Source organism: Piliocolobus tephrosceles, chromosome 2 (genome assembly GCF_002776525.5).
Source record: "Piliocolobus tephrosceles isolate RC106 chromosome 2, ASM277652v3, whole genome shotgun sequence".
NCBI lineage: Eukaryota > Metazoa > Chordata > Mammalia > Primates > Cercopithecidae > Piliocolobus > Piliocolobus tephrosceles.
In genome coordinates this window covers 92957592-93029680 of record NC_045435.1, presented here as the reverse complement: position 1 = coordinate 93029680, position 72089 = coordinate 92957592, and the positions used below count along the sequence as shown (strand labels likewise).

Below are 72089 nucleotides of genomic sequence, written 5' to 3'. Positions count from 1 at the left end.
TAAATCCTTACATTAATGGTCAACTGATTTTCAACAAGAGTGACAAGATAATTTAATGAGAGAAAGAATAGTCTTTTCAACAAACAGTGCTCAGACAACTAAATGTTCACAAGCAAAAGAATAAAGCTGGATCACTACTTAATGCTATACATTAAAATTAGCCCAAAATACATCATAGATTTAAATGTAACCATTTTAGGGTGATAAAAATATTCCAAAATTGGATAATGGTGATGGTTGTATAACTCCATAAATAAACTAAAACCATTGGATAGTACACCTTCAGTGGGTGGATTTTAAGGTTTGTAAGTTATAGCTCAATAAAATTTAAAAGGACTTAAATGAGTTACTAGAAGAAAGTATAGTTGAACATTTGCATAACTTAGAATCAAATAAGGCCTTTCAAAGCATGTTATCAAGGCAAAAATATAATTTATATACTTGATTATAAATTATTTTATAATTTCTATATTAAAAATACCATTAATAAAATTTTACAATATATACCAGACACAGTGTTAATAACATTGTTAATATAGAGAGACTAGTTAAAATTAGTAAGAAAATTATCCACACCAGGCTGGGTGTGGTGGCTCACACCTGTAATCCCAGCACTTTGGGAGGCCGAGATGGGCAGATCATGAGGTCAGGAGATCGAGACCATACTGGCCAACATGGTGAAACCCCATCTCTACTAAAAATACAAAAAAAAAAAAATTAGCTGGGCATGGTGGCACATGTCTGTAGTCCCAGCTACTCGGGAGGCTGAGGCAGGAGAATCCCTTGAACCCAGGAGGCGGAGGTTGCAGTGAACCAAGATCACACCACTGCACTCCAGCCTGGTGACAGAGCAAGACTCGGTCTCCAAGAAAAAAAAAAGAAAATTATCAACACTCTAATATAGAAACAGGTAAAGGACATGAATAGACAATTCATAATATAAGAAACAGAACTGGCCAAGAAACACATATAAAAGTATTCAGATTCATTGATAGTTAAAGGAATGCCAATTGAAGCACCATGAAACACCTCTTTCCAACCATTAGATTGGTAAAGATTTGAAAGAAGTGAAATACACATGGCTGAATATGTGGGAAAATAGGATTCTTATATGCTTCTGGTGTGAGTACAACTTCGAACAACTATGCTGAAGGCAATTTGGGAATATAAATCAAATGCTTAAAAATATGTAAATACTTTGAATAATCATCTTACTAGAATTATATCCCAACATATAATGTGAGAGGTATTCAAAAGAATGTGTACAAGGTTATACATTCTTATGAATTCTTATGAAAAGTTAGAAACAACCTGTCTCTAATAATAGGTGATTAGATAAATAAATCATCAATAAATAGAATACCATCTAGCTATTAAAATTGTTGGGAAGGATACTAGAGTGCCTACCCAGCATCTGTTCTCTCTTTCTGCATACCTAGAATCCCATGAAGTCCCCAGACTCAGGAGAATCTGACCCCTTCTATCCCTTCAGACAGAAGTTGCTTGAATGAATAAATGGTTAATGGATAAGCCTAATACTTAATACATGTCAATGAGATGCAAACAGCAGTTTGCTGGGGCTTTTGTGCAACTTCTGGAAGCATCACCTCCTTTCTCTGGCCTTTGTCACACCTGGATATGAGGCCCAGACTTGCATCTCCAATGTGTCTGAAGATGAAACTGACACCAGGGAAGGGCAGAGAAGAGAGAATTACAGGAAAATGGAGCCAGAGCCACCAGCTCTGAAGCTACTCTTCTCCTGGACTTCAAGCTATAAACCTGTTCATTTCATTATCATTTGAGCTGGATTGAGAGGGATATTCTGGAATTTGCCACCACAGATTACATAGAGGATTACTCTGTCCCTGTGTGCTCCACAAAAATAAGAAAGGGAAAAAATCCCAATAGGATGGAAATAGGAAATGGCTTTAATTTTCTTCCTATGTCTTTGAAATACTCTGTTGGGTCTCCTTTTCCTACCCCTAGATAACATCTCAGACAGACACTGTAGTTTTTTGACGGGGATAGAATTCAGAGGGTATATGATCTTTAATGGGAAAAAATCAATTCTTGCCAGGCGCGGTGGCTCACGCCTGTAATCCCAGCACTTTGGGAGGCCGAGGCTGGCGAATCACAAGGTCAGGAGATCGAGACCATCCTGGCTAACACGGTGAAACCCCGTCTCTACTGAAAATACAAAAAATTAGCTGAGCGTGGTGGTGGGCGCCTGTAGTCCCAGCTACTTGGGAGGCTGAGGCAGGAGAATGGTGTGAATCCGGGAGGCGGAGCTTGCAGTGAGCCGAGATCGCACTGCTGCACTCCAGCCTGGGTGACAGAGCGAGACTCTGTCTCAAAAAAAAAAAAAGAATTGATTCTCAGCCTCCGGAGTAGCTGGGACTACAGGAGCCCACCACCTCGCCCGGCTAGTTTTTTGTATTTTTTACTAGAGACGGGGTTTCACCGGGTTAGCCAGGATGGTCTCGATCTCCTGACCTCGTGATCCGCCCGTCTCGGCCTCCCAAAGTGCTGGGATTACAGGCTTGAGCCACCACGCCCAGCCAAAGAATCAATTCTTTATTTTCACTGACCTCTAACTGAAAGTTAACATTACCTACATCAGAAAATGTTGCAATGGAGTCTTCTGGATTGACGTCTCCAACAAACTGCAAATGCTTCTCACTAAAGAGCGAGCATTAGATGCTTGCCATAATGAAACGCTATTGACAGCCAAAATGTGACGAGATAACTAGCAACACAACCAAAAACAGTTTGGTGAAAAGCCCTTGGCCCCTTTCCTTCTACTCTTCCCTTCTGCCACTCTGACTTCTCCAGCCAGAAGATGGACAAAAGAAGAGAAGCGGTTATCCTCATTGCATCCCCACTGCTAGGAGTGATGGTCAGAACAGGCAATGATCAGTCAGAATGGATGACTGCCATAAACAATAAGTGCACTGGACTGGTGAAAAAACTGGTACATCTGACTTTACTCCATGGGCTACAGTCCTTGGATTTTGTACCTTATGTTTATATGTTCACACATACCAGTTTTCTCTAAGCAAAAGCATTAAAAAAGTTACAACTTGAGGTACCAGGGATGAAGGATGCTACCTTGGTCACTGACTTTCTCTTTCTCAGAAGCAAAATATAGGTTTCAGATTAATTCCATGAAGCACAGGGATCACAGACTCTGTAATACTTTATTTAAATCAGAAAAGTTTCTAACAATATTTTCCTTTTACATATATACACGGTAAAACTAGAGGTAAGTTTCTTTTAATGTCACATGATTCCAAGAAAAGCAAGGGCCTTTCACTCTTTACAGGGAATAGCCGAAGCATTTCTTTCAAGTTTTTACCAGTGTTTTCTTGTGAACAAAAACTTTAGAAGGGAATAAACTCTTCATCCAAAAAATAAATGAATGTTTCAATTCTAACAATGATTAGATGCAACTCACATGAAGAAATGTGACAATAATCATTAGGGGATCCTTTTCCTGTCTTCTTCTCCAAGGAGCTCTAAGAAGCTTGCAACTTCTATTTTTGTTTATTTGCTTCTGTAAGGACAGGGATCTCCAGGAATAAAGTCTGGGAATAGCAATGCTCCCAACAGTCTACAAGTCTGCAGAAGGCAGGGGCAATAATGACATCAATTGTACATTCCCCAAATTCTATATATGAAGCAGAGGCTTCAATTTCCATTGGCCCAAGTTGATCCCAAATGGAGGTCATGTTGTAGGAGCATGCAGTGAATATCACTGGGTTGGAACTTCTTTGCATCTATTTCCCTTTCCTATCAGTCCCTCAGTTCCGTTTATTAGTTTTACCTTTAAATTGTTGGATAGTATCTTATGGGACAATCACGAAGTTCTCTGCCCAGCTAAAGGGAAGGCATTTGACCCAAGCTAAAGCAATTATTTGCTCCCTTCTTGGAATATAAATCTTGAACTGAGAAATAAAGAGACAGAAAACTAGTTTAATCAATCTGACTGGTGGCATCTGCCCATATACTTCTTGCTACGAGATGTCTTTCTAGGCCCCAGGATAGCCTTTGTTCTGGCCCCGTTATCCAGCCTCCTAGCCATTCTGTCACCCCTACCTAATATGCTTCAGGTATATTTTTTCCTCTTTAAGATGGCCAGAGGAACTTACTATAGATTATGCCAAAGAAACAAACTGAAATAGAAACCTTCAGTACCTCCCAAATTCCATCTTTGAAAGCAGCTATGTTTTCATTTATTGTTTGGAAAAACTTAAAGATCTCAAAAAGTTATAAAGCCCTTAGTTCTTTCTTTTAAGATGTGTATTCTGCCTCGATGGCATGATTTTTTCTTCCTGGGGTTATGAATAAATATTTTAAAACATTAAACTTGAGTTTTCTTCTTTCTCTTTTCCCAGCTAGTCCTCCCTTCACAAAGGTAAAACCCACTGCAGGAGCACACATCTGCTGCCATGTAAACAGTCTTTGAAAATAATATGAAATAATTATAACAGTACAAGTTATATTGGAAATATCAGCTTAAAATTGCTTCTTTAGAGAAACTAAACAATCAAAATTTATGTATCTTAAAGAAGTATTTTTAAGGGCCATAGGAATGGATAGGTCATCAAGGAAGGCCATAATCTAGTACTAAAAAAAATTCAAACAGATCTTTGTCACAGAGCAAATCATCGAAGAATGAGCATTAGCATGGATCAGCACATTGTAGTATCTGTGGATAATGGGATATTCTACAGCAATGAATGTGACCACCTACAAGGAATTGCAATCATAAGGATGAATATGGTGTGAAAGAAGTCAGATACCAAAGTTTGTGTTCTTTTTTCTTTTTTTTGAGATGGAGTCTTGCACTGTTGCCTAGGCTGGAGTGCAGTGGTGCAATCTTGGCTCACTGTAACCTCCACCTCCTGGGTTCAAGCGATTCTCCTGCCTCAGCCTCCTAAGTAGCTGGGATTACAGGCACCTGCCACCAGCCCAGCTAATTTTTTGTATTTTTAGTAGAGATGAGATTTCACCATGTTGGCCAGGCTGGTCTCGAACTCCTGACCTCATGATTCACCTGCCTTGGCCTCCCAAAGTGCTGGGACCACAGACATGAGCCACCACACCCAGCCAGTTTACGTTCTTTATGAATCTTTATGTAAGGCTCAAGACCAGGCCAAACTAAACTATGGTATTAGAAGTTAAGAGAGTAGTTAACTTTAGAGAGGAGCGATAGTGATTGAGTGGGGGTCTACAAAGGTCTTTGTGGTGTTGGAATAGTCTATTTCTTGACCTGGGTGGTGGTTGTGTTATATCTTATTATAAAGCATTAAGTTGAATATTTATATTTTGTGCACTTTTCTGTATATATATTTTAATGGAAAAAAGTTAAGTATGGGGGAAAAGGCAGTATCTTCTTTTCTTGGTTTTAAAGAAAAATCTTGGTCACTTCCCAGATGGCTGAATAGGAACAGCTCTGGTCTACAGCTCCCAGCGAGACTGACACAAAAGACAGGTGATTTCTGCATTTCCAACTGAGGTACCTGGTTCATCTCATTGGGACTGGTTGGACAGTGGGTGCAGCACACAAAGGGTGAGACGAAGCAGGGCAGGGTGTTGCCTCACCCGGGAAGTGCAAGGGGTCAGGGCATTTCCCTTTCCTAGCCAAGGGAAGCCATGAATGACTGTAAATGGTATACTTCTTCCCAAATACTGTGCTTTTCCCATAGTCTTCGCAACCAGCAGACCAGGAGATCCCCTCCCGTGCCTGGCTCGGTGGGTCCCATGTCCACGGAACCTTGTTCGCTGCTAGCACAGCAGTCTGAGATCACCCTGGGACACGGGAGCTTGGTAGGGGAGGGGCATCCACCATTGCTGAGGCTTGAGTAGGCGGTTCTATGCTTACAGTCTAAACAAAGTGGTAGTGAAGCTAGAACTGGGCAGAGCCCACTGCAGCTCAGCAAGGCCTACTGCCTCTCTAGATTCCACCTCTGGGGGCAGGGCATATCTCAAGAAAAGGTAGCAAACAGCTTCTTCAGACTTAAAAGCCCCTGCTTGACAGCTCTGAAGAGGGCAGTGGTTCTCCCGTCATGGTGTTTGAGCTCCAATAACAGACTAAACTGCCTCCTCAAGTGAGTCCCTGACCCCGTGTAGTCTGACTGGGAGGCACCTCCCAGTAGGAGCTGATAGACATCTCATACAGCTACTCAGGAGGGTCAGGCAGGAGAATCGCTTGAACCCAGGAGACGGAGGTTGCGTTGAGCCTAGATCATGTCATTGCACTCCAGCCTGGGCAACAAGGGCAAAACTCCATCTCAAAAACCAAAAAACAACAAAAAAGAAAACTCTCTTCAGGATATTATCCAGGAGAACTTCCCCAACCTAGCAAGGCAGGCCAACATTCAAATTCGGGAAATACAGAGAACACCACAAAGATTCTCCTCAAGAAGAGCAACCCAAAGAAACATAATCGTCATATTCAACAAGGTTGAAACGAGGGAAAAAAATGTTAAGAATAGCCAGAGAGAAAGGTCGGGTTACCCACAAAGGGAAGCCCATCAGACTAACAGCAGATCTGTCTGTAGAAACCCTATGACCCAGAGGAGAGTGGGGGCCAATATTCAACATTCTTAAAGAAAAGAATTTTCAACCCAGGATTTCATATCCAGTCCAACTAAGCTTCATAAGTGAAGGAGAAATAAAAACCTTTACAGACAAGCAAATGCTGAGAGATTTTGTCACCACCAGGCATGCCTTACAAGAGCTCCTGAAGGAAGCAATAAACACGGATAGAAACGACCAGTACCAGTCACTGCAAAAACATACCAAATTGTAAAGACCATCGATGCTATGAAGAAACTGCATCAATTAACGGGCAAAATAACCAGCAATGACAGGATCAAATTCACATATAACAATATTAACCTTAAATGTAAATGGGCTAAATACCCCAGTTAAAAGACACAGACTGGCAAATTGGATAAAGAGTCAAGACCCATCGGTGTGCTCTATTCAGGAGACCCATCTCATGTGCAAAGACACACACAGGCTCAAAACAAAGGGATAGAGGAAGATCTACCAAGCAAATGGAAAGCAAAAAAAAGCAGGGGTTGCAATCCTGGTCTCTGATAAAACAGACATTAAACCAACAAAGATCAAGAGAGACAAAGAAGGCCATTACATAAAGGTAAAGGGATCAATTCAACAAGAAGAGCTAACTATCCTAAATATATATGCACCCAATACAGTTGCATCCAGATTCATAAAGCAAGTTCTTAGAGACCTATAAAGAGACTTAGGCTCCCACACAATAATAATGGGAGACACCCCACTGTCAATATTAGACAGATCAATGAGACAGAAAATTAACAAGGATATACAGGACTTGAACTCAGCTCTGCACCAAGCAGACCTAATAGACATCTACAGAACTCTCCACCCCAAAACAACAGAATATACATTCTTCTCAGCACCATATTGCACTTAGTCTAAAAGTGACCACATAATTGGAAGTAAAACACTCCTTAGCAAATGTAAAAGAATAGAAATCACAAGAAACCATCTCTTAGACCACAGTGCAATCAAATTAGAACTCAGAATTAAGAATCTCAGTCAAAACTGTACAACTACATGGAAACTGAACAACCTGCTCCTCAATGACTGCTGGGCAAATAACAAAATGAAGGCAGAAATAAAGATGTTCTTTGAAACCAATAAGAACAAAGACACAACATACCAGAATCTCTGGGACACATTTAAAGCAGTGTGTAGAGGGAAATTTAAACCACTAAATGCCCACAAGAGATCCAAAATTGACACCCTAACATCACAATTAAAAGCACTAGAGAAGCAAGAGCAAATATATTCAAAAGCTAGAGGAAGACAAGAAATAACTAAGATCAGAGCAGAACTGAAGGAGATAGAGAAACACAAAGCCCTTCAAAAAATCAATGAATCCAGGAGCTGGCTTTTTGAAAAGATCAACAAAATTGATAAATGGCTAGCAAGACTAATAAAGAAGAAAAGAGAGAATCAAATAGATGCAATAAAAAATGATGAAGGGGATATCACCACCAATCCCACAGAAATACAAACTACCATCAGAGAATACTATAAACACCTCTACACAAATAAACTAGAAAATCTAAAATAAATGGATAAATTCCTGGACACATACACCCTCCCAAGACTAAACCAGGAAGAAGTTGAATCTCCGAACAGACCAACAACAGGCTCTGAAATTGAGGCAATAATTAACAGTCTACCAACCAAAAAAAGTCCAGGACCAGACAGATTCACAGCCGAATTCTACCAGAGGTATAAAGAGGAGCTGATATCATTCCTTCTGAAACTATTCCAATCAATACAAAAAGAGGGAATCCTCCCTAACTCATTTTATGAGGCCAGCATCATCCTGATATCAAAGCCTGGCAGAGACACCACAAAAAAAGAGAATTTTAGGCCAATATCCCTGATGAACATCGATGTGAAAATCCTCAACAAAATGCTGGCAAACCCAATCCAGTAGCACATCAAAAAGCTTATCCACCATGATCGAGTTGGCTTCATCCCTGGGATGCAAGGCTGGTTCAACATATGCAAATCAATCAACGCAATCCATCACATAAACAGAACCAACAACAAAAACCACATGATTATCTCAATAGATGCAGAAAGGACCTTCAACAAAATTCAACAGCCTTTCATGCTAAAAACTCTCAATAAACTAGATATCAATGGAACGTATCTCAACATAATAAGAGCTAATTATGACAAACCCACAGCCAATATCATACTGAATGGGCAAAAACTGGAAGCATTCCTTTTGAAAACCGCACAAGACAAGGATGCCCTCTCTCACCACTCCTATTCAACATAGTATTGGAAGTTCTGGTGAGGGCAATCAGGTAAGAGAAAGCAATAAAGTGTTTTCAAATAGGAAGAGAGGAAGTCACATTGTCTAAGTTTGCAGATGACATAATGGTATATTCAGAAAAATCCCATCACCTCAGCCCAAAATCTCCTTAAGCTGATAAGCAACTTCAGCAGTCTCAGGATACAAAATCAATGTGCAAAAATCACAAGCATTCCTATATACCAATAACAGACAAACAAAGAGCCAAATCATGAGTGAACTCCCATTCACAATGCTACTAAGAGAATAAAATACCTAAGAATACAACTTACAAGAGATGTGAAGAACCTCTTCAAGGAGAACTACAAACTGCTCCTCAAGGAAATAAGATAAGACACAAACAAATGGAAAAACATTCCATGCTCATCGATAGCAAGAATTAATATTGTGAAAACGGCCTTACTGCCCAAAATAGTTTATAGATTCAATGCTATTCCCATCAAGCTACCACTGACTTTCTTCACAGAATTGGAAAAACTACTTTAAACTTCATATGGAACCAAAAAAGAGCTCGCATAGCCAAGACAATCCTGGGCAAGAAGAACAACGCTAGAGGCATCATGCTACCTGACTTCAAACTGTTGGTACCAAAACAGATATATAGACCAATGGAACAGAATGGAGGCCTCAGAAATAACACCACACATCTACCATCATCTGATCTTTGACAAACCTGACACACACAAGCAATGGGGAAAAGATTCCCTATTTAATAAATGATGTTGGGAAAACTGGCTAGCCATATGCAGAAAACTGAAACTGGACCCCTTCCTTACACCTTTACAAAAATCAACTTAAGATAGAACAAAGACTTAAACGTAAGACCTAGGACCATAAAAATCCTAGAAGGAAACCTGGGCAATACTATTCAGGATATAGGCATGGGCAAAGACTTCACCTCTAAAACACCAAAAGCAATGGCAACAAAAGCCAAAATTGACAAATGAGATCTAATTCAACTAAAGAGCTTCTGCACAGCAAAAGAAACTATCATCAGAGTGAACAGGCAACCTACAGAATGGAAGAAAATGTTTGCAATCTATCCATCTGACAAAGGGCTAATATCCAGAATCTACAAAGAACTTAAACAAATTTACAAGAAAAAAGCAAACAATCCCATCAAAAAATGGGCAAAGCATATGAACAGACACTTCTCAAAAGAAGACATTTATGCAGCCAACAGACATATGAAAAAATGCCAATCATCACTGGTTATTGGAGAAATGCAAATCAAAACCACAATGAGATACTATCTCACACAAGTTAGAATGGTGATCATTAAAATGTCAGGAAACAGCAGAAACTGGAGAGGCTGTGGAAAAATAGGAACACTTTTACACTGTTGGTGGGAGTGTAAATTAGTTCAACCATTGTGGAAGACAGTGTGGCAATTCCTCAAGGACCTAGAACTAGAAATACCATTTGTCCCAGCAATCCCATTACTGGGCATATACCCAAAGGATTATAAATCATTCTACAATAAAGGCATACACACACATATGTTAACTGTGGCACTGTTAGCAATAGCAGAGACTTGGAACCAACCCAAATGTCCATCAATGATAGACTGGATTAAGAAAATATGGCACATACACACCATGGAATACTATGCAGGCATAAAAAAGGATGAGTTCATGTCTTTTGCAGGGACACGGATGAAGCTGGAAACCATCATTCTCAGCAAACTATCACAAGATCAGAAAACCAAACACCTCATGTTCTCACTCATAAGTGGGGGTTGAACAATGAAACACATGGACACAGGGAGGGGAACATCACACACCAGGGCCTGTTGGGGGTGGGCAGCTAAGGGAGGGATAACATTAGGAGAAATACCTAACGTAGGTGATGGGTTGACGGGTGCAGCAAACCACCATGGCATGTGTATAGCCATGTAACAAAACTGCATATTCTGCAAATGTAACCCAAAACTTAAAGTATAATAAAAATAAAAAAAAGAAGAAAAATCCGGTCATCTGCATTGGTGATCTTAAGGCACTTATTACAGAGAACTCAACAAGTTTGCCTTCTTTACTGTTCTCTTGCTTTCCTTTTCATTTACCTTCCTCTCTGCCAACACCTTTCTGAAAACATTGCTCCTGCTCAAGAACACAATATGAGTAATTCACAAAATCTTCAGGATTCACTGGTTGGTCACAGCTCCAACTTTGAGATCCAATTAGCTAGTTTAAATGTAATTATATTATTCAATTAATTATTTGTGAGTGAAGTTGAGTAATGTTCTCATTGTATGTAACACCAGGAACTGACGGTTGTATGAAATGTTCAATTTTACATTTCCCAACTTGGGGGTGCTTAATTATACAATTATAAAGAGGTTTCAGCATGTGTTTTTATGTTAGGTATTTATTTGTTTTTGTTTTCAATATATTTTTCATAACTCCAAAGGAGCTACAGAACGTGCAGATGACAAAAAATATATTAATGTAATTTTAAGTCATTTACATGTTAAGGAACATTTAAATTTAAAATAATATTATATTTTTGTAATATCTTCAGGGATTTTAATTCAAACCCCGATTTATGTATCATTCAAAGCACAAATATTGGTTTTGAAATAAAACCTCTATTTCAAGCATTAAAGAATAATTCAAAAGGAAGTACTTAATGTCCCTTTGTTTTCTTTCTCTCAAGAGAAAAAAAAAAACTCCCATTTGAATAAAGCCTAAATTATAGTGATGATTCAAACAACTGGAAGAGATTCAGAATTACAGTTACATGGAATATGAAGTATCTCATTCTGGATTGGGGAATTGAATTTTTAACTAAATCTAGTAAATAGTTTTCTGTAAGTTGTTAAAACAGCTAAAAATTAATGTAAGAGACCTAATTTTTTCTTGTTTGGGGATTTAGCCAGTATTCTATATATTTTCTTTAGAGTGATAATTGCTTTCTTGTCATTTGTTTTCAACAAATAAAGATGATTACAATTACACTGACAAGATACTCAAGGTGGGAAAGACTGTATCTCTCTCTATCAATCAATCATAGATATCTATCAATATTCTCAGTCCATTCTGTCTCGGACTATTCCTGCTTCTATAGTAAAATAGATGGGTAATTTATAAATAATAGAAATTTATTTCTCACAGTTCTGGGGGCTGGGAAGTCTAAGATCAGGGTGTCAGCAGATTTGCTATCTGTTAAGGGCTTGCTCCCTTCTTCTAAGAGAGCTCTTAGGCGGCTCTTCTTGCTGCATTCTCACATGGAGGAAAGACTGAATGCTGTGTCTTTGCTTGGCAGAATGGCAAATCATCACATTGTACACCCTGAATATATACAGTTTTTAATTTTAGTACACTTTTGATTAATGTTAGCATGGTATATCTCCATCTCACTTTTAATTTACATGTGTAATTATATTTAAAGTGGATTTATTGAGGGGAACATATAGTTGGGTCTTGTTTTTTGACCCTTTCTTGTTTTTTAATCCTCATGCATTAGAATACAATCCATGGCTTTTTTGTTTTTTGTTTTTTGTTTTGAGACAGAGTCTCACTCTGTTGCCAAGGCTGGAGTGCAGTGGGGCAAGCTTGGCTCACTGCAACCTTTGCCTCCCAGGTTCAAACAATTCTCCTGCCTCAGCCTTCTGAGTAGCTGGGATTACAGGAGCGTGCCACCACACCCAGCTAATTTTTGTATTTTTAGTAGAGACAGGGTTTCACCATGTTGGTCAGGCTGGTCTCAAACTCCTGACCTCATGATACACCCAAGTCAGCCTCCCGAAGTGCTGGGATTACAGGCATGAGCCACTGCGCCTGGCCCAATCCATGTAATTTAATTGGTGTACTTAGACTATTGTTTTTTAATTTTTTTTGACTTGTATTTCAATAGCTTTGGGGATACAGGTGGTTTTTTCTTACATGGACAATTTCTTTAGTGGTATTTCTGAGATATTAGGGCACTCGCCACTTAAGCAGTATACACTGTACCCAATATGTAGTCTTTTATCCCTCATCCCACTCGTGACCTTCCCCCCACCTCAAGTTCCCAAAGCCCATTGTATTATTTTTATGCCTTTGCATCAGCTTAGCTCTCACTTATAAATGAGAACATACAATATTTGGTTTTCTACTGCTGAGTTACTTCACTTAAAATTATGGCCTTCAGCTCTATCCAAGTTGCTGTAAAAGACATTATTTTGTTCCTTTTTATGCCTGAGTGGTATTCCACGGTGTATATATACACCACATTTTCTTTATCTGAGCATTGGTCGATGAGTACTTAGGTTGGTTCTACATCTTTACAATTGCCAATTATGGCACCAGAAACGTGTGTGTAAGTATCTTTTTATATAATGACTTATTTTCCTTTGGATAGATACCCAGTAGTGGGATTGCTAGATCAAAAGGTAGTTCTTTTAGTTCTTTAAGGAATCTCCATGCTGTTTTTCATAGTGGTTGTAGTAATTTACATTCCCACCAGTAGGGTAAAAGTGTTCCCTTTTCACCATATCCACACCAACGTCTATTGTTTTTTGACTTCTTTATTATGGCTTTATTATTATCTATAAATGAGATCATTGTGGTTTTAATTTGCATTTCCCTGATGATTAGTGATGTTGAGCATTTTTTCATATGTTTGTTGGCTGTTTGTGTATCTTCTTTTGAGAATTGTCTATTCATGTCTTAGCCCACTTTTTGATGGGATTTTTTTTTTCTTGCTGATTTGAGTTTCTTTTAGATTCTGGGTATTAGTTTTTTGTTAGACGCAAATTTTGTGAATTTTTTTCTTTTTTTGAGACGGAGTCTCGCTCTGTCACCCAGGCCCGAGTGCTGTGGCCGGATCTCAGCTCACTGCAAGCTCCGCCTCCCGGGTTCACGCCATTCTGCCTCAGCCTCCCGGGTAGCTGGGACTACAGGCGCCGGCACCTCGCCCGGCTAGTTTTTTGTAGTTTTTAGTAGAGACGGGGTTTCACCGTGTTAGCCAGGATGGTCTCGATCTCCTGACCTCGTGATCCGCCCATCTCGGCCTCCCAAAGTGCTGGGATTACAGGCTTGAGCCACCGCGCCCGGCCAAATTTTGTGAAATTTTTTTTCTCACTCCATGGGCTGTTCATTCTGCTGATTATTTATTTTGCTGTGCAGAAGCGTTTTAGTCTAATTAGGTTCCATTTTTTAATTTTTGTTTTTGTTGTATTTGCTTTGGGGGTCTTAGTCATGAATTCTTTGCCTAAGCCAATGTCTAGAAGAGTTTTTTCTGATGTTATCTTCTAGAACTCCTACTGTTTTAGGTCTTAGATTTAAGTCTTTGATCCATCTTGAGTTGATTTTTGTATAAGGTAATAGATGGGGATCCAGTTTCATTCTTCTACATGTGGCTTGCCAATTTTCTCAGTACCGTTTATCGAATAGGGCATCCTTTCCTCAATTTATGTTTTTATATGCTTTGTTGAAGATCAGTTGGCTGTAAGTATTTGTTCTTATTTCTGGGTTCTCCAGAGATTATTGATGTTTAACACCATTATTGATATACCTAGATTAATAGCTAGCATAGTTGTACTGTTTTCTATTTGTTGTTCTTTTCTTTGTTCCTATTTTTATATTCCATACTTTTTTCTGCTTTTTGCCATTTTAATTGAGCATTAATTACATTTACGTAATTGCATTTTCTCTCCTTTCTAAGCATATCAATTGTACTTCTTTGAAAATATTATTTTAGTTGTTGCCCAAGAGTTTGCTATAGTCCTATGATTAGGTCTTGGTGTTTTGATGAGTCTATGCCCCTGGACTGCAACCTTCACCATTGCTTCTCAGTTTTTTTCCTCCCTTAGGTGGGACTGGAAGGCTGGAGCAGGCTGGAGTTGAATATTTCCCTTCCTCCAGGTCAATTAGTCTCCGGAAAAACCTCAGGAGATTAGGCTCTGATAAAATAGTTTCTTCTGAGGAAAGGCCTTACTAAAAGGAACAGAATCCTCCAGTGTACTGCAAAATGGTTCCTTTTCCCTGCTGATGGAGACATGAGGGAGTATGTCACCAATATTCTCTGTGAGAACCTGGCAGCATTTCTGGAGGTAAAACTCAAGAAAGTGTGAGGGCCCCCATAAATGGGTCTCCCTGGAGTTTTAAACTCAGAATTGTTCACACGGAGTCTCCAGCAATTTGTTAATTACAGTTCAGGTTTTCCTACTCTGATTCCTGCAGAGGTTTCTGCTCCTAGGTTTCTGGTCTGGTTAAGTTGCGATTTTCTGTATTTGCTGCCTATTTTTTTAATTATGGGGGCAGCAGTTTGCCCTGTGAATTCACTTCTCTGATGGAGCTAAGAAGAGTTGTTGATTTTTCAGATTATTCAGCTTTTTACTTGATGTTTGGATGGAGTGGCAACTTCCAAGCTCTTTACATTTTGGACCAGAAACCAGAAGTCTTTTTAGTTTTTATTTATTTATTTAGAAATGGAGTTTTTGCTCTTGTCGCCCAGGCTGGAGTACAGTGGTGGGATCTCAGCTCACTGCAACCTCCGCCTTCTGAGTTCAAGTGATTCTCCTGCCTCAGCCTCCCAAGTAGCTGGGACTACAGGTGCCTGCCACCACACCTGGATAATTTTTGTATTTTTAGTAGAGACGGGGTTTCACCATATTGGCCAGGATGGTCTCGATCTCCTGACCTCGTGATCCACTCGCCTCGGCCTCTCAAAGTGCTGGGATTACAGGTGTGAGCCACCGTGCCCAGCTTTTTAGTTTACTTTTAAATAAAATTCTATGGTCTAAATCTGGAGATTGGCCAGCCATGGTGGCTCACACCTGTAATCCCAGCACTTTGGAAGGCTAAAGTAGGAAGATTGCTTGAGCCCAGGAGTTCGCAACAAGCCTGGGCAACATAGCGAGCTCCCATCTCTACAAATAAATACATAAATAAGTAAATTAGCCAGGCATGGTGGCACATGCCTATAGTCCCAGATGCTCAGGAGGATGAGTTGGGAGGATTGCTTGAGCATGGGAGGATGAGGCTGGGTGACAGAGCAAGACCCTTTCTTAAATAAATAAAATAATAAATAAATAAATTTGGTGATCATTCCTAATTTCATAATAGGTTGGGCGATTTATAGTTAAGAGCCTTAATTTTTAAAAAATCCGAATTTGGTGGTATTTTTACATAACGTTTATATGACTAGGATGAAGTTGATTTCCAAGTTTCCAATTAGGGTGAAAAGTAATCCTTATAATCCAATATTCATGACAAGTGCAACAGGGCAAAAAGAGTAGATTCAACATTCTTATATCCAAATGGTCTAAGTGTATTTGATAGCTGAGGGGTCGGTTCTAATTTACTAGTCATAGCATTACTTAGATGGGCTGGTTGACAATGGAAGTGGATGGTTACATTTGTATTTTGGCACTGAAGTAGATCTATGGCTGGTAGCACAGTGGTTACTGTTCCACACTAGAGCCAACAAAATTAGTCTTGTCAGTTTCATAGACAGCCACACTGCTAACTCTTTCAACTGCCCTATAACAGATGCAAACCCATTATCACTGCTAGAAATACAACTCCTGGAATGTGCCTAAGCAATGGGAGTGTGTGGTGAGACAGCATTTATTAACCCACCACCAACTCATGGGATAGTCACTGCCATCATGCTAGGGCATATGATATACTCAAGCAAAGAAACAGAGAAAAGACCCCTTATCTCCTGCTACCATCTCTCTGTATAATTGTTGGTAAATAATAGAACCTCTCCATTCTCTGATTTCCCATTTATATAATGGCAATAATAGTAACTATTAAGAATGACGTAAAGATCAATGGGCTTAATTAGGTAGAATTTTGAATTCCTTGCAGGTGTTATTTAAATCTGAGCTACAATTTGGTCAATAAAAAAAGCTTACTTGGTCCCCGCAATGTGTGGATTATAACATAGTTCTAAGTACTTTTAGGAATTATAAAGGAATTAGAGGCCACATCTCTATTCTCATGGAATTATTATACTCCATGTAAGACAGGACTAACCCCAGTCAAAGTTGATAAGCACACTAACAAAAATATTACCATTTGCCACCGCTGACAAGGACTCTGTTGATCCTTCAATGGTCCATGCACAGGTTCAGGTGTAGAGAACTGGAAGCTCTAGGAGACTCAAGGAATAAAACATAGGCTTAAAGGATGGGTTCACTTCTGAGGGTTTAATTATTTTGGAAAACCATTTAGCACAATCTCATGCTACCATAAAATTCTTGTTTTAAAGGTCTTGTACTGAAAAAATGTTTACAGTAAAAATGAAACAGTTTAGTATAACTACAGGTATTATCATCATAATTGTAATTTGTGTCTACATAAACCTTTCCACCAAGAAAAGAATGCACACACATACATATATAAATGATGGTTTAAATGTCTAGTTTTAGGAGACTAAGGAGTTAACAATACAAAAGTAGCAGCAATGTATATACTGCATATGCTACCAAACCTGACAGAAAGATACTCAATAATAGCCCACTTCCCCCACCTGCAGCATAAGAAATTACATTAAATAAGAGACCTCACTAAGAAAAGGAGTAGCTAAGCAACACCTTCAAATCTCAAAGGAGTGTTTTTTAAAAGCCCTAAATTTAGCTATTACATATATTCATCAGCACAGCTAAAAAGTCTTTATAAACTAACCTGCCGCATCCAATAAAATAAAAATTCAGAGGAGGGTTTATTGTGCAGCGGAAATTCTTGAAGCTCAAATATATCTGTTATGGTGCTACAAGTCGTTTTCCTGTTGCATGTGTGCTGGGAATGCCTAATCCATTACTTTCCACAAAAAAGTACCTTTTTGTCTCTTCAAAGTTTGCTTGATTACCTGGATGGTGCTTATGTGGGCATGTTCATTATGATTTGTGACAATCATTATGATTTGTGCTGCCTACTTCAACTAACAAGAAAACAGGCTGGGTGTGGTGGTTCACGCCTGTAATCCCAGCACTTTGGGAGGCCAAGGTGGGAGGATCACTTGAGCCCAAGAGTTCTAGACCAGTCTGGGCAACATAGTGAGACCTCGTCTCAACAACAAAAAATAAAAAGAAATAAGTAAATTAACCGGGAATGGTGTATGCCTGCTGTCCCAGTTAGTTGGGACACTGAGGTGGGAGGATCGCTTGAGCCTGGGAGGTCGAGGCTGCAGTGAGCTGTAATTGCACCACTGCACTCCAGACTGGGTGACAGAGCGAAACCCTGTCTCAAAAATTTAAAAAAAAAAAAAACACCTTATTTCAGATGCATTTTCATAAATCATTATCATACTTGTTTAGTCTAATAGCCAGGTCTCTAGCTTTCAAATGCTTAAATACATGTATCCCCATCTGTGCACCTTCCTAAAAAATCATTACACCTGTGTCATCAATTTCTTTGTGATTTAGTTTACTTGTGTTACTCACTTTTCCCTTTGAAACCTTAAGTTTTTTACCTGCCATCTCCTTTGTAACTTTTCTACATTGATTTAAAGTAGACAGTGGTATATTTATAAATCAGCTTTCAAGAAAAACAAAAAAGTCCTGATTTGAAGTGATTGACAATTTCTGTGGTATAAATACTTCCAATTTCAAAGTTTCAAGGTTTAATATCCAGCTCATGAAATTCCTGAATATTTGACAATCAGCTCTCATGAACAGAAAAAAGTCTGCTCTAGCCATGTAGGTAAACAGTAAGATCATTACTAGCTTTGCACTAGAGTATTTTCACCAACTGCTCATTCACTTACACCATCATAAAGTTCCTCCAGTTGTGTGCATAGACAATTATAACATATTTCAGTGTGGAATCAATGATGGGTGAAAATTCTTCCCTCTATGCATCCCTGCAGAGCTAAGGCTGAATAAACCAATTTGCTGAATTACTTAGAACCAAGTATTTATTGCATCACAAACAGATCAGTTCCCACTTGTCAGAAAGTGTAATAGAGCCAAGATGCCAATTGGTGTTTGTTTTCTGCCGCAAGTGCAGACTAAACGGAATGGATATTCAGTAAGCTGTATTCAACTGAAGGATGCATTTTCAAAATGGGATGGGGGAGAATAAACAGGCAACATTAATGTCAGAGGGAATTATGGGTATGAACACTTTTTTTCTGCTTCTGTATAAACCTGACCCTGCTACAAATGTTCAGTGGCATAAATAATGACAATAGATGGATTTTGCTCTTGGAAACTCAAATACAGAAAGGCAACTGACATTTTCAATGTCAATATTTTGGAGGGCAATGCTTTTCCTGATTTATGGGGATGCCTATTATTTTGGCATGGATTTACCAGGAAAAAACAACCAGAAAAAAAATAAAAGTTCAAAGATCTGAAATAGGCTGGAAAAAGATATTTTTTAAAAAACACTGATTCTACTGAAAATAAAAATTCAGGGCTCTTTATTGTATTAAATGAAATAGAAGGTGGAGGAAAAGAACACTATTAAAATTCTCTCCCCAAATCATCACAACTTTAAATTTCCTGGGGCTGGTGAACATGACTGGAGATTGAATGGTAGTTGCTCTGGGCTCTTCCTTTCTTCTTTCTTCTCTACCCCTACCCCCAGTGACACTGGAACTTGAAATTGCACAATCAGATAAAAACCTGTTCTATGGCTTCCTTCTCGGTTTAATAAGTCAGAAATGTCACATACTTCCAGAAGAGTATGTGAAGGACATCAGAATGGGAGCTGGTATAAGCTTGGGGTTTATTTCAAGGGTCATGACTAATTTTTGATCACATGTTAATGGGAAGATTTAGCCCTGCTGTACTTCATGTGTGGGATATTTACCCATGCATTTTTAGTCATGGAATTTCCCTCTGTCACCTAGGCTGGAGAGCAGTGGCATAATCATAGCTCGCTGTGATGGTTGAACTTCTGGGCTCAAGTGATCTTCTCTCCTTATCCTCTAGAGTAGCTGGGACTATAGGTACGTATCACCATACACAGCTAATTGTTTACTTATTTTTATTTTTTTGTAGAGATGAGGTCTCACTATTTTGTACAGACTGGTCTGAAACTCCTAGCCTCAAGTATTCTTCCTGCCTCCGTCTCCCAAGTAACTGAGATTACAGGCACACTTCACCATGCCTGGCCACAGGAGTGTAGACTTTTTGATCAAAGTTTTCCTGAGGTGACTGCCTCCTATAATCATAGTATAAAAACCAACAAGTTATGACCTCACCATTCTCAACACTTAAGACATATTTCATGCTTAGCATTAAACAGAAATGAAAACAAATGTCACAGTTTGGGTTCTCTAAGAAGCAGTCTCTGAGACAGAGTTTAATGTTCAGGAGTGCTCTTGCAATCAACACCTGTGGGAAGGAAGGGAGAAAGAGGGATTGGACAGAGGGGAAGTTGAACTGTGATGTAGGTTTGACAGACTCTGGCACAGGGAGTTCTGGAGCAGAAATGGCTCAAAAGGATCATCCCAGTTTGAGTCAGAGTGGCTGGTCTTTTATGTCCCTGCCTCTATCCATCCATCCATCATTAGATGTGAGCCTTTCCTAGAAGGGTATGACCTTGGTGAGATGGCTTTCTATAATGATGTGTTCCCGGAAGGGACTAAAAGCTGAAAGCTGTTCTACTGTTCCATCAAAATACCCACTACAGTTGGGGCAATAAATCCTTCCTTGAAGGGGAAGTTGAGCACCACATCTCTGTGTCAACAGCAACAAGTCTCCTTAACCTGAAAAATATCGATCATCTTTTACACATCTCACATACTAAATAAGAGCATAAGAGTCTACCTACTAATACATTCAAAATGATTTAAGAACTATTGTTTTTCCAATATGTGGTGTTGGAACAATTGGATATCCATAAGCAAAAACAAAAACAAAACCTCGACCTAAACATTTCACTTTCATAAAAAGTAACTCAAAATGAATCATGGATTTAAACATCATGTGTAAAATCATAAAACTTTTAGGAAAAAACATAGGAGAAACATAGGATCCTCAAGACCTCAAGCTAGGCAAAGAGTTCTCAGACTTGATAGCAAAAGCATAATCCATTTTTAGAAATCAATAAATGGGATGTTATCAATTCAAAAACTTTTACTGTGCAAAAGTATGCGCCATACGAAGAGGATGAAAAAATAAGCTACAGATGGCAGGAAGTATTTGCAAACTACATACCTGACAAAGGACTGGTATCTACAGAATATAAAGAATTCTCAAAACTCAACAGTTAGAAAATGAGCAAAATATATGAATGGATACCTCATTTTGAAAATGATATACAGAGGGCAAATAATCACATGAAAAGATGCTCAACATCACCAGCCATCAGGGAAATGCAAATTAAAGTCACAATGGGACATCACTACACACCCATCAGAATGGCTAAAATAAAAAACAGAGACAACACCAAAGGCTGGCAAGGAAGTAGAAAAACTAGGTTGATCACAGCTTGCTGGTAGGAATATATGGTACAGATACTCTGGAAAGTAGTTTGGCGATTTTTAAAAAACAAAACATGCAACTATCATATGACCCAGCAATTGTACTCTTTGACATTTATCCCAGAGAAATTAAAACTTGGAATCACACCAAAACCTGTACATGGATGTTTTTGGCAGCTTTATTTGTAATAGCTGAAAACTGGAAACAACTCATCAGATGTCCTGCATCAGATAATTGATTAAACAAACCATGGGTATATTCAACCTTGTAATACTACTCTGCAAGAAAAAGGAATGAAGTAGGCATATGTGCAACAATTTTAATCTCCAAATAATTATGCTGAGAGAAAAGTCAATCCCAAGAGGTTAAATATGGGCCAAGTATGGTGGCTCAGGCCTGTAATTCCAACACTTTGGGAGGCGAGGTGAGAGGATCACTTGAGCCAGGGAGTTTGAGACCAGCCTGGGCAACAAAGTGAGACCCTGTATGTACAAAAAAAAAAAAAAAAAAAAAGCTAGGCATGGTGGTAAGCATGTGGTCCCGGGTACATGGAGGTTAAGCCAGGAGGATTGTTTAGCATAGGTGATCAAGGCTGTACTGAACCAGGTTTGCACCTGCACTCCAACCTGGGAGACAGAGTGAGACCCTGACTCAAAAAAAAAAAATTTTTTTTAAAGTCATATTCTATTCTATAATGATTCCATTTAGATAACTTTCTTGGAATGACAAAATTATAGGCATAGATTAGTTGTTGGGTTGTACGTGCAGGAGGGAAGTGGGTGTGGCTGTAAAAGGGCAACAAGAGGGATCCTGTGGTGATGGAAATGTTCCACTTATGTATTGTTTCAGTGTCAATGCCCTGGTTGTGACATTGTAATATTTTGCAAAATGTTACCACAAGGGGAAGTTGGTAAAGGGTACATGGGAGCTCTCTGTATTATTCTTACAACTGCATGTGAATCTGCAGTTATCTCAATATAAATAGTTTAAAAAAAGACTTTGTGAAAAAAATCTTGAATTAAATTAACCACATAATTTAGTAGATGAAATAGTGGCATGACACATTGGTGGGATAAGGAGTTATCAATGCATGGTGTGAAGGTGATTTGATGATCTATTGCTACCTAACAAACTACCTCAAAATATAATGGCTTAAAACCATCACCATTTTATTTTCTCACAATTCTGTGGGTCAGGAATTCAAGTTAATCCGGACAGACATTAATGCAGACAATACTGGTTGGGGCCATTCACTCAGCTGCATTCAGGTGGTGGGCAGGCTGGGAATTCAAAGCCTTCACTCACAAGTCTGGTGCCTCGGTGCTCTCTGCACATGGCTTCTCTCTCCACATGGCTAGCAAGGCTTGCTTACAGCATGGTGGTCTCAGGGTAGTCAGACTTTTGCCATAGTATTTGACTTAGGAGGGGTAATAGATTAATTGGTGAACTCTGGAGCAACAGATTCTTAAGTTTCAGCATTGGAAATTATATAGCATCACTTCTGCCACATGCTTTTGGTCAAAACAAGTCACAAAGTTCAGACTCAAGGGAAGGAAAAACAAACTCTAATCAACATGAGGGGCCATGAGGGGCCAATCAATTAACTACAGATGTGCCTTGACCTACCATGGGGTTATTTCCTGATAAACCCACTGTAAGTTGAAAACACTGTTAAGTTCAAAGTACATTTAATACACCTAACCTACTTAACATCATAGCTTAGCCTACCTTAAATGTCCTCAGAACTCTTACATTAGCCTACTGTTATGCAAAACCATCTAATACAAGGTCTATTTTATAATAAAGTCTTAAATATTTCATGCAATTTATGGAATAATGCAGTGAGTAAAAAACAGAATGGCTGTATGGGTACTCGAATGGTTTCTACTGAATGTGTATTGCTTTCACACCATCGTAAAGTCACAAAATTGTAAGTTTAGCCATCATAAGTTGGGGGCTATATTTGTAAAATACTTTTCTTTGTGGGAAGTTTTTAAAAAATTACACATTCTGGCCGGGCGCGGCAGCTCATGCCTGTAATCCCAGCGCTTTGGGAGGCCGAGGCAGGCAGATCATGAGGTCAGATCTAAACCATCCTGGCTAACATGGTGAAACCCTGTGTCTATTAAAAATACAAAAAATTAGCTGGTTGTGGTGGCGGGCCCCTGTAGTCCCAGCTACTTGGGAGGCTGAGGCAGGAGAATGGTGTGAACCCAGGAGGTGGAGCTTGCAGTGAGCCGAGGTAGCGCCACTGCACTCCAGCCTGGGTGACAGAGTGAGACTCTGTCTCAAAAAAAAAAAAAAATAAATAAATAAATAAATAAATAATAAAAATAAATAAATAAATACACATTCAATTAAAAAAAGGGATATTGAGCTACTTGGATTTTCTATTTCATCTTATCAGTTTTAGTAAGTTATGCTTTCTAAAGATTTTGTTTATCTAAGTTGTCAAATTTATTGGCATAAAGCTATTTGTAGTATTGCCTTACTATCTTTTAAATATGTTGGTAAGATCTCTAGTGACATCTTCTTTTCCATTTCTGATACTGTTAATTTGTACTTTCTCTTTTTCTTCTTATCAGCTATCCAGGCATTTATCAATTTTATTAATCTCAAGGAACCAACTTTTGGATATTTCATGGATTTTGCTTTTTCCACATATCAATACGCTCTGGAGTACTTCCATATTAGTGCATATAGATCTACCTCATTTATCTTAATTGATGCCATAGTATTCCACATTATGGAGGTACCAGAATTTATTTAATCATAGGCATTCTTATTAATTTTTTCTTTTTTTGCTATTAGACTACTGAAGCAAACATCCTTTTATGTGTCTCTATGTGCACATGAGGAAGGTCAGACCCCCAGAAGTTAAATTCCTGGGCCACAGAGTACATTGATTTTACATTTTAAAACAGATCTCCCAAACTGCTTTCCAAATGGCTGTGCCAATTTGCACTTCCACCAAATAGGTAGGGACATTCCCCACTGATCCATGGCCTTGCCAATATTTAGCAGCATCAGCCTTTTATATTGATGAGTGAATTGATCACTGATGAGTCTGAGCATCTTGCAGCTGTTTATGGCTTGAGGGTTTTCTCCTCTGAGAAGGCTTTTTTCATCTACTTTCTATTTTTTAAAATACATTGAAGATATTAAAGCCTTGGTTTCTTAACATGTTCAAATAGATTTCTAATCTGTTCCATATTTTGCAGTTTTATTGTGCCTTTTTTCACACAATGTCTTAGATTTTGATGTGGTTAAATTAATCACCCTTTTCCTTTATGGCCTGGCATTTGTGTCCGACTCAAGAAGGTCTTTTATTCTGGTTCTGAGAGTTCAATTAATGCTCATTAGTTAATCAGAATCTCTTGTCTCTGGAGGGCAGCTCTACTACTGAGTTCTAGGATCCAGCCCCCAGGGCACCATGCTCCTCTTCCTCATTCCTCCATTTAACTATGTGGAGCTCTCAATTCCTCATGCCTTACTCTAGACTTTAATATCTGTCAATCCTCCCCCGACCCTACCCCACCCCATACACACCTTAAAAACAACTTGGAACCACAGAATACTAGAAGGGACCTCGGGAATTGTCTAGACTCAAACTCTCTCTTTCTTTCTTTTTTTTGGATACAGGGTCTTACTCTGTTACAGCCTGGGTGCAGTGACATCATCACAGCTCACTGCAGCCTTGCCCTCCTTGGGCTCAAAGGATCCTCCCACCTTAGCCTCCCGAGTAGCTGGGGTTAAAAGCACATGACATTATACCCAGTTAATTTTTTTACTTTTAGTAGAGATAGGGTCTTGCCATGTTGCCCAGGCTGGTCTTGAACTCCTGGGCTCAAGAGATACATCCATCTTGGCCTCCCGAACTGCCAGGATGACAGGCATGAGTCACTGCACCCAGCCCAAACTCTCATTTTTATAGATGAGGATTAAGAGATGTAGACCTTGCTGTCCAGTATGGTAGCTACTAGCCACGTATGGCTTCCAAGTTTTAACTTAATTAAAATTCAAAATTCAGTCACACTAGCCAAATTTCAGATGCTCACAACCACACGTGGCTAATGGCTACTGTATCGAGAGTGTGGGTCTAGAACATTTCCATCATTACAGAATGTTCTAGCGGACAGGGTTGCTCTAGAGCTCATTACTTAAAGGGTAGTCTGCTGATTGGCAGTAGGAACACAGGTGTAACTAGGAGCTAGTTAGAAATAGAGATCTCAGGCTCTACCACAGACCAACAGAGTCAGAATCTACAATTTAACATAATCCACAGGAAGTCTGCATGCAGATTAGAGTCCAAGAAGCCCTAAAGTCATGTGATTTTTTTTTTTTTTTTTTTTGAAAAGTCACTACAGCTGATTTTCAGGCCCTTCCCTTGACCCAGCTACTACTTTCCCTTATCATCCTGTGTCCTTCTTATCTCCCTGCCACATTTGCTTTCTCAATATGTTTTATTACAGCATTTCTTTATAAATATTTACAGGCTGGACATGGTGGCTTATGCCTGTAAAATCCCAGCACTCTGGGAGGCCAGGAGTTTGAGACTGGCCTGGGCAACACAGTGAGACCTGTCTCTACCAAAACCAAAAAATATTTACAAAGCAGCCAGGCCACTGAAGCCCTCATAAAACATCCTCTTCTGCATGCCCTCACCCTCATTCTGGTTTGTAAGTGCTTGCTTGGCAGGCTTGTGATAAAGGCCCAGGCCCCTGTGATGGCTGTGGTATTGCTCAGCACTTTCCCTGGGGAACTGCTGTTGGAGGGCTGGAAATTAAAGCCAACCTTGAACCCAGTGGGGCACCAGTCATCAACCAAGAGTATGGCACACTTGGTCTTGGTGCGACAATGGCAGCATTCAGTCTTTAGGCTACAACCCTGGGGCAGAACATGCAGAGCAAACTCTGTACTTGCTTTGTTCAGTGTCATATCTGGCCATCTGACTGGAGAGTACAAAGCAGGTACTGACAATCTCCAAAAGTAAGCACTGCTCAACCAGGTAAGTGGTTAGTAGGTCACAAAAAGGAGTTAATTTGGAGGTAAGGGACCAAGCTGGCCTTAAAACTCTGAGGTCTGCTTTCAGGGCACCACCAAAGTTCAGGGAGCTAGTGATGGAGGAAGTCTGGCCCAAGCTGTGGTTTAAGTATGTGGGGCCCTTGGGGTATAAGTTGCAATGACATGTATTGGTCCATTGTCTCCCAAGAAGACACAGTCCAAGGGCTCCAGGGTGGCATAGTGGTCAGGATAGAGTTGCAGGGTTCCATCATTGCTGGCAACACCCAGGGGATAGGTGGATGGCCAATTCTAGCTTGGATTTCTTGCCATTGTCGAAGATGACTCTTCATCAGCAGCAAGGTGAAGCCTGGGCCAGAGCTACTCCAAGAGTTGAGGAAGATCATGAAGTCCTATAGTCCTATGCACTGCTTGTTAGTTTCTGCAGAAACTCTAGCATTGGATCAATGATCTCTTTCTCTCTTTTTTTTCTTTCTTTTCTTTTTTCATGACTGTGCAGCAGGCTCCAGGTCCATAAAGACCAAAGTGTTGCAGGAGTTGCTGCAAAATCCTAGGGTTTTATTACTGGACTCAGTACCACTGGGCTTAGACTGTGTTCCAGGCAGTAGGGTCTTCAACAAACACTCTGAGAGGTGCGATTGTAGGGGATCAGTTTCTGCAGATACACTACAAATGTCTGACAACATTCTTGTGGAGGCTAAAGTAACTCCATCTTGGATGCTAATCCACAATGTTGATTTCTGAGTAACCCTAGTTTTGGGAAGGCCTCCAAGTTTTCTACTTTATCTATTTTCCTTTTATAAGAGCATGTGACAGCTGTTCTTACATTGTTAAAAAGAAATACGGTTGGGTACGGTGGCTCACACCTGTAATCCCACCACTTTGGGAGGCAGAGGAGGGAGGATCATTTGAGGTCACGAGTTCAAGACCAGCCTGGCCAACATGGTAAAACCCTGTCTCTACTAAAAATACAAAAAATTAGCCCGGCGTGGCGGCAGGCGCCTGTAATCCCAGTGACTCAGGAGGCTGAGGCAGGAGAATTGCTTGAACCCGGGAGGTGGAGGTTGCAGTGAGCCAAGATCACACCACTGCACTCCAGCCTGGGCAATAGAACAAAACTCCGTCTTAGGGGAAAAAAAACAAAAACACAAACAAAAAAACAAACAACAACAACAAAAAAAAACAAGAAATATCTGGGACTGGGTAATTTATAAAGAAAAGAAGTTTAATTGGCTCATGGTTCTGCTGGCTGTACAGGTGCTAGTATCTGCTTGGCTTCTGGGAAGGCCACAGGGAACATTTACTCATGGCAGAGGGCAAAGCGGGAGCAGGTATCTTACATGGCTAGAGCAGGAGCAAGAGAGTGAGGAGTAGGGGCCATATACTTTTAAATGACCAGATCTCACAGGAACTTACTATTGCAAGGACAACATTAAGGGGATAGTGCCAAACCGTTCATGAAAATTCACCCCAGGATCTAATCACCACCCATCAAACCCCACCTCTAACTCCAGCCTGGACTGGAGTTGTGGAAGTCACAATTCAACATGAGATTTAGAGAGGACAACATCCAAATTATATCAGAGCACATACTTACCTACCTGACCTTAGGTCAAAACAACCTTGGTCTGGGAGGGTAACAGCACAGAGATTTACCTGTCTTGCTGCTGTCCAAGACCATGCTTCTGTCCGTAAGTTCCCTAATAAATCACCTTTTACTGACAGGCTGGATTTGTCTGCTTCATTCTTTAGTTTTTCAGCTCCTTCTGCATTTGGAGGTCACTTTGCATATATGGCCCTTTCATAAAACAACCAGAAATTCCTGTAAAAATGTTTTTTATATGTTCTGGTCTTCCCTAAAATATTTCATGAATTAGATCAAACACAATAAAAAATGTATTAGTTATTACTATGCCTAAGAGATTATAAGTGGCTTTCCCCCCTCTAAATTACAGAAGACACCATTCCTATCCTAGAGGACTTTCTCGTGTAGTTGGAAAGATATTCAATAATGTTTATTAAAAAGCTGTAACAATTACACAAGGCCGAGAATCTGAGAGCTAGATGGTCAATAAAGACACATTTACAGTGGGGCTCAGAGGAGAGAAAAAGAGGGAAGTCAGGGAAGGAGAGCAATGAACTGAGTCTAAAATAAAGGTTAATGTATTAGCATAGGATCTATCAAAACAGGAGCCATATTTCAACCGATTGTTTTCAAGCACCTAGAACCAAGTGAGCCCATAGTAGATACACATGAAACACAAATGAATGAGCAGTAGTGGGTGGTAGAATTACAAAAGCAGGTTGCACCTGATAGTTAAAAGGCTTGAAAACAGGTCAAGAAATACTGCTATTTAGGTTAGTCATCGATTTTTTTTTTTTTTTTTTTTTTTTTGAGACAGAGTTTCCTTCTTGTTGCCCAGGCCGGAGTGCAGTGGCCTGATCTCGGCTCACTGCAACCTCCGCCTCCCGGGTTCAAGCGATTCTCCTGCCTCAGGCTCCCGAGTAGCTGGGATTACAGGCATGTGCCACCATGCCACCATGCTTGGCTAATGTTGTATTTTTAGTAGAGACAGGGTTTCTCCATGTTGGTCAGGCTGGTCTCGAACTCCCGACCTCAGGTCATCCGCCCGCCTGGGCCGCCCAAAGTGCTGCAATTACAGGCGTGAGCCACCGCGCCCGGCCAACACCTACTCTTTTCACCCTCCCAGGTATCTAGAGAGTTGGGTGGGAGGGAAATTGCTGGTTTGGGCCACTACAGTAACACCAATACCTAGAACAGTGCTCAACTGCCTGAAGGCTCCTGAGAGTCAGTCGCCCTCTCCCCCGGGCCCCTCAACCCGCAGGGAAGGGCTGGTGGGAGGCCCGGGAGGCCACACAGCACCTCGATTACGGCATTTCCTTCGCCACTGCACCATCTATCGGACACTAGCTATGCTCTTCCAGGACCCGACGCACCTCCGTCCCCAAGGTGCCACCTGACAGCCAACACTGACGGGATGATGCATGAATACAGTCATTATTCAAATTAGCTATCACCTAACTCAGTCGGGTGAGTCTCACCAGTTCTTCTGGGCTGACTGGACCGCCCCGCACTCACACCCGGGGGCGTCGGGCGGGAGAACGCGTGCGCGCTGACTGGGGATGGCGGAGGCAAGGCCGGGCACGCGCAAACACGGGCGCGCCGCCGGGCGGTGCTAGGGCACGGAAGACGCATGCGCGGGCGGCCCGCGCGGCCTTAAGTGCAGCGCCGACCTAGGGCCGCCCAGTCGGCCTGTCAGCCGGCTCCGAGGTAAGTCCCGGCGCTTGCGCGGCGGCGGCTATGGCGGCGGAGGAGGAGGAGGTGGACTCCGCCGACACCGGAGAGAGGTAAGCGCAGCCGGCAAAGGGCAGGGGGCTTCTATGTGTCGCCGGCGCGCACCCTCCGCGCGGGCCGGGTTAGGGCCCAGCGGGCAGCACCAAGGACTCGCCGCCCGCCTGGCGATGACCGGCCGCTTCCTCGACCCTCCCCAGCATGACTCCGCGCGGCGCCCTGAGGCGTCCCGGCGCCGCTCTGCTCGGGATAGGTTCCCCTCAGCGCCGGGGTCGCGAGGTGTCTGAGCCGGACTCCGGCCGCGCTGGGAGGCCGCCTTGACCCCGCGCGGAGGGTCCGCCCCGTTGTTGTGTAAGCCGCCCCGCGGGCCGGCGACGGAGCTGGCCGCGGCGGCCGCACAGGCTCGGGCTCTGCCAAGGGACCCGGCCTGCCCCAGTGAGGCCGGCGAGCGGTGCCCGGCAGACCCTGCACCTGACTGCGAGGCGCGGGAAATGACCGGGTCTCTCTGTCAGCCTCCCAGCGCGGCTTCCGTCTACAGGTACTACCTGTGCTCTGTCCAGCCTCGACCGCTGGGCGATCCTTCCCGTAGCCATGGGAAGAGGCGGCGCTTCCTTGGGGCGGGTATTAGAGGCCCCAATTCGCCCGGGAAGCGGCGGGAGGGCGGGGGTGCCGAGAAGGAGGGAGGGGAGAAGAAGTTAGGGAAGTGGGTGTATGGCTGTGGGTTTCAGATACTTCATAGAAAGTTAGCCCTTAAGATAGAGATACCACGTTCAAATGTGATAATTCATCTTTCGAATAAAGGTCTTTGGCTTGCAGGCTCCACTGTCCCTTATTTGTTTGCGTTTCTGAGGTTATTCTGGCTTTACTGGCGAAGTGTGTGTTGCATGTGCCTTAGAAGAACACACATAATGTATGGGAAACTGGAAGTTGGAGGGCAGATGTCTAATCTGAAACTTTTTGATATACAGGTGTAGTGAGTTTATTCTTTTCTACATCTAAATGACTTCTTGCATTTGTTAGTAGAAGAATAGTAGTTAATGAGTGGAATAATTGTTACAAAGATTATTGCCTTGTTTCTGAAGACCTGTCATTTATATTGGAAAGTAAACTTCCCCCATATATATTTAATTTTTTGACATCGTTCTACTTCAGACCTCTGGAAAAATTTGCCTAGGAAGCATAACCTAAATGATAGAATATGGAGTACCATGAAGACAGGGATATTTGGAAAGATGTCATGGGGAAAAATTGTGAAATATTAGAAACGAAGTTATTCTCTTGAGTTTTGTTTATTTGTTGAGGTTTGTTGATGAACTTCCTCGTTGCATTGAGGTGAAATGTTGAATGTTATGTGGACGCAAGTAGGAACCTGATTGGTAGGTTGTGTTCTCATCTGGTTTGTTACAACATTTTTGATTCTTGACACTACTTTCAGGTGGACTCTTTGGTTTTGATGTAGTGGGGCCTGGGAGTCCAGGACACAATCGTGAACGGGTTTTATGGCTTGCAGTGATGGTTGAAGGTCATTGAAGGTAGATGATTAAAAAATCCTTAGCAGCTGATCAGCCATAGTTTCTAGACAAAAGTGGGCTTCCCTGGTATTCTTGGCAGTATGCTTTAGCGGTGTCTAGGGACTATCCCTAGAAGTGATCCTGTGAAGTCCAAGGTTGGCCCTGTGTGCTGGATGTTATTGTTCCCATTTTGTAGTTGAAACTACCACTGGAAGGGCTACTGACAGTCTGCTAGCAAGTAGCAGGGCTGGAGTGGAACCCTTTGAGGGGTCTGGATTTAATCTAAGATGCTTACCCTGTATCTCTGCTGCCTGTCACTGGAATTGGGACTCGTGGGATATGTGGCTCTTGTTTTGAATACAGTTCCCTAACCTTAAAACATTTGAGGTTTAGATAGGGAGATGACATTAACAAAGGAAAGTTATAAAATGGTCATCTGATGGCTTTTTGAATATGATTCTTGTCCTTTACTTTGTGGCACTTAGTGAAGACAGGCATACTGGGATCCATTTTGCTTTCAACATCCAACCCCTTTCAGCTGCAGAACAGTTGAGAAAGCTAAAAGTAATGAGAGTAGAGTAGACTTCTGTGAATTGCTTTAAGTTATCCTAGAGAATGATTAAGTGACAATTGAGTTGAGAGGAAAGCTGTCACAGAATTGCCCAGTTGCAGGGTAGACCATAAAAGAGGTGATTTGCAGTTGTGTGCTGGAGTTGATTTGTACCAGCAAGCCATTGCTAAATTTAGGAATTTTGCCAACCGTTGGCAGCTTGAAATTGGCCATAGTGGGAGTATTTACGCCACGGAAATCATCAAATGCTATAAATAAAGTATAAATAAGGGATTTTTCTCTCCCCTCCCTGCTTCAGTCTGTTTGCTAGCTCCTCACTGGGTTTACATTAGACTGTGAATGTAGGTCTTTGCCTTGGAGATAGGAGAGTGGATTTCTCTATCTAATCTTTTTAAAAACTGGCAAGATATGTGCCTTTCTCTCTGCTGCCTTCTCTCCTTCCCAAACCTTTGCCACCTGACATCTTAAAAATCACAAAACTTTTCACTGCCACATCCCAGTGGCCTTCTAGTTTTTTCAGTACTTCTTCTTGGGTCCTCTTTGGTGTTTGTTACTGTAATGATAGCTACTACTATTTGAAACTCTTATTAGACATTCTAGCTCTTAATGACATTTTGCCTTTTATCTTACCTGAGAGCAGCAATACTTTTATTAGTTTCTCCCTTTTTTTTTCATTCTCTAAATGTAGTCATTTTCCAGGATTCTGTCATCACCCTTGTTTTTATTTTTTGTCTTGTTTACTTAAACTCCTTGAACTATCTCGTCTGTGGAGATGACTCAGATCTCATTTTCTTCCTAGAGTCCTCTTCTGTACTCTGGTAATGTTTCTAATTGTCAGATGTTTGTGCCTGATTCCTCAAATTTAACATGTCCAGACCATGATCTTATTTTTACCTTCCTGCTCCTAAACGATATAAAAAGTTCAGTTCTTCCTCTTGAAACATTATATTAGCTTAAATATTGCCTTGACTAATTGTTAGGTTATTAGTCTAATCTCATGGTTCTATAATTCCCACTCCTGATTGTGAGTTATTAAAAAAAATCATGTAGTGAGATGATCCATTAAAATTGATTGTTCAGTTTGAGACCTAGGATTTTTAGTTTTTAGTTTTTAGTTTTGTAACATGCTGGGATTACAAGCATGAGCCACTGCATCCAGCCTGTCTTAGGATTTTTCGACTTTATGATGGTGCAAAAACAAAACATGAGTACCTTACAACTATTCTTTTTCACTTTCAGTAGAGTACACAGTAAATTACATGAGCTATTCAACACTTTATTGTTTTGAGATGGAGTCTTGCTCTGTCACCAGGCTGGAGTGCAGGGGCGCGATCTCGGCTCACTGCAACCTCCGCCTCCCGAGTTCAAGCAATTCTCCTGCCTCAGCCTCCCGGGTTGTTGGAACTACAGGCACGTGCCACCACGCCCAGCTAATTTTTGTATTTTTAGTAGAGACAGGGTTTCACCATGTTGGCCAGGATGGTGAGTTTTATTCTCTTTATTATCTAGTGAATGAACTTATTTTAGAACTGATGCAAAGAAATGTAACTCACTTGTTAAGTAGACTACACATGAGACTTCTTCAAGTGTGTTTGATAATGAGGTCATATAAGTGACTCTAAAATAGTTTGTTTACTGTGTGAAGGAAGGTAGGAAACAATGGGGAGATAAGTGTTACCAGCACATGACTTGTCTAAAACACTTATACTACCACTCTGAGTCTTTAAAAGTTACAGGTTAGAAATGGGTGGGGGGGCAGTTAAAAGAGTATTAATGTATTAACATATATTAGAGGGCCTGGGTTGTTGTTGATCATTTGAATCACTTAAGTATCATTTATCCAAAATAAAATGGCATGTTAGTCACTTAAATTGTAGCTGTATGAGACCATATTCTTTTTTTTTTTTTTTTTTTTTTTTTTTTTTTGGAGACAAGTTCTTGCTCTGTCGCCCAGGCTGGAGTGCAGTGACACAATCATGGCTCACTGCAGCCTCAACCTCCTGGGCTCAAGTAATCCTACCATCTCAGCAACTTGCCCTCCAGCCCCCGTATTCCCCCTCCAGGTTGCTGGGACTACAAGCATGTGCCAGGTGGCTGGTCTTGACCTCCTGACTGAGCTCAAGCAATCCTCCCACCTTAACCTCCCAAAGTCCTCTTTTTTCTTTTCTTTTTCTCTTTCCCAAGAATAGAACTTAAAAAGTCAATTCCCAAGAAAGGTCTTTATTTACCCAGGTGTTACAGTTTCCAATTTGGAAGTTTTTAGTCATTGGTTGAGGAAGTATCTCAGATAAATGTAAGTGTAAATATAAATAAATATATATATTCATACCTGTAATTAATTTGGATATTTATAATAAAAATCAAAGCCTCATGGTTTCTTTAAATGAGGTAGAATACTGTGCTTAGATTAGTTTATCAAGAGTAATAATAAGTTTATATGATTTTTCTCTCTCAACTGTACTAGAATAGGAATGGAGGCCATTTTAAACAAAATTTTAATATAATGAAATCCTTTTTACTTATAACCTAATTAGAAATGTTATTTAAGTGGCCAAGAGTGTGTGGAAACTGGCCAGATTTCTGCATATTTTCTTCAGAATACTTTGAAACCTCTTTCACTGTTTCATAATATTTATAGATTGTGCAATTCAGGTTTGGTAATAGTATAAATAGTCAGATATGTTAAAGAACAAAACAGAGATTACCAGGAATCTTAAGTGTTGATGGTATAGGGTATAAGTACAATGTAATTTTTTTTAAACAGATTAGGTAAAAAGTTAATGGAAAAAGTGGTGTCTGTCTCTCACTCAGGATACTTAAAGTCAGATTCTTAGGTAAAATATACTCTATTAAAATATGTTAAGCATATCTTACTTGGCTTTCCTTAGAATTGTCATCTCTGATGTGATCTTTTATAACTTACTCAAAAGTCTGCTCACTAAAAAAATTTTCAGTTTACACTACAATGGTTATAAAACAAGAATCCTTTTTTTTGTTTGTTTGTTTTTGTTCCTGTGATTAGATAGATGCTTTAGGGCTTGTATTCTTTGCCTTGCTAATAAGGTAAGTGCCCAACTGATGGGGCTGTGTAGAAAACTTTTTAGCTTGCATTGGTAAGCTTTCCCCATGTCATAGATGCTTACTATTAGAAAGCTATAGTTCCTGTGGTGAATGGCTTTTCTTTGTGTTATAGTTGACACTTTGGTCACTGTTGAATTTAGGCCTCAGTGATGGATGATAGTGTTTATTGCTTATCTCCTTAAATAAAATAGAGAAGTTAGGTTTTGCTTTTCTATTTATTTTCCAAAGCTATGAGGAAGAGGCATTGAATCTAGTTTACTGTTTTATAGGTGGTCTGTGTGAATTTAGTTTTTACCTTGAATTTTGTGACCTCAGAAGAATGGCAGGATATCTGACAAGCTTCAGTCGTGTGTCCTTAGTTCCAGTCTTCTATATATTTAAACCTAGGAATGCTGAACAACACTGAATGACATAGGATACCACTGGGGAGGGGGCAAAGGGTCTCTTTGAAGGTAAGATTAATTTACCCCAAAGACAGGAGGTAGAGTTGGATGGGTAAGTTTTAGAGGGTTGAAGCAATAGAAGTTGCAAGGTAAGGTATGAGACCTTTGAACAAACAGGAATCAACTGAAGGATGGAAAAGATAGGCCCTTGCTTTTTACTCATTGGAAGTGTCCCTTGGAGCTTATTATATGTATAACACTCAATCCTGTAGAGTGTCTCAAAGAAGTAGAGGATAGTTTCTGTAAAACATTTAACCGTCTGGTTAAAGTAAAACTGGACAGAAACATTATCAGGGCTTAGGGGAAGAGTGCTGTCTTTACAGTTCCATTAAGGGTGAGAATATATTGCTATGTTTTGTTAAATGTACATTTTTCTGTTAGAAAAAAACCCACTTTAAAAAAATCACCTGTTTTGATGAAGATGCTTCTTTGAAAACCTGAAAAAAGTTGGTGCCTCTTCTTATGGTTGAAGATCCCTACTTTTTAATGTAAGCTTACAAACATGAAAACATGTTTTGCCCCTTCTCTGAGTTGAGCTGGTCACTAAGAGGGAAATCCATGGACAATCAGTCCCATTGTTTGAAAGCTGGTTTTGTGGTAAGTGGTAAGTTGATGGAGGTAGGCATGATTCTTCCATCACAGGCTGGTATATAACTTTTTAAACTCTGGTGCTTTGTACATAGTAGGTATTCAGTATCTGAATTATTTTTTGAATGTTGTTTCTTAAAAAAAGCATCCTTTTTTAATGCAAAGAATGCATTTGTGTTTTCTTTGCCCCAATTTGTCTGTGATATCAATTGGAGCAATAGTAGTTTATACTTTATTTCACTGTAATTTTTTCTTTATTAACCTCTGATTCTCTCTGGCAAATAATTGTGGTATGGTTTGAGAGATGTTCGTTTAAGACAATGGATGAGATTGAGTTATAAGTAATTTCATGTTGGTACTAGTTCATATTTTTATGGTTAAATATAGACCTAATGGCTGGTCAAGAACAAAAGAGCTTCACCTTAATGATAGTTTATTGTTTTTAACCTCTAAAAATCATGAGTTCTTTTATTTTTAGTGGCCTGTGTATTAGTCCATTCTCATGCTGCTATAAGGAACTACTTGAGACTGGGTAATTTACAAGAGCTGTGCAAAGCCATAGAGACACATAATCATGTGAAATTTTGGGAGCTATGAGGTACTGGAAAAAGTACAATGTATAAAAGAAAAGAAAAGATGGGATGGAGGTAGGCTGTGGATGGATTGCAAAGTACCTTCTGTGCAGGTCCAAGAAAATATAGACTTTATCCTGTAGGTAATGGGCAACTCTTCAGACATTTTAAGGAAGGTAGTCATTTGAGAAAAAAGCACTTTGGAGTGGCTCAGAATCAAACTCAAATCTCTGCTTGTGTCACTTACTTACTAGCTGTATACCCTTGGACTTGGTGCTTAACATTTGTGAACTTCAGTTTTTACATCTATGAAATGGGGATAATTTGGACTGAGAATCTCCTGGATTGTGAGTGACTTAATCATTCAGCAAACATTATTTATTGATTACCTGTTATACATAATATCCAGATAAATTCTACAGGGAAGGGAAGTATTGTAGGATGAATGTACAAAGGTTAGAAAGCTGGGTGTTGGATCACAACACTTCCAAAACTTAACGTGTTTTCCTACTCACACATATTCTAACTCTTGTGTTGTCTGTCATTATAGTGGTACCCTAAGAGAGACGCCTGGGAATCCTTATTATACCTTCTTTATATCCAACCAATTATCAAATCCAACCTGTTTTCCTTTTAAATATTCTGTGACTACATCTTCTTATCTCTATCCCTGTTGCCAAAGCCTTGGATTGAGCCCTTACCTCTCATCTGGACTCTGCAGTAGTTTACTTTTCCTCTTCTAATTCATTTCTTTTTCATCAGAGAGTTCTCATTTTAAATAATACCAGCCATGTACCCAGCCCTTGCTAACTGTCAAATGACTGCTGAAGCTCTACATTATGTCAGGTTGTTACAATAAGCTTTTGGTTTGTAGCTGCCAGGCCAGGAGTTGAGGCTCACCTTCTCCTTTGTTGGCTACAAGCAAAGTATGTCAGCTGCAGTCCCTCCAAGCCTTTCCTCACTAGTTGCCTCAGATCTGCGTCCTTGTTCTTTGTTGTGCTGTCTTCCGATGGATGCTTTGGTCATTCTATTCATCTACTGTTCGCTGAAACCCAAAGCTTCTTTGTATTTCTATTAACAGTTAACCAGTTCACCCCAAGGAGATTGTACACAGTCCAGCCCTTGACATTTGTGTTAGGAGTATGTTACTACTCATATGAGATTTGAAGCCTTTTTTTCCCCAAAAAATGATAGATCTCAGATTTTAATAAGGCATCTCTTTTCTCAACCCCTATAGAGGTACCTTTTATATTCACTGTGAAACTATCATTCAAATGAATCTATTCCTGGTCTTTAACATTTTTTGCACTTCTACTCCAATAAGAGGCTATCTTGCAGTAGGGAGGAATATATTTTTTGTGTTTTCTTGTTCTGCCCATTTTATCCTCTTTTTGTTTATTTGGAATCTGACTATCCATGAATAAGATAGACTTTGAGATCTACTTGTAAGTACACAGGCTGAAGTTGAATATCTGTATCCCAGTACTTACCACCATGTTTTGTGCATGTTAGGTCACTTTTGTCACACATAGCTTCACCATCACACAGGTAGTAAATTTCCTGTGCTGCCTTTCTTCTGTGTGTGTGACAATTGATAGTTGCGAAGAGCATGAACTCACCTATTTGTATTTTGTTTTTGGTGCTCTAGGTCAGGATGGCTAACTGGCTGGCTCCCTACATGGTGCCCTACGTCTACATTACACCTTAAAGAAGCTGAAGAGAAGATGTTAAAATGTAAGGCTTTCTTCTTGTAAGTTAAATGAACTGTGTACTAAGATAGGTCCGATATATCTCATTGCCCTGAAACTAGAGATAAGATTTTTGTGGTGTGTTCATTGTTAGCAAGATAACTTTTTTTCCTTTTCCTTGTCATTAGAAAGTACAGAAATGAATGTTGGGGGCTGGCAGGTAGGAGTTCTAAAACTTTTTGGTCTTAGGCCCCTGTTATACTCTTGAATTAGTAAGGACCCCAAGGAGATTTTTTAATGGGCTTATTATCAATATTTACCATTTCTAATTGAATTAGAAATTAAAATTGAATAATCAAAAATGTTAATTTATTAATTTCTTTAAAAATAATGGTAACAAACCCATTACAGATTAAAATAAAGTTCGTACCAAAAAAAAAAATAAATACTTTCCAAAAAATATGTAATGAGAAGAGTAAGATTGTTTACATGTTTACAAATCTCTTTTATGTCTAGCTTGACATAAGGTTGCTGCTTCTGCTTTCAGTCTGATGGGTAATCACATATGTGACTTCTGGAAGACGGTATACTTACTAGAGAATGAGAGTGAAAAATACAAAGTCTTAGTATTACAAGTATTATGATGAAAATAGTTTTGACTTCCTGGATCCCCTCAAAGAGTCTCAGGGACACCCCCCTGACTATGCTTGAGACTATGCTTTGAGAACAGATTCTAGGTGTTTCAGAGCATGCAGCCTTGTGTAGTGAAAGTACTAGACTGGACCCAGATAACTTGGTCTAGGCCCAGATCTGCCACAAAATCTTAGACAAGTCACTTTGCTCAGTTTCTTATTTCTTGTAAAATGAAGGGGTAGGATTCTTGTAAAATGAAGGAGTCTTTAGAATTCCTTCTAGTTCTAGCATTCTAGGATTCTGTATTTATAGTTGTGTGGAAGCCTTTTTTTTTTCCTTCTTATGATCACTAAAATTTATCCAAACTTGTACCATCAGGGCATTCCAAGGTATCTGTGGGTATAGTTCTTTTTTTTTTTTTTTTGAGACGGAGTCTGGCTCTGTCACCCAGGCTGGAGTGTGGTGGCCGGATCTCAGCTCACTGCAAGCTCCACCTCCCAGGTTTACGCCATTCTCCTGCCTCCGCCTCCCAAGTAGTTGGGACTACAGGCGCCCGCCTCGTCGCCCAGCTACTTTTTTTTGGTATTCTTTAGTAGAGACGGGGTTTCACCGTATTAGCCAGGGTGGTCTCGATCTCCTGACCTTGTGATCCGCCCGTCTTGGCCTCCCAAAGTGCTAGGATTACAGGCTTGAGCCACTGCGCCCGGCCTCTGTGAGTATAGTTCTAAGCAGTAGTATTTATTGTGCAATTTTGTTATGCTGATTCTACTTAAAGGAGTGGATTAAGTAGTACCGTTCACATTCATGTGTTATTTTTGTATGTAGGTGCAGATGTTTGTACATGTCTGTTTTTCGTTCTCTTTACCACTAATGAATTTGTTTGTGCATTTGAATGATTCAGGAGTCAGTGACCATAACTGTATATATCCTTAGGAAGGGATAATTAGCCATCTTCCATGAATTTTTTTTTTTTTTTTTTTTTTTTTGAGATGGAGCCTTGCTCTGTTACCCAAGCTAGAGTGCAGTGGTACAATTTCAGCTCACTGCAACCTCTGCCTCCTGGGTTCAAGCAGTTCTCCTGCCTCAGCCTCCTGAGTAGCTGGGATTACAGGCACCTGCTACCATGCCTGGCTAATTTTTGTATTTTTAGTAAAGACGGGATTTCGTCATGTTGGCCAGGCTAGTCTCGAACTCCTGACCTCAGGTGATCCACCTGCCTCTGCCTCCCAAAGTGCTGGGATTACAGGTGTGAGCTACCACACCTGGTTATTACACAGATTTTTAACATAATGAACTTTTATTCCATGTGCTTGGGTAAACTTGCTCTCTACAAAACTGAGAAAGTTGTCATTGTGATTTACCAAAATAAAAAAATTCTTGTTAGGAGATAAAAAGAGGTGCTAGATTCTCAATTCATGCATCTAACAAACATGTTGATTCACTTCCTTTTGGTTCTAGGGATGCAAATAGGAATGTGAATTGGTCTCTGCTTATCAGACATGAAAGTAAGCTACTGTGGAATGAGTTATCTGATAGTTTTACAGATGGTTTTTATGGGAATACACAAGACGTATGTGTTCAGAATACGTCTGAAGTGGTTTGGCTTGGTACTTAAGTGGTTTGGCTTGGTACTTAAGCCAAAGCAGCCCCTTTTCTAAACTAATGGTATTTCCCCCAACTTGAGGGCATGTGCTTTGTTAATAATCTGAATGAATGTTAGGTTTCTTCTTTGCTGCCACTATACGGATACAAAACCTGAGATTATTTCTTTGGTTAAAAGGCAGAAACTCCTGTTTCTTCAGTGTTTTGTCTACTGTATATGAATATGCATAAATAATTAAGGGGTATATCTGAAATGCAGCTATTCAGTTGATAGTTAAATATAAGTGAATTTCAAATTTAATTTCATTTTTAGGCAATTTTTGGGAGTGTTTAAAGTATTTAGTCCCACAGCATTGAAGGTAAAAAAGAGCTTTGATCTTTAAAATTGTGACTATTTGCTTTTTCTGGGAGATTACTAGAGTTGGACCCAAGTTACCTGGTGTGTCATGCTGAGGAGTTCCTACAATACTTTGTCAACTTTTTTTCTTTTTCTTTTTTTTTTTTTTTATTATACTTTAAGTTCTAGGGTACATGTGCATAGCGTGCAGGTTTGTTACATATGTATACTTGTGCCATGTTGGTGTGCTGCACCCATCAACTCGTCAGCACCCATCAATTCATCATTTATATCAGGTATAACTCCCAATGCAATCCCTCCCCTCTCCCCCCTCCCCATGATAGGCCCCAGTGTGTGATGTTCCCCTTCCCGAGTCCAAGTGATCTCATTGTTCAGTTCCCACCTATGAGTGAGAACATGCGGTGTTTGGTTTTCTGTTCTTGTGGTAGTTTGCTAAGAATGATGGTTTCCAGCTGCATCCATGTCCCTACAAAGGACGCAAACTCATCCTTTTTTATGGCTGCATAGTATTCCATGGTGTATATGTGCCACATTTTCTTAATCCAGTCTGTCACAGATGGACATTTGGGTTGATTCCAAGTCTTTGCTATTGTGAATAGTGCCGCAATAAACATACGTGTGCATGTGTCTTTATAGCAGCATGAGTTATAATCCTTTGGATATATACCCAGTAGTGGGATGGCTGGGTCATATGGTACATCTAGTTCTAGATCCTTGAGGAATTGCCATACCATTTTCCATAATGGTTGAACTAGTTTACAATGCCACCAACAGTGTAAAAGTGTTCCTATTTCTCCACATCCTCTCCAACACCTGTTGTTTCCTGATTTTTTAATGATTGCCATTCTAACTGGTGTGAGATGGTATCTCATTGTGGTTTTGATTTGCATTTCTCTGATGGCGAGTGATGATGAGCATTTTTTCATGTGTCTGTTGGCTGTATGAATTGTCAACTTTTTTTCTACTAAACTTTGAAATGACTTAATATTTCACTTATGTGTTTAATATAGATACCATTAATCCTTCCCTAAGTTCATGATTACTTTTAAAGGAAAAATGATGCCTTTGAGTCTGACTTCAACTCAAAGTTGAAGTTGTAGGACACCTTCAAGTTGTCCTTGAAATTGTAGGACACCTGACAGTATTCTACAAAATGTCTGCAAAGCTAGAGACCTTAAAATAATGGATTCGGTAGCCACTAAGTTCTTGTTCACTTCTAGGAGTATAATACCCTCATTTGATAGATGTGGAAAGAAGTTAGAAGGTAATATGACTTGCCAAAGACCTTGACCGCAGGTTACTTGAGTTTTGTCTGAGGTAGGTCTTCCCCCTTAGGTTTAAAACATAGTCATTTAGAATTATTTACTTCAATAAAATGTGTACTTTTAAAAAATAGCTGACAATAAAAGCTAAAATCATGAGATTGGATACTAGATGGTTTGTAATTTTTGATTGCTCTGAGAATACTTCCCTTCTCAGAAGTAATAAAATGAAACAGAATTTCTTTTTTATGTTTTCATTAGGTGTCCCTTGCACATACAAAAAAGAACCTGTTCGTATATCTAATGGAAATAAAATATGGACACTGAAGTTCTCTCATAATATTTCAAATAAGACTCCACTTGTCCTTCTACATGGTTTTGGAGGAGGTCTTGGGCTCTGGGCACTGAATTTTGGAGATCTTTGCACCAACAGACCTGTCTATGCTTTTGACCTATTGGGTTTTGGACGAAGTAGTAGACCCAGGTTTGACAGTGACGCAGAAGAAGTGGAGAATCAGTTTGTGGAATCCATTGAAGAGTGGAGATGTGCCCTAGGATTGGACAAAATGATCTTGCTTGGGCACAACCTAGGTGGATTCTTGGCTGCTGCTTACTCGCTAAAGTACCCATCAAGGTAAGTGGTAGTGACAGAAGAGTGGGATTAAAACTGTGCTTCCAAGTACCAGACTCTAGTTCTCATCTTTGGTGGTTTTAGTGTCTGAGCCTTACAAGGCAGACATTCTCTTAAAGGACCCTATAGACCACACCACAACTGATGACCAATATAGTAGCTGAAATAATCATGTCAGATCTTCCTATTACATGTACTACACGTTAATAGGCTTGGGAAAGGGCTTTCTTTTTGTTAAACTTAGAACTGTAGAAACTTTAATGTATAATTTTAAGCCACAAGTAAAAATTATTTGTTACTATTACCATTAAATCTATGGATCCAGCAGGCTTTGTCTAATGTTTTCTAAGTTATAGTAAGCTGTAAGGGGAAACCAGAAGGTTAGAAGATGTAGGTACTAGTGCTAGCTTTATGACTTAGAGCAAATCACTTAACATCTAACCTTTAGTTTTCTTTTATCTAAACTATAGAAAATATAACTTCATGGCATATATCCCAGAGTTTTTTATTATACCATACCCTAACCTTTCTCGTTATAAAACATTGAATTAATGAATATTTGCTTCAAAGTCTTTCTAGCATCATCTTCTTTCTTTGTCTTTTTTTTTTTTTTTTAAGAGAGAGAATCTCGCTCTGTCACCGAGGCTGGAGTGCAGTGGCGTGATCTTGGCTCACTGCAACCTCCACCTCCCACGCCCAAGCGATTCTTCTGCCTCAGCCTCTCGAGTAGCTGTGACTACAGATGCATGCCACCACACTCAGCTAATTTTTGTAGTTTTAGTAGAGATGGGGTTTTGCCATGTTGGCCGGGCTGGTCTTGAACTCCTGACCTCAGGTGATCCACCCCACTCGGCCTCCCCTCTGTGATCTGGGATGACAGACCTGAGCCACTGCATCCAGCCTCTTTACCTTATTTTTAAATGCTATTTTCTATTATTCATGTTACTACTGTGAGAGAAGGTTACATGTAAGTGCTAAGAAAACAGGAGAAACACTCATCTTTTGGAAAGAAATAACAAAAAATGAATATAGCATTTTTGTGTTGCCAGTGTATTTTTCCATAGGACTGATTTTTAAATCCAAAATTGCAACTGATTTTGACTTTGAGGTCTGTGAGTGAGACATGGGATGATGGTCGTTTCAGAGTCCCTGTATATACCTATAAGATCGCCCCATTGCGTAACTCTGGGTGTGTGTTCAACACAGAATTTGATGGGTGAAGCAGCAGCCCTCTGTACCTGAGGTTCTCTTCCTCTGGAACAGCCACTTTTTCTCTATAGACTCTTTAAACTTTAGCATTTACACCTGATTTTTCTGATCTCATGGTCCTGTATATGTTAGACAGTAATAGTCCTGTCAACTGGTGGACCGGTTCTTTAAAAAGAAACGCAAATTTTCTTCTCCTGGTTGGCATTTTGGGGTTACTTTCTTTCTTTTCTTTTCTTTTCGAGCCAGTCTCACTCTGTTGCCCAGGCTGGAGTACAGTGGTGCGGTATCTCGGCTCACCACAACCTCCATCTCCCAGGTTCAAGCAGTTCTCCTGCCTCAGCCTCTCGAGTAGTTGGGGTTACAGGAGCCTGCCACCATGCCAGCTAATTTTTGTATTTTTAGTAGAGACAGGGTTCTACCATGTTGGCCAGGCTGGTCTCAAACTCCTGACCTCAGGAGATCCGCCTGCCTTGGCCTCCCAAAGTATTGGGATTACAGGCGTGAGCCACCGCACCTGGCTGGGGTTACTTTCTTTTATTGTGTCTTACTGTTAGTGACAAACACCTATCTGCATTTATGGTGAAAGGAGAAGGAAGTAGATGCCTTTCTGGTACAAGTCAACAGGGCTATTTGTGGGAGTTGAACTTCCTTTGTTTTTTATCAGGTGTGTATTATGTCTGTGTCTGTCTTGTGGTATTTATTCTCTGGAGATGTGACATGGAACTCTGCAGGCTAGACCTTGGTCTTTAAACCCTAAGTCTTAGAATCCCGACCCTTCATAGCTCTCTGCTGATAAAGTCAGTTGGTAAGAGTTTCATTTTCAATTATGAACTGCTCTAAAGAAATAGGGGGTGAAGCCTCAGGGATTCAGAAGGGAATCAACACTTTAAAAACATCTATAAAAGAGAATAGCAAAAGGTATCTAAAAACAAAGCTAGTGATTCCTGCATTGGATTGATTATATTTTAGAAAATGGTTTTTGAATGTTTGTGTCTAATGCTAGAAATAAAACTAGAGTACTGTGTCAGGACCAAGAATCATAAGTAGTAGCAGTAGATGGATATGAGAATGCTTGAAATAATTAGCCTGTCTAAATTTGGCTGGTTGCCAACAAAATTTTGAACTGTACAGAATGTGTTGAATATTCAAGTTTATATTCTGCATAAAACTTAAATTATTAAATACAGATTAATTTCAAAATAATGATGTTTTCCGGATTTTCAGATATCTCCAATCATGATTATGTCCAGTCAGTCAGAACACCATGGTTGGCACATAGTGGCTGCCTAGTAAATATTTCTTGAATAGGTGATTTTGAAAAAGAGAATTATAAGCTAAGTTCACCTTTTAGCTTATAATTTTTTGTTCTTTTCTCTGTTCTTCTCTTTCCATTTTGCACAGAAGTATCAAGAGATAAGAGCTGGTCATGTCATATCTTTCTAATTTATTTTTGGGAGAAAAATTAGTTTCAGATATGCAAGCATAAGCAGGCAAAGATTTCAGTTTTATGCCTTTTGCCCAGTTAATCTACATCTTAAGTTACTATGTCATAAAAACAGGATACAGTGGAAATAAAGAGATCATTCTACATGTATGTGTGAGAGAAAGGTATTAGAATGTTTCTTCTAACATTTACACACACATATATGTATATATAACATACATGAATATTTTACAGAATTAAACAAATTGACCAGCCATTTAAACCAACAACTTTAGTTAGTTTAGAAGTGTGTTAAATCTACTAAATAAAAGTAAAATTTTATAGTTTATTTTTTCCCTATTCTAATAGACCAGATTAATACCCCATTGTAGCATATAATATAGGAAGACTGGAATTAACAATCTCACGTGCTTCCCCTTCTCCCTAGCTTTTTTCCTTCATTGCTTTTCAGTATGGCTTCCCTGGAAAGCACTTCTCTTTAAATGGAGAGGACAGGGAAAAATGAATATCTCTTGTCTTTTCTGCAAGGTGCATCATCTCCTTTGGTGCCCTTTGGTCTTGCTGTCCACATGTTTATTCGTATTACTAATAATGTTGCTTATATTTGTTAACTTTTTATTAAAAGGAATTTTTTTCTCTTGATCCTGGTTGGGCAAATTTTTACAAATTTACATAGATGATCTGATAGTTAATAGTTCAGTAGACTCACAGATCCAAACATTAAACAGGATTAAACAGAACTGAGTACTATAAGTGTCCACCATTATAGCAAACCTCATATTAAGTGATGTTTAGTGTTTGGTGTGTCTTGAAGTTGGCATTCCCACTAAGCAGATGGGGTAGTTGTCAGGGTTGCCTTCTGTGTGATCTGGAATGTTTCACCTGAGCTGGAGAAGCTTCTTTGCAGCACACACATGCTTTCTCTGGTGCAACAGAGCATTCCACTTGGTATCAACAAACAGGTACCGAACTATATACTTAGTGCTCATCCAGCTTGCTTTTGATCCAGTAGCATTTTTATTATGCTGTCATGAGATTGAAATGAATCTTTGAGTTTCAGAAAGACTTTTGGTGGGAGTGGGGGGAGCGCTAAGAGGAGGGAAAAAGTGGTCTGGAGATCAAATAAAATTCAGATCATTTCTTATACTCACTGTGCCTCTTTTGTCTCTCTTTTTTTTCGATAGTGGACTTTGAGAATGTTACTTTTCTTTTTTTTGGAGATAGGGTCTTACTCTGTTGCACAGTCTGGAGTGCAGTGGCACAGTCATGGCTCACTGCAGTCTTGACCTCCTAGGCTCAACAATCCTCCCATGTGGCTAGTATTACAGGTGTGCCACCATGCCTGGGTAATTTTTTAAATTTTATGTAGAGATGGGGGGGGCTCACTATGTTGCCCAGGCCAGTGTCAAACTCCTGGCCTCGAGTGATCCTCCGGCCTCCAAAACTGCCAGGATTACAGGCATGAGCCACTGCACCCAGCTGATAATGTTATTTTATTCTTTGCTTCCTCAGGTGTTGCAAATGTAATCTTTATTTTTTTTATTTTAAGTAAAATGACAACGCCTTACTTTCTGTTTAATTCATGGAGGGAAAAAACACAAAAACAACGTTGTTTTATTTTTTGGGACTTAGTGTTCCAAGCCATACCTACTTCAGTCTTTGTCTTTTATGGGCAGCTCCATTCTTCCATTTTTTGCTTTTATAGGATAGTTTGAGGAGAAGAATGAAAATGCCTAGTTTAATGCACTTGTTTAAGAAGGATTCTTACTCTAAAGAACAAATAAAAGCTGATCAATTTTTGCCAACATTTGGATTACAGGCGTGAGCCACTGCACCTGGTCCAGTTTTTCTCTTTTAATTTTCCTTTCCTTCTGGCCCCTGCTGCTCAGGACCCCATTAAAAAGACTCTGTATTTTGAAGATATTTGTTATAAACTAAGGAAAAGGAGATTATAGAAACTTTAACTTAGAAAGTGTTTAGCAAAGAGATCTATTCCGAGTTAGATTAGAGTAAGTTTTGACTAGTCTTTATTTTTCTAGTGAAAAGTTTTTAAATAATTTTATCTCGAATACTTTTCTTTTGCCTGGCTCTGTCTTCTGATTGTACAGAACGGAGTTGAGCAATTTTTGTTGGCCCTCTGCTGTTCTAGGAAAAGCTGTTCTACTTGATTCGAAGTTGAAGGTATTTATTTAGTTTGTTGTTCTCCAGGCCTTCCCTTTTCTCTCTCCGGTGGCTTGGAGCCAATGGGAAATACCTGGGGCTAACTTCATTTTGCAAATGCCTCCTTTGTGCATTGACTAGAATTCTTTCTGATTATTTTCCTTAAATTCCTTTATACACTTTGATCCTAGGTCTGATTGTTCTCCTTTCTTTGCTTCTTTTTTTCCCCCACCCCGAGACAATGTCTTGCTCTGTTGCCCTGGCTGCAGTGCAGTGGCACGATCTCGGCTCACTGCAACCTCCACCTCCTGGGTTCAAGCAATTCTCATGCCTCAGCCTCCCAAGTAGCTGGGATTATAGGTGTGCACCACCACGTCTGGCTATTTTTTTTGTATTTTTTGTAGCGACGGGTTTTCACCATGTTGGCCAGGCTGATACTGAACCCCTTGCCTCAAGTGATCCTCCTAACTCAGCCTCCCAAAGTGTTGGGATTACAGGCATGAGCCACCACGCCTGACCTGACTATTGTTCTTGTTGCATTATTTCCGGTTGGTGGCTGTCTTTAAATCTCATGAAGGTCAGGCTTATCTACCCTTGTTAGCATTTAGACCAAGTGAAATCAGGTCCCAGTGTGTTGGTACAGGTGTTGTCCACTGCTTTGCCCTTAAGGATGTACTCTGCTCACCATCTTCAAACTTAAGGCCAATTCTGATGACTAACGTTAAGAAGAATGCCTTTTTATATTTCAAAACTGATGAGCTGTTCTGTTGTTCCTGCTCTGCTGGTTCTTTATTTTTCTTGTGGTTTAAACCAGTCTCTGGTTCTTGACAAAGATGTCTAATAGGATGACTCACATGTGCTGTCTGGTTGGACCCATTCTTTACCCTAAATGTGAACTAACAATCCCAGCAGGGAACCCTCTCTGGAATATTAAAGAGTAGGGTTTAGCTAATTATAGTTTAGATGTACATTAAAACCCAGTAACTCCTATCAAGTGAGGAGATAATATTTTTACTAGAAGTAGAGGTTAGAAGATAGCCTGGGACCTTGGTCTGGTGCAACGTTGTAGTCACCTGTGATCAAGCTCTTCTGAAGAATAAATACCTGTCTTTCCATGTTCCCTGGAATAAATTCTACTCTTGTAGTCTTCCTATTCTTGCTACTGTAACTATCTTACATTTACTGAATATTTACCTTTTGATAGCCACTAACCTGAGTGCTTTGCTTGGTCTATCTTATTTAAAATTCCTAAAACCAAAAATAAGGAACAATTATTTTCTGGAGTTTTTACATGTAGTAGAAGCAGATGATATATAACTACAGTTAACTACAGTTTAGATGTTGTAGAGTTTTAAAAAATTATGTTCAAACTTTTTTTACTATAGCACTTCTATATTGTTTGGATTAGAAAAATACAACTGTATCACCCCACAAAACTTGTTTCAGACACCCATGCACACATATATTAATCTAATTTTGTGGCCAATATTCAATGCTTATGATTTATTATTCTGTTCCAGACAGTATAATTTTATTTAGAAAAGACTAGACTGGTTGTTGACTATCTAAATGGATTTTGTTACTGAATAATGAGATTAATAAATAGGAGTGATGTTCTGATGTCATCTGGGGGACCAGAAAAATCAAGTTGGATATGCTTATGCTATGATTATACTTTATAAAATTTGTATATGCTTAATAGACCAGGACCAAAAGAAAACGTGGAAAAGCATATTAATCCAAATGTTTACCAAGCATCTGCCACATGCTAAGCCTTATGCTAGGTTATGAAGACATAGAACTGATCAATTGTAGGGACAGTAGAACTGAGCAATTGTAGGGACATTCACTCCTTTTCAAAAAGGAACTAAAAGGTCATCTGCCTTAGTATATATACTTTGCATACTTTGTTAAACTGGCATTTTCACCTAGGGATGAAATTTTGAAGATCATATTTAAAAGGCAAACCAGAACTAAGGCAAAAACAGTCACCTGGAGACAGATGAGACTTCTGTCAAGTTTTCCTTTGTCCTCCTGTTTTTGGGTTAGCAGGTCAGAAAGAGTTTAGAGCAGACTGAGCAAGATCCATTAACAAATTTGTGACAAAAATTTAACAATTGTTTAGGGTAGGGTATGTTTTAATGAAGAGTTCATTTTTCTCTTTGGGAAGTAAGTCAATAGTGAATAATAGTGGCTGTTTCTTAATATGAATCTTTGCTGCTTTCAACTAGGTGGCTGTCTCGTTAGTTCCACTTATACCCCTGTTAGGCCTCTTCCTTCCCCTACCCCACATCTTATTGTGGGCTGTAATTAAAGGAATTTAGGGCCGGGTGCAGTGGCTCAGGCCCATAATCCCAGCACTTTGGGAGGCCAAGGTGGGCGGATCACGAGGTCAGGAGTTTGAGACCAGCCTGAGCAACATGGTAAAACCCCGTGTCTACTAAAAATACAAAAATTAGCTGGGCGTGGTGGTACATGCCTGTAATCCCAGCTACTCAGGAGACTAAGGTAGGAGAATCACTTGAACCTAGGAGGCAGAGGTTGAAGTGAGCTGAGATTGCGTCACTGCGCTCCAGCCTGGGCGACAGAGTGAGACTCCATCTCAAAAAATAAAAATATAAAGGAATTTAGGAAGTGGTCAAAATATAAGAGATAGTCTTTGCCGTTAAAAAACAAAGCAGAACACTCATTTCCAACCTCTTTCTGATACACTATTAGAAAATGTTCTCATATGAATTTTTTAGGCTGTGAAGGCATACTTCATAATTATATGAAACTCATTATGGTTATAGTCTACATATGTTCTCAATGCTGTAAAATCTAGAGTATACTATTAGGACCGGCCTTGAGAGTTAATAAAGGTTAAGTTTTACCTTTACTAATATGTCTATCTTACGTTGATTAGCCTATTTTTAGAAAACAAAGCCTTCTGCCCAATTCCTTATCAGCATCTGTTAGTATGCTGGAGTAGAGAAATGTGGGTTTCAGCCCTAGTTCTGTGTTAACTAATGTTATATACCAGAGCAGGTCGTGTAGTACATCTCAGCTTCCTTCTTATCTAAGATAAAAGATTGCACCCAGTATTCTCCAAGGGACCATAGAGCTCTGTGCTCTAAAGCTTTCTGTCTGAAAAATAGCAGTCACAGTATGGACCTGTTACTGACTCATTCTTATGCATGCTGACAACAATAATAGAATAGATTTTATATGAGGAATAGTACCATCTGTGCCCATGTTTTAGTTTCTTTACCTTTCTGTTTCAGTTATAACTTAGGAAAGGGACTTTAGAGTCATTGTCAGTTTATCCTTGGGAGATTTTTGGCGGGCATTTCTTGGCTGGTTTGGTTACAGTTGAACATTGTATTGTTTCAGAAGGATCTTTGTACTTTGTTTAGAATCTTTATGATGTATAAAGTATGATGCAGCTACATGGAAGTATTGCTGATAGTTCTGGTTTTCCTTCATTGGGAAGAAGTTTCATAAGATGGAAAAATTAAAATGATTAACAATAAGAAATAATTGTATATGAAGTTGTACGAAAGATTTTCTATCTCTTGGTCAATGAAAAAGAAAATTGGGAAAGAATTGGGAACAGAATCTAATGTTAGTATAGCATGAAATCATGGATAAAGTAGATAGACGTGTTCCTTTTCGACAGTTCTAGAATCCCAAACTAAGGAGTGTTTTCAGTCCACATTACGTTATCATGTTTATGAAAAGTTAATGTAAAGTACTTTTGAACCCACTTTAAGTCCTTAACTTCACTTAAATTTTTAGGATGGTTGATTCATAGGAGATAACTATTGTTGGTATCTGAGGCTATTTTATAAGAATGTGATATTGGTCCGGGCGCAGTGGCTCACGCCTATAATCCCAGCACTTTGGGAGGCCGAGGCAGGCGGATCATGAGGTCAGGAGATCAAGACCATCCTGGCTAACATGGTGAAACCTCGTCTCTACTAAAAATACAAAAAATTAGCCAGGCGTGGTGGTGGGCATCTGTCGTCCCAGCTACTCAGGAGGCTGAGGCATGAGAATGGCATGAACCCAGGAGGCAGAGGTTGCAGTGAGCCGAGATTGCGCCACTGCACTCCAGCCTGGGTAACAGAGTGAGACTGTGTCTCAAAATAAAATAAGATAAAATAAAATAAAATATAAATAATAAATAAATTAAAAAGAATGAGATATTGATCTTTGGCCATTTTTGCAGTGTCAGCCATGATATAAATGGAATCATTGGATTTTTCTGAGTAGCCAGTGATCTACATCATCTCCCAGATTGTAACTTAAATAACAAATGCCCTTTTTTCTTTTTCTCAGTAAACACACAGTTGTATACTCTATACATCTTTTATTATCCACATTTAGATATATTAAAAATAAAGCCCTTTTTCTACCATACACCGCTTAGACCCTACTGAATCTCCAAAGTTTATACAGGATAAGAGTATGATACGACCTGTACCACCATTAGTCTTTAACGTGAAGGTTTTTGAAGGTAGTTCATTCTACCTTTATTTTATAAATCATGTTAGCTCTTTATAGTCTTAGAGTGATTTTACCAAATGAACTTAAATCTGTTCTTTCCTCCAACAGGGTTAATCATCTCATTTTAGTGGAACCTTGGGGCTTCCCTGAACGACCAGACCTTGCTGATCAAGACAGACCAATTCCAGTTTGGATCAGAGCCTTGGGAGCAGCATTGACTCCCTTTAACCCTTTAGCTGGCCTAAGGATTGCAGGACCCTTTGGTGAGTGCTTATGTTCTAGGAAAGCAAGATGTTTGTAGATTATCAGAAGAAAATTCACTATCCTTAGTCAAAATCTTCAAAAAAAACCCTCAACCCTTACTTTTTCTCCTCTTCCTCTAATAAGTACCATGTCTTACACAAAGACGAATGCAACTAGGCTCTTCTCCTCAAAGGGGACTCTTTATGTTGTAAACATTACAAATAATTAGCAAAGCAGAAAGGAGGGAAATGCTGAGGATGAGGTTAGTTAGTCCTCAACACTCTAAAAAACGCCAGACAAGCAGAGTGTTTTGGGGAGGATATAAGGACGTCTGCTAGTCCAGGGCCTGGGAGAAGTGTAGCATGTTGCCCTGTTGGCAAGCATTGGAGAGCATTTCGCCAATTGATGATACCATTTGGTAGATCATAAAACCTGATTGATTTACCCTGGGGATAACAGGTACCACCACACTCACAGATTCTTCCCTCATCTATGTCAGAATGTTGGAAAGATAAAGTTATTTTTTTTATTTTTATTTTTTTTTGAGACGGAGTCTCGCTCTGTGGCCCGGGCGGGAGTGCAGTGGCCGGATCTCAGTTCACTGCAAGGTCCGCCTCCCGGGGTCACGCCATTCTCCTGCCTCAGTCTCCTGAGTAGTTGGGACTACAGGCGCCAGCCACCTCGCCTGGCTAGTTTTTGTATTTTTTAGTAGAGACAGGGTTTCACCATGTTAGCCAGGATGGTCTTGATCTCCTGAGCTCGTGATCCGCCCGCCTCGGCCTCCCAAAGTGCTGGGATTACAGGCTTGAGCCACCGCGCCCGGCCGATAAAGTTATTTTTTCCACAACATTTTGGGGACTCCTGATGTATATTTCTGGCCATATTTTGAGGCACCAGTGTTTAGTCCCTGATTGACTTTTATTTGATTCTCAGCAGCTCTGTCTCAGCCCCACAGCCATGGGAATTTCCTTCCCTCATTGTCACAGATAATGATGTTCCGAACTTCTGCCTTTCCCCTGTACAACTTGTATGAGTTTGGAGTACTTTTAGTTGTAAGTAACTGAATACCCAAGTGGCTTAAATTATAAGGCCTTTTATTATTTCCTTAATAAGCAAACTGGAGATAGGTTTTAGCACTTGTTCTGGTTGCTTGCTCATTGATGTTAGGGTTTGGGTCTGTGTCTGTGTTTTCTTGACTTTTTTCCTCACGGGTGTTTGATGCCTGCCATGGCATTAAGCATCATCTCACAAATCAGCACCCTGATTTGTGAGCAAAAAGAAAGAAAAGCATGGAAAATGGTCCTTGTCTCCATAATGCTATGTTAGGGAAGAAAGTCCTCTCTGGAAGGCTCCAGCCAACCTCCCCTTATGACTGCGCACTCCTAGTCTTTCCACCAGCAAAGAAGAAATTTCTGTGACGGACCAATCATGACTTGTTCCCAGGGCCTGCTTTCTTGGGCACATTGCTGCCTAATTTATACTATAGAAAAGATGTGTTCTAACCAGGTGCTGTGGCTCACATCTGTAATCCCAGCACTTTGGGAGGCTGAGGTGGGCAGATCACTTGAGGCCAGGGTTCGAGACCAGCCTGACCAACATGACAAATCCCCATCTCTACTAAAAATACAAAAAAACTAGCCAGGCATGGTGACATACACCTGTAATCCCAGCTACTCAGGAGAGGAGGCTGAGGCACAAGAATTACTCAAACCTGGGAGGTAGATGGAGGTTGTGGTGAGCCAAGATTGCGCCACTGTACTCCAACCTAGGCAACAGTGCAAGACCCTGTCAAAAAAAAAAAAGAAAGAAAGAAAGGAAAGATGGATTCTTCTGTTAGCAAGAAAACAGGCATGGGGGTATGGAGGAGGGTGTGGGATTAACTGTCATGCAGGTTATTGTAAATGCTGTTCCCTTTTGCCCACCCCTGGCCTTCCTTGCCCTAGTGCCTTCTCTTTGGATAGGGAGAGCAGTGGGACTGCAGGACTTAGAGGAGGGTATGGGGGTTGAATTGGTGACCACACTTTACTCAGTGCTCCTTTTTTTTTTTTTGAGACGGAGTCTCGCTCTGCTGTCCAGGCTGGAGTGCAGTGGCGTGGTCTCGGCTCACTGCAAGCTCTGCCTCCTGAGTTCACACCATTCTCCTGCCCCAGCCTCCCGAGTAGCTGGGACTACAGGCACCTGCCACTACGCTCGGCTAATTTTTTTGTATTTTTAGTAGAGATGGGGTTTCACTGTGTTTAGCCAGGATGATCTCGATCTCCTGACCTCGTGATCCGCCCGCCTCGGCCTCCCAAAGTGCTGGGATTACAGGCGTGAGCCACCGCGCCCGGCCTCAGTGCTCTTACAGAAGGCACATTTTGCCTACCTGCAGTCTTTCAGCCCTCCCCAGTAGAGCCACTCCTTAGTATGCTTGGTCCTCCTCTGGTAAAGTACTTAAGAGCTTCGTTTAATCTTTATAGCCCTGAAATAGAAATAGATTTTACTAGATCACAGGTACACAAATAACAATTATGGGAAAAGTAAAGTATGAAGAGAAATTAGAAGTGATGGGCAAGGGAGGACACCTAGGAGAGGCTCTTTAAAGCCATGCCCTCAGCCTCTTATTATTGCTTGCACTTGGGGGTGGGAAGGTGATGTAGAATCAACTGCATGACAGAATTTCTTGGTGGAGCTATATAATTCATCACAGATGGAAAGAGAGGACCAGTAGAGAAGTAAAGCCTTGCTGGAGTTAATGGGGTAGTGGTACCAGAAAGGGAGACCAGTCAGTCTCTGGGGCCTCAGAATGGAAAAATGTGACTAGAGGAAAGCTTCTGCTCTTCATCCTCTTTCCCTTGTGGGCCTTGCCCTGGGCTTTTTCTTTTTTTCTTTTTCTTTTTTTGAGACAGAGTCTTGCTCTGTCGCCCAGGCTGGAGTGCAGTGGCGCGATCTCTGCTCACTGCAAGCTCTGCCTCCTGGGTTCATTCCATTCTCCTGCCTCAACCTCCCAAGTAGCTGGGACTACAGGCGCCCGCCACCACACCCGGCTAATTTTTTGTATTTTTAGTAGAGACAGGGTTTCACTGTGTTAGCCAGGAAGGTCTTGATCTCCTGATCTCGTGATCCGCCTGCCTCGGCCTCCCAAAGTGCTGGGATTACAGGCATGAGCCACAGCGCCCAGCCTTTTCTTTTTTTTTTTTTTTTTTTTTGAGACGGAGTCTCACTCTGTCACCCAGGCTAGAGTGCAGTGGCGCGATCTCGGCTCACTACAACCTCCACCTCCCAGGTTCAAGTGATTCTCCTACCTCAGCCTCCTGAGTAGCTAGGATTACAGGTGCATGCCACCACGCCCAGCTAATTTTTGTATTTTCAGTACAAATACAAAATGGGGGTTTCACCATGTTGGTTAGGCTAGTCTCAAACTCCTGACCTTGTGATCCGCCCGCCTTGGCCTCCCAAAGTGCTAGGATTACAGGCATGAGCCACTGCTCCCGGGTGCCCTCGGCTTTTTCTAGAGTGGGGCTGTGTGCACCACCAGGGATAACCTTAGCAGGGGGTCTTGCTAGTGTCCCAAGAAAAAACTGAATTTATTTTCACACAGAAATAATTATATATGCTAGTTTACTTCATTTGGATGTTAATGTGTTATAATTATGGAAGAAATACAAGTTAATACATTAATTTTATGTATGAGCTACTCACTGGCCACATTTAAAGAATTTATTTACCTACAAAAGTGCCTTCTAACTTACACGTTTTTGAGGCCCTAAAGCACATCTGCAAGTCAAAATACAATACTCTTTAATTCTTATATTATTATTTCCTTGGGGAACTTTAGGAGGACAGCTATAAGAATGTGTGCTTTTTACCACCTACAATATATATTTGATTACATATGTATATGTGTGTGTGCACATAACAGTCATTACACAGACAAGCACTAAAACTTTCTGTATTATTTAGTTGATAAGTTAATTATAATTTAAAACATGCATTTTTTAAATTTCCTGTTAAATAGGTTTAAGTCTAGTGCAGCGTTTAAGGCCTGATTTCAAACGGAAGTATTCTTCAATGTTCGAAGACGATACTGTGACAGAATACATCTACCACTGTAATGTACAGACTCCAAGGTGAGGGTTAGGTTTCTCAATTCACTGTGTGTGTGTGTTTTAGACTTTTTTTTTTTTTTTTTTAATGTTTGTTTATTTATTTGAGATGGAATTTTGCTCTTGTCACCAAGGGTGAAGGGCAATGGCACCATCTTGGCTCACTGCAACGTCTGCGTACCATGTTCAAGCGATTCTCCTGCCTTAGCCTCCGAAGTAGCTGGGATTACAGGCATGCGCTGCCATGCCCAGCTAATTTTTTTGTATTTTTATTAGAGACAGGGTTTCTCCATGTTGGTCAGGCTGGTCTTGAACTTCTGACCCAGGTGATCCGCCCACCTCGGCCTCCCAAAGTGGCATGAGCCACCGTTCCCGGCCTTTTTTAAAAAATATATCAGTGGTCCAGAAGATTTTTATCAGTAGTTAAATTACTGAATTTGAAAGGACATGTGTCTAATACATTTTATTTTACTCATCTATTCTTAGAGTACCCACTGTATAAAACATTGTGCTGAGTTCTGATGGCAGATTAAAAAGTGAGATGTTCACTCTTCCCTCAAAGTTCTTATGAATAAGTTGAAGAAGTCTTGGTCTTGGGCATCTCCAAGAGATGGTTTGAGTTGAAAGTTGAAGAATTTCACATGAAGTATTTCCCAAACTGAGTATGAATGTTTCATCAAAAAAAGAAAAAAGGGTGCCAGATTAAACAAAAGTAAATGGTTGTCTGTACTATGAATTATCCTTTACTATACCGAAAGGTATTGAATTTCCCAAGTGAATGGGAGAGGCTGTGTAGTATTTTTCAAGTCTATTTGATGATTGTACTCCTGAACAACTCTAAACATCTATAGGTCAGCCTTAGAAATGCAGCTGCAGAGGGTGAGGAGGAAGTGAGGGATTCTGCATGTATTTTGACAGTGATTAGAAGGAGAGAGACAGAATGGGGCATAGTAGCAGAGGGAGCAAGAGAGCCAAATGTATTTTTTACAAATACTACTTATGGATGTTGGGTGAAGAGTACCAGTGGAGAAAACATAGCCTGACGACAGTGGTGAACTAGGAGGAGGCCAAACCATAAGGCCCTAGAGTTTCTAGGAGGAGCATCAAGAATAGAATGCAAAGATGAGAGCTACAGTTCTCATGCTATGTCATGTACTGAAATTATTGGGGGTGCTTGTTAAAATGTGACTCCTGAGGCTTATTTCTAAGACTGAGACTAGCATTTCTGGGCTGCATCTCTAACAAATACTCTGGTGATCCTGCATAGGTGGGTCATGGAGCACACTTTAAGACAGAGAAGTGGTATCTCATCCTTTCTAAGACTGAGGTTTGGATGAAAGGCTAAGAGGTGAGATGCAGAGGCAGCCTCCCTCCCTTTTATTTCCTCCCTCGCTTTTGGCAGATAATATGTACGCCTACTTTATTAAAAAGATTGAGGCCATGGTAGTTATTTATAGGTGTAGCTGTAGCCTCAGTCTTTTTAATAAAGTAGGTTAGAGGTTCTCTGCCAAGAGTGAGGGAGACTAGAGGTTTAAGGTCCTCAAGAGATTGAGGTTTTGTGACTTGCTAGGCAGTCAGATCTTGTGGATTAGGTGAACACATTGATTGACTTGCTCCAACAGCTGTTTTTAGGGGTCTGCCCCAGGAACATCATTCCTTTTCCTGCATGGTCTAAGTTTTACTCTTCACGTCCTCTTATTTCATGATTACATGTGTTCATGTAGTCCTAGTTTGTTACCTTTCTTGTGGTGAGACTTGAATTCTTCATAAAAGGCAAGTTAGAATTTTCTCTAGTTCTGTAAGAATAGCAGAAGTGGCCGGGTGCGGTGACTCACGCCTGTAATCCCAGCACTTTGGGAGGCCGAGGCGGGCAGATCACAAGGTCAGGAGTTTGAGACCAGCTTGACCAACATGGTGAAACCCCGTCTCTACTGAAAATACAAAATTTAGTTGTGCGTGCCTGTAATCCCAGCTACTCAGGAGGCTGGGGCAGGAAAATTGCTTGAACCCGGGAGGCAGAGGTTGCAGTGAGCCAAGATTGTGTAGCTGCACTCCAGCCTAGGCAACAGAGCAAGACTCCATCTCAAAAAAAAAAAAAAAAATGAATAGCAGAAGTGACAGCAAATAGACCTATCCTGAGAGTTTGCAAGAATATATTATCTGAGTTTCTTAACTTGGTAATGGTTTTGGCATTGCAGGTGAAATGCTGGTGCCATGAACCTGGGGATAAGCTACCTTCTACATCAGTTTAAATAAGGGTGAAAAAACATATTTTTAACTATCTCCACAATAAATAATTTAATGACAGAAAATTAAGGTTGTACATTTTGGTTTACAGGAAAACTTTAAAAAATCAGCTGAAGTATACAGCAGCCTTGCTTATCTAACAGTGATCTGTGAGATTTGTTCTTTACACTATCTCATAAATTGTTGTCTATTTAAGCTGAGGTTTTTCTTAAGTGCTGGAAAAGCTAAATATGAATGTGTTTTGATAGAAGTGACAGTGCAATGCATACTCATTCCCAAAAATCATACATTGTGATTTTCTCCTTGCTGTTAAAGTGGTGAGACAGCTTTCAAGAATATGACTATTCCTTATGGATGGGCAAAAAGGCCAATGCTCCAGCGAATTGGTAAAATGCACCCTGACATTCCAGTTTCAGTGATCTTTGGCGCCCGCTCCTGCATAGATGGCAATTCTGGCACCAGCATCCAGTCCTTACGACCACATTCATATGTGAAGACAATAGTAAGTATGTGACTTGATTTGGGTTTTTAGGTATAAGTGAAGTCTGTTTTATTATCTCCCTTAAAAGAGGTTTTAGGTCATCCTGGTGTTACAGGTCATCTAAGCTATACCTGCAGCCTCAGTCAGGGACTTGATACCACATGTGTTGGGTGCAAGGTTTGGCCTGCATACATCTTCATGTCCAAACCATGAACCACCTTTCTGAGTGACTTTTCCTGTCCCTAGAGCCACAGCATTAGGAGAGACGGGCAGAGGGACTGGTCCAGTAGCTCTTAAAGTAATTCCCACCTCACAAGGCAGCACAGTCTCACTTTTTTCAGTTTCTCTGTTGGCACTTTTATTAGTGGTCAATTAAGTGTTTTTTGCATATTAAAATTGTATGTAGATTCAATTCAGTAGATTTTTCTATTCTCAGATCCTTTTAATGGATATACTTAATAGTCACTATAGATTATTGTTATTTTTTATCATGTGTTTTATTTAAATATAGTGGCTCTCACTTTTATTACTACGTGTCTTTGCTTATATATTATTGTGTTTTATTAAATGCTTTTACTCACTAACCTTCTGAATGCTTTTCCTTATCCAGGCTATTCTTGGGGCAGGACATTATGTATATGCAGATCAACCAGAAGAATTCAATCAGAAAGTAAAGGAGATCTGTGACACTGTGGACTGAACACACTGAAGCTCTGATGGGAAAACCTGGTTACTGATACAGTTGTTCAGCAATAATTCATAGTATATGCTGAAGAGTAATGAATACAACACAAGAACCAGGCAGCCTTCTTGACTATACTTTGCACATGTTTTCTTTAGGAATTCACTTGCACATTTAAACCAGTTAGTGCCTTCTAGAAGAATGGCTTTCCTTTCTCCTACACAAAATTAAAATATACAAGTCTATAAATTTAATACCTTTGAATAAAAGGTTATTTGTCCCTCTCATGTACTGAAAAACTAATTTTTCAGCTGAAAAATTGCTAATCTAATTTTGCTAATCAGTTACTTTTTATATTGCAATTTATATTGCCAATTTAGGAAGTGATTTCTGAGTCTCTTACACTGTAAAGGTGCACTTTATTTTCTTTGTCTTCCCCATCATGTATTTATTGTGTCTAATGACTGATATTAATCTAAATTCATTGTGTTTTTATGTAAAAAAATCTGTCAGTTGTTTAGAATATTTCACTTTGTTTTTGAAATGGAGTGACAAGGCAGAGTTTTGGTTAAAGGATGGGAGTTGATCACTATCATTACTTTTTCTAGTTTACCTCTTTTTTATATTTAAGGCTGCTAAGCCATGTTCAGCATTTTAAATGTGGTCTATCCTGACATACACAGTGTATAACAACATAACTCCTTGGAACCTCCTATGTGTGGTATGATTCTACACTTCCAAGGAACATGACTTCAATACTTCAGTGATTCAGGAACTGAAAAGCCTTAGCTAAAAGGGTGTTCTTTGTTTCTCCCTTTCATACTATTCTTTTCCATGACCCAGGATGCAGCAAATGAAACAAATTTCTTCACTTAGGGGGATATTAAGACTGTTACTTCCTAGTAAGCTGAGTAATGTCATATTTTTATTAACATCTAACTTTTGTAGATGGGTGCTAAAAATGCATACATTTTAACCACTAAAATAGAAAAACAAGTGGTGCTATTATGTCTCATGGCACCAGAAATGAGCTAGCACTTGGGTTTGTTGTTGTTGTTGTTTATTAAGAGTATTGTGTTAATTAAATCATTACATACTTGAAGTTATATTACAAAAATTCTAAAAGGTTGATTGAACTATTTTTTTAGGAACTACCATCAAGTGTAGAATTTTCTTGCAGTTTTAAAATGAGGAAAACTTCTTTGAAACTGTGAAAAAGCTCCACGTGGTCACTGGCTGCTGAGAAAACCCTTCACCAAAAAAATAAATAAAAATTGAATAGGATTGTCATCAAGAAGGCATCTTTGGCTAACATTGCTTGTCCAGGAGAAAGGTAGCTATGTAAATAAAAACAGTGAACTAGAGCAAATAGTGGTTTAATGGCTTTGTTATTGCATTTTTAAAATGGTTAATTAGGGAATTTGTAGTTGTTAGGAAATGTAAGGTTGTATCACTGTTGATTAACTGCCAGAAAGACTGAATGTTCTGTTTTCAACATTTCTCCCCTACAAAAGAGTAGACAAATTATACTGAAGCATGATATAAACATCTTCCCAATGAATAATTTGTCTTACTTGTCAGATTAACTAGGTTATGTAGGAAGGCAACATGAGCGCCAAGATGTATTGTCTGATTTCTCTACCTTAAGAACAATAATAGTCTTTTTTTTTTTTTTTTTTGAAATGGAGTCTCGCTCTGTCGCCCAGGCTGGAGTGCAGTGGCACAATCTCGGCTCACTGCACGCTCCACCTCCCAGGTTCACGCCATTCTCCTGCCTCACCCTCCTGAGTAGCTGGGACTACAGGCACCCGTCACCACCACGCCCAGCTAATTTTTTTGTATTTTTAATAGAGACGGGGTTTCACCGTGTTAGCCAGGATGGTCTCGATCTCCTGACCTTGTGATCCGCCCGCCTTGGCCCCCCAAAGTGCTGGAATTACAGGCTCACTAAGCCACCGCGCCCAGCCAATAATAGTCTTTTTAGTTAGTATCTTGGATGGCCAAGTTTCAAACCCGTATGTGGTACAAATAATTTGGGTAATATTTTTGTTTTTTTGTTTTACACACTCTCTAATCTCAATTATCCTTTGCTGGGAGAATGACAGGTTTCACTTATACAGGCAGGTTTTTGCACAGGAAATTTGGTCCCAGCCCTTGGAAGGAGGAAGTTCCTTGGTTTACTTAATAATAAATGGAGTTTCTGGCCACAGATGTGCCAAGTGATTCAAGAAAAAGATATACCCAAATATCAAGTGATACTTTATTTTCCTACAGACTGAATTTGCTTTATTTGAAAGATGATGTAACTCTTTTTAAAGTTAGATTTTACCCTGAGGTATAGTATATGTGATTTTGTGAAGATTGAGCTAGAAGGAAGTTCACAATCCTCACATTTAAAAAAATATATTGGGTGCTAAATGTTTTCTTAAAAATCTATTACAGCATTTGATCTTTGCCTACTTATGCGCAGCGTACTTTTATTTTATTTTACAGAATAAATTTTCCTGTGATAGTCACTACAACACAGCTGTGTATTTTCTTAAGTCTTTTGTATGGACCAGTCTCTGTATAATAGTTAACTACAGGACCATGGATCCAGTGAATGTTCAGTAAATGCTGCTGCTGTTCTTAGGGAAGGCTACTCTGGGTGTTGTGGCCGCCATACATGGCTTTATCTGTGTCCATGCATTCCCTTGAGATGATTTCTGTTTTCTTCTTCTTTTTCCTAAGACTAATATTCCAAAAAAAAGTTGCCTAAAGTTGGTTTTAGAATATGATTTGCAGAACACTTTTGAAATGTCGTCATTCATATATATAATATATATTTATATTTAAAGGGCCATACCTGATTTCAATAAAACAAGAAGTTTTTCCTTATACCAAGGTACTGGAAAGAATAAACAAAAATAGCTGGGAGATGCCTAGAAAGGAACAATGTGGAAGGAGGGATAACTCTATTAAATATTATAACATAATATTTACAATATGAGAAAGTCTAGGAATTTAGTACATGATAAAGGAAGCATCTCATTCAGAAAAAAAGGCTTTAAAAATGGTGTTGAGACAAGTGTGGTTAACCATCTGGAAAAAAAAATAAAATTGATTCAATTTCTCACAGGGTACACAGGATAAAATCTGAATAGATCAAAGACCCAGTTTTTAAAATGAAACCCTCTTTCTAACTAGAAGAAAACATAGATGAATTGTTGTATAATCTGACAGAAAAACTTTCTTAGGACTGAAAATTCAGAAGCAATAAAAAGAAAAGTCTATAGAAGAATTTTCAGCCAGATGCAGTGGCTCATGCCTGTAATTCCAGCATTTTGGGAGGCTGAGGCAGAAGGACTGCTTGAGACCAGGAATTCAGAACCAACCTGGGCAATCTAGTAGGACTGGCTCTACAAAAAAAAAAAAAAAAAAAAAAATTTTAAGTACCTGGGCTGGGTTCCACCTACTTGGGAGGCTGAGGTGGGAGGACTGTGAGCCCAGGAGTTTGAGGATGCCGTAAGCCACTGCACTTCAGCCTGGGTGACAGAGAAGAAGAAAGATTTTTTTGGATAGCTGAAAATATTTGCAGCATTTATCACAGAGAGCTAATTGTAGCCCCACATATGAAGAATTTTAAACTTTGAGAAGAACCTGAAGATTAGGCAAAAAGATATGAACAGACAGTTCACAGAAAATAAAATGCAAATGGCCTTTAAACATATGAGGATATGCGTAAAAAGACAAATACAAAATAAAATAAAATAATGGAAATACCTTTCTTACCTGTCAGATTGGGGAAAATCCAAGTTAGGCAATGCACTCTGTTGAGTCAGTAAGGAAACAGGCACTCCAAAAAGTACAAATCCCTATGGATGGTATTCGTTAACTAGCAAAATTAAACGAGTATATCCTTCAACCTGGCAGACCCAGTTCTAAGAATCCATATGAGATGTACTTGCAAGAATATGAAATGGTATATGCACAAAGATCTTGATTACAGCACTGTTTCTAATGGCTACAGACTGGAAGCCAACCAAATCTCCATTGATAGGGAATTGATGGAAGGAACTAGGGTATATCTATACAATGGAATACTACACAGCTGTAGAAAGGACTGTGAACTATTTTTGTAGTTCTGGTCTGGAGAAATCTCCAGAATATAGGAAATGAAAAATGTAAAGTACAGAAGAGAATGTATGGTGTGCTATCTGTTGTATAACGAAGAGACAAATGGAAAAAATATATATGTATTTGCTTTTGTTGTAAAACAATAGAAGGATTAGTTATACCAATAACTAATAAAATAATCCCCTTATTAGTGGTGGTAGGGAGCTAGACAAGGATGGGAACTATTTCTGTATCTTACATACCTTTTACTTTGAGGCCCTGTCAATGTTTTATATAATAAACATTTTTTGAAAAGGCAACTCTTAAAACTAAAACTTAACAGTCTGTCAAGTTGGTGGTATAGACCCACAGAAGAATTACTTCAACTGACTTGAAAGCCTAGTATTTTGTCTATACTTTGCTAGTGAAATATATCCTATAGACCAAACAACCACAAATAAATCTTAAACTGCATTCAATAGTTTTTTGTTTTTCTTTTTTAGCAATGATATTGGTAGTATCATTTGGGTATTTATATGTGTTAAAGCAAATATTTGTGTCATTGGAATCAAGGGCCAAGATTTTCAGCGGAGGAGTAAAGAGACACAAGAATATAATAAAGAATCATGATTTTATTTCTGAAAAATACATATTGCATAGCTTTGTTCACTGAAAAGGCCTAGAAATAATCACAGCTCAATAGTGAGACCCACCCTCGCACCCAGACTGCCCCACTAAAAGGCGGCAGGCAAAGGACAAGATGAGTCTGGAATATTTTGTGTCAGAAAGCAAGGCAGCAGTCAGAGTAAGGTCGTGTCAAAAGGACCCAGGAGCTAACTTGAAGGGGTTTCCATTGGCCAAAGATGGATTAATGTGAGCATCGGAAAGAGTAATGAGTTGAAACATGAAATATATTAAATGGCCATGAGATCATAATGCTATTTAAAAAACGAATTGGTCACTTTTGGAGGCTACTAGGGCACCAATTCAATATTTTGAAAATTGCTCATGGGAAAAATGAATCATTTATCCCAACTTCTTTGTGTATCAAGTTACCCTGATAAGGGAAACTTCTTCATGTAAGAATCATAGGTAAATAGGAGAGGAATGATAAGATTAGGAAATCACCATTTTGCCACCTCTAATGAAGTAACAGATCCAGCTGCTAAAAACATGAAATAAAAAGTTGATGAGAAGCATTTATTGGATGGCTCAGGTTCATAACATCTGAACCCGATGTTCAATCTTAGTATTACTGAAAAAGGAACAATGAGACACGCTTCTGTTGTCTTGCAATAGCAAGAACCCAACATACCATGTTGAATTATGATGAATTACTGCCTAAAACAAATGAAATTGAACCTGAATCTAATCAAGCCTCTACATCTAATGATAAATAAAAACACACAGGAGATTGAAAAGCACATTAATATGCTAAATCTAGAATGTGGGAAATGCCATGGGACAAAAATTCCAGTTTCTTCAGCAAATTGAAGCTGCAAAATAAAAGTGTTAATAGGACTTTAAGACTTAGAGAAACTTGACCTTGTTTGGATACTTATTTGAACAAAAAAAACCTTAAAAAGACATTTTTGAAGCAATTAGAGAAGAGTTTATAATGGACTGGGTATCAGATGATATTAAAGAATTATTAATTTTGTTGGGTGAAAGTATAGTGACTTTTATTTAAAAAAAAAAAAAAAAAAACCCTTACCTTTAGAGGTACATGGTGTAGTATTCATGGTTGAGATTTTAACTAGGATTTACCTGGAAATACTCCAGGAGAAAAAGTCAGTTGTCAGAAAATAGATAAAATGAGCAGAATGTTATGTTGATGCTGGGTGACAGACACATAGGAGCTTATGTAGGGTCTATTCTATTTCCTCTACTTTTATACATGTTTAGAATTTCCGGCCGGGCGCGGTGGCTCAAGCCTGTAATCCCAGCACTTTGGGAGGCCGAGATGGGCGGATCACGAGGTCAGGAGATCGAGACCATCCTGGCTAACACGGTGAAACCCCGTCTCTACTAAAAAAATACAAAAAAACTAGCCGGGCGAGGTGGCGGACGCCTGTAGTCCCAGCTACTCAGGAGGCTGAGGCAGGAGAATGGCGTGAACCCGGGAGGCGGAGCTTGCAGTGAGCTGAGATCCGGCCACTGCACTCCAGCCTGGGCGACAGAGCGAGACTCTGTCTCAAAAAAAAAAAAAAAAAAAAGAAGAATTTCCATAGTAGAAACTTAAAGAATAAAAAATAGGAAAAGAGATTGGATAATGCCAGTATGGATAACTCTTTCTAGGCATAAAGAAAACAAAGTAAGTAATAGCTGAAGGGAACCCTTGTGAATAACCCAGCAGAAAGAGGGGGAAAACATGGTGCAGGAGAGCTCAGTTGGGGTGATGTATCAGCAAGGCTAAGGGCAAATAGGAACTCTCATATACTGTCAGTGGGCTGTAATAGGTACAACCCCTTTGACAAGTCTTTTCACAATACTGTATATGGCAAAATTGTAAGTGCTTCACACCACTAACAGCAATTTTGTTTCCAAGTTTCTATCCCACAGATACTCCAGCTTCAATATGCAAAGGCATCCACAAGATGTTCATTGCAATATGGTAATATTAGAAGTCACCAATCAAACATATAACTGATTAAATTATGCTACATTCATATGCTGGAGTACTATGCAGCCTTAAAGATTGAGGTAGATCTCTGTATAAGTGGCAATGTGGAAAATTTCCAAAATATCTTTAATGGAAAACAAAACTACCAAAATACAGAATATTCTTGTATACACACACACGTAAATATATACATGCATACAGAATAGTGTGTCTACAAAGTTATATAAAGATGTACTTATACACACGCCCATATATATGTATAGACATTTTGAGGAGGATAAATATGTGCATGAGTTTGTCAATAGTGGTTAGCTTTGGAGAAGGACAATTCTTCCTGTTGGATATGCTTTTGTAAATGTTGGATCCTTACATATTCATTATATTTTAATGAAAACTGTAAAATATAGAAAAATCTTGGGTATGAAATAGGTAGGAAAATAACTAAAAGGTCTTACTGTGCTGTTGTCTGTGTGTGGATGTGCAGATCCAGATTAGGGGAAGTGGGACAGGTGTTGAATGTATGGCAGGTTGTGAGTCTCCATAATTTAAGGACTGGAAATAGACCTATAAAGCTGTAACTGGTCTGTCTGTTCTCCCTAACTAAGAAACACAGTCCCAATACAAAACTGCCCTTTTTATTTGTCCTTTTTCTTGTTGAAAGGGGCAACTGAATTAGAATATATACTTCTCTATATCTTTCTGTATATTAAGCTCTGCCTCTCTACCTCTTGCCATCTCATATGCACCATTATATCTCTTCTGCTGTTTTCTCTAAAATCATTCCTTAATTTTTAAAAATATTATATTAAGTTAGAACTAGTTAGCGTTTATTTGCCTGTTTGTTGTCTGTAGCTTGGCTTAATTAGATTAGCTCCAAGATTTAAAAATTTAAAACATTCTTACCAAGTAGTTTTCTAAGTGACATGAATAAGGAATGTTATTCTACCATGTATTTTAATCCTTAAAAAAATGTTCTGTATGTTCACTTAAAGATTAAAAGATTTCCATGAGGTGCCTGTTGTTTGAAAATTTAGAATAACCCAATCCTACTTTTTAAAAAATCAAAATATTGTATTCATCTGAGAGAGGAGTCACTTGGCTAACAGATGTGAAGGCTGAGAGTTCTTAAGCTGGTTTGCCACATTGTATGATTCTGGACAGTGTCTCCAGGACAGGTCTGAAAACCTGAATAACTGGCCTGTCTCCTCCTTCAAAGAAATAGAAATATTAGTCACAATGACCAGGGTGGGAAACAAGTGCATTGTTTATCAGGTTCATTAAGGGCTGTTTCCTAGTTTTTAACTTGTGAATGTTTTTATAATTGGAAATCACAGCAATGGAAATGATGAAATGTTAAGACCAAAATACCAGACATGAGTGACTGGTATTTCACCTTCCTGTGCCAACCATCTTACTATATTTCTGTTGGGACTTATGAATGTCCCAACGATCTTTAACATACATCTGTTCAAGACTTGAAAATACTGTTTTCCATGGGGTGGGAGGGGCACCAGGGTCAGGGGGTATGGAGAGAAAAAGATGGCAGAGGAGGGAAGCCAGGCATTGAGGATAACACCATGAAAGGACTGGACTCTCGTGCTGGCTTGCAGGAGACTGCTGAGGGACAGCTGTCCTGTCTGTATGGCCTCTTCCTTATCAAAGTTTCAGTGATGACCTGAAGGAGGGAGCATCTTTGTGTTGCAGAATGACCTCTTAGCTTCACTTGGCCAGCACCAAAGTTGCCAGCAACTGACAGCCATTCAGAACACCGCGCCCTCAAGTGCAGCCTGTTTCGGCAAACATCTGAGCATGAGATGTGGATTGTGCCAACTCACAGAGCACTGAGGCTCAAACTCTAGTGTGTCTGAGTCATCAAGGCTGCTTGTTGCAAATGCAGACTTGAGGCACTACCCCCAAGAGATTCTAATTCTGCAGCTCTGTGGGTGGGGCCTGGGAATCTACATTTTAACAAGCACTCCCACCCTCAATATCTGACACAGGAGTGTTCAATTTTTTTGTTTTGTGGTTTATCGGGCAGTTCATTTGGTTGGACGTTAACTACATATGCTGTCTTTTGGTGGCACTTGAACTCTCAGTTTAATTATTAATACTTTATCCTTAGCTGCAGAAATTTGGGGAGAGATAATATCCAGATTTTGGGGTGCCCTCTCTGGCTCTCCTTTCCAGGACTCCTCCCTCATTTTGCAGTGGTTGTGGCTGCCCTGAACTCTGCATTCTGGTTCTTGAAGCCAGAAGGGCTGTTGGTTTTCTGCCACAACTCTCCTCACCTTGTAACCCTGAGTTGCCTTCCCTCAGACTGAAAGCTGTGAAAATGCTGGTCTCTATTTCAAATGTGAACTCGCTTCCTGAATCTCTTTGCTTGTGTTCATTCTCTAGTGTCTTCAGGTGGTTGTTTCTTGATATTGGCCACTTTATAGTTATCAGCAGGTGGGTTAGTCCCCACTGGACCTTATTCCACTATACTGGAAGCAGAACTCTTGGATCACAGACTTTGAGAATCAGTCTTTTCCCAGTGTCCCTCAAGACTTGGCTAAGTGGAAGTTTACCATGCTGAAAGAATGCTTACATTTTATTTCTGTACTTTACCCTACCATCAGCCTTCTGTGGCCACATCTAGCAATCTATAGATATTTCACTTTATTCTAGAAATGTAAATGAGAATTAGCCAATGCAGGAAAAAATGGTGTTGTATTTGTACTACTATTTTTTTTTTTTTTTTTGAGACAGAGTTTTACTCTTGTTGCCCAGCCTGGAGTGCAGTGCGCAATCTCGGCTCACTGCAACCTCCGGCTCCTGGGTTCAAGCAGTTCTGCTTCCGCCTCCCTAGTAGCTGGGATTACAGGCATGCACCACCATGGCTAATTTTTGTATTTTTAGTAGAAAAAGGGTTTCGCCATGTTGGTCAGGCTGGTCTTGAACTCCTGACCTCAGGTAATCAGCCCGCCTTGGCCTCCCAAAGTGCTGGTACTACAGGCGTGAGCCACCGTGCCCAGTCGTATTTGTACTACTTTTAAAGAATGAGGCCCCAAATGTGGCTGGAATGAAAATGTTGTTTGCTATCAGCATCTTGTCTGGAAACCACCATTTCTGTCTCATCTATGAAACAGCTTCCTTGTAAGCCCTTCTCTGACTTTTGCTGACCTCACAGTCCTTGCTCTGCCCACCAGTGGCTCTAGAGCTTGCAACATTTTGTTGGCCCATTGTTCCTGAGGGCTCTGTCCTCTCTGGGATTGAATTCATATTTATGGTTGGAGCCATGCTGGTTCATTGTAATCTAACAGCCCTAGTGCTGTGCTGAGAAAAAGCAACATGGCAAAATTCTTGAAAAATGCCAAATTCTCTTAAATTGGGAAAATTCGTGTTCTAACAAATTCAGATAGTAAAGTACCCTAATATTCTGCATCATTCAAAACACCAGGGCACCAACTACAGGATAAGAGTGCTGAACAAGTCAGCAACAGTCTTGAGTGATGAGTGTTTTTAAACTTCTACATTGCTGATGAAAACTATTCATGGTTCCCTAAAGCTAACCCATAAATAACTCTTTAAGAGGTGATGTTCCTGATACGCTTCCTCCACACCTCCGCTCTCCAAAAAATGATAAAGGAGGAATTTGGAAATAATGAGATGACATGAGTAAGGGACTTATTTACTACCCAGAGACTGATGAAGTGGGACCTGGAATTCTGAGCATCACTGTTCTGTGACTGTTAATTACTGCTGTGATGTCTGCCTTATCATTCATTACTCCTTGACTGTGGGGACAGGAGCCAACCATTAAGTAAATCAGGTATCACACACATACCTACTAAGCAACCTCCACTAACAGATCTGAGAACTAAGGAAGAAAGAACAAGGCCTGAGCGCCCAGAGTGGACACCAGTGAGCCTTACACGTAAAGCCTGCGCACTTCCTGGTTGCCAGAAAGACTCAGAGGCCCTCCCTCAGCAATTAATCACTGCACTTACAAATTGCTCTTTTTAATCTGCTGAGCGGATTAGAATCCCGTGTAAAAGTAAGGATTTCCTGGTTTCTAACATGTTTGCTGGGAGAGAGACTTAGCAAGGAGTAACAAAGAATAAGCTGGTGTATTTTCAAATATGAACTTTTAAAGTGTTTGTGGTGACTCTAACCATAACAGCCTGAGACAGAGCTCCCAGGAGATCCATCCTTGTGGAAAAGCAGTAGTTCTCCTCCCCAATAAGGGGAGGAAAGCAGTAGTTCTCCTCCCCAAAAGGATGCATAACAGTAGCGACCTCGCGGTGAGGTTGGCGGAGAATATACGACGGGGAGCTTGATGTGTGAGAAGTGGAAAGGAGGTCATCTTGGATGATTGGAGGACAACGACATCCCGCAGACGATGACAGGGAAAGCACAGCACTTTTACAAAAGGCGCCACAAATATTTCATCCTTATCATCTGTTCTTTGTGCCTTATAAGATTTTAGATTTCATCCTAAAGGTAACATGCATTTATGGGGAGAGTGAGGGATAGGATTGAGTGGATTTGAGATATATCTCCAAAAACCATCTTCATTTTACCAAAGAGGAAAATGAAGCCCAGAGAGGTTAAGTGACTTGCCCAGGATCATACAGCTAATGAGTAGTCAGCCAGGACACTGGAACGAAAATATTCCCTTTAGAGTTCTTTTTATTTGTATTTCTTTCTTCATAGTGTTGCCAAATGTCAATAATAGTGTAGGGTTGGCCTGCCATGTGTTGGAGTGGGCAGGATCTTTGGTTGACAAAGGTAGATAATTTGTCTAGCCAAATTTTGAGATATCACAAAGCTACCAGTGCCTTAGCCAGACAGAAGATATGTTCAGAATGATTACAAGTTGCTGTATGATAGAGGTGCTCAAATAAACGTTAGTATAGGCCAGCACTGTATTCCATGCTATAGGGATTCCAGAAATGAAAATCAGTAAGGTGTAGACTCCTTTCTACTGGATCATAAGCTATTTAGGAGTCTATTTCTGTCTATAGTTCCTTTGTGTGCTCTTGTTAACTATACTGCAAAGTAAACATATTGTATTGTTGCAGAGGGAGAGAGATTGCATCTGGCCTGGGAGATCAGGAAAGCTGAAGCAGGAGGTGGCATTTGAAATGAAAGACTTAGAAGCTGGTGATTAAATTCTGTTCATCTTTTATAAGAAATGACATTTATGGAACACTTATTGCATGCTTGGAGCTTTGGAACAATCTTTCATTTAATCCTTCTAACAACTCAATGGGAAAGGTACACTTATTTCACAGAGGAGGAACCGAAGGCTCAGTTAACTTATTGTAGCAATGCTATTGGTGCCCCACCTGGATGACCTTTCCTGGGCCAGCTTCTCTTGGTGTTGGCTGCTAACTAGTTCACACCAGCCTTCTCCTAAGGAATACTCTTGGTTGATGAGAGCAGTCATACCTGGAGAGGTAATCTGGAAGGGAAAGTCAAGGAAACCTTGCTGACTAAGTAGAAAATATGCAAAACACTAGTGAGAGACTTTGGACTTCCTGGATCTATCTTCCATCTAATAGTCCAGAAAGAGAGACTTTTAAGATTTTTTTGTTTTGATTTGTTTTAATGGAGAATAGAAAATAATAATCCTTTTATTTATTTTATTTATTTATTATTTTGAGACGAGGTCTTCCCCTGTCTCTGAGGCTGGAATACAGTGGTGCGATCAAAGCTCACTGCAGCCTTGAACTCCTAGACTCATCATTCAATCTTCCCTCAGCCTCCTGAGTAGCTAGGACTACAGATGCGTGCCATCATGCCCAGCTAATTT

At 39.9% G+C, this 72089-nt stretch overlaps 1 protein-coding gene across 4 annotated transcripts; it reads left to right on the top strand.

Moving 5' to 3' along the window:
• Positions 1-28802: 28802 nt before the first annotated feature.
• ABHD5 (abhydrolase domain containing 5) lies at positions 28803-60943 on the top strand. 4 transcript variants are annotated; one of them, XM_023231378.2, is made up of 7 exons: positions 28803-29334; positions 38010-38095; positions 42166-42538; positions 51945-52099; positions 56077-56188; positions 58727-58913; positions 59503-60943. In XM_023231378.2, exons 2-7 carry the CDS (start codon positions 38086-38088, stop codon positions 59590-59592), a joined length of 927 nt encoding a protein of 308 aa, XP_023087146.1. In that variant the 5' UTR covers positions 28803-29334; positions 38010-38085; the 3' UTR covers positions 59593-60943. The 4 variants fall into 4 exon arrangements, with proteins under 4 accessions (XP_023087146.1, XP_023087145.1, XP_031791083.1 ...); XM_023231377.3 differs by lacking the exon at positions 28803-29334 and adding an exon at positions 29487-29651; XM_026454867.1 differs by lacking the exon at positions 28803-29334 and adding an exon at positions 29882-30133.
• Positions 60944-72089: the final 11146 nt, after the last annotated feature.

Bases quoted from the DNA above. Each gene is read 5' to 3' on its own strand.
- ABHD5 (XM_023231377.3), top strand. From the start codon at position 29,605: ATGGCGGCGGAGGAGGAGGAGGTGGACTCCGCCGACACCGGAGAGAG. The intron at 38,096-42,165 runs GTAAGGCTTTCT...TGTTTTCATTAG, and splicing joins TGAAGAGAAGATGTTAAAAT to GTGTCCCTTGCACATACAAA. The intron at 42,539-51,944 runs GTAAGTGGTAGT...TTCCTCCAACAG, and splicing joins TCGCTAAAGTACCCATCAAG to GGTTAATCATCTCATTTTAG.